General features: G+C 39.5%; 1 protein-coding gene across 1 annotated transcript; it reads right to left on the reverse strand.

The window, feature by feature from the left end:
• Positions 1–3,034: 3,034 nt before the first annotated feature.
• LOC306847014 (uncharacterized protein) lies at positions 3,035–55,574 on the reverse strand (the record flags this gene model as incomplete). The annotated part of the gene is made up of 17 exons (XM_079380747.1): positions 3,035–3,628; positions 7,391–7,554; positions 7,653–7,814; positions 8,199–8,295; positions 8,695–8,846; positions 9,618–9,750; positions 9,927–10,063; positions 10,820–10,999; positions 11,208–11,327; positions 11,792–11,935; positions 14,893–15,015; positions 17,523–19,820; positions 20,957–21,232; positions 21,337–21,490; positions 47,397–47,512; positions 50,073–51,164; positions 55,211–55,574. The coding sequence occupies 17 exons, from the start codon at positions 55,572–55,574 to the stop codon at positions 3,530–3,532; spliced, it is 5,811 nt and encodes a 1,936-aa protein (XP_079236873.1). The 3' UTR covers positions 3,035–3,529.
• Positions 55,575–72,089: the final 16,515 nt, after the last annotated feature.

Consider the following 72,089-nt stretch of genomic DNA (forward strand, 5'->3'; position numbering starts at 1 on the left):
AGGACTCTATTGGGTATTTGACTGCCCAGAGGTGTGACCTCTATAGCAGATAAAGCTCCCACTTCAGAGATGCCCAAGCAGTCTGCGGTTTTGTTAGATCCTAAGAGGATGTGTGCTAGAACATTTTCTGACCCTCTAAGTTTTTGTGCCAGGCCTTTGCGGCCTTGTCTTTCCATTCAACCAAGCTCCTTGGACCTCAGAATGATCTCTTTCTTAGCTCTTTTCCATTCAAAACTTCGAAGAACATTTCTACCTGAGAACATTTTTGGAATTCATCACTCTTCAACCCGGAAGAACGTGATCGGGAGTTCAAAACTTTGAAACCATTAAGACTTTCATCTGAGACTGCATTCCGGACACTCGACCCGACCAAAGGCAGTGCAAGTATAACATTTAACTAAACGAAACAGAGGTTTAGTATAAGTTATAGACCCCATTATGAATGGCACTGATGGTTTTACTCAGGTGGTTAAATTACTTTCTCCATAACTGCATTCTCTGGTTTTCCTGATGGCTACATCCATCAGCTATCATTTAGCCTTTCCCAGTGTATGAGGGATTGTACGTATGCATGTTTGTTTGTTTGCTTGTTTGTTAGACTAGTCTGTGTTAGTGTTTAGTTAATAAAAGTTGTGTGCACAAATTACATGAGTTTCTGGTTCTGTATTACAAATTAATGTCCCTTTACGATTTTGACCCTTGCTACAATGCTCTAATGCATTCATAGGAAAGTATTTTCTGTGGCCAAGGAAATACCTTTTCTTAGAGTTGATACAAACTTACACTGAATGTTCGCTGGACGGACAGATCAGTTGATGGCAATTTAATTCTGCGACAGTTATTACTGTTATAAATATAAATAATAAATTATAATAGTTATAAATAATTGTAAATTAATCATAATTAATCATAATTATTTATATACAATTCCCTTTTGAGCTTATAAAATTGTTACAACAGAGTACAGTATCTGATTGTATCACTAATCAGGTCCTTATTCTTCCTCCTGCTCACCATCAGAGGGCTCCATCTCCCTACTGACTGCTTCCCGGACTGCATTTCCTCTTACCCATTGCCTGGACTCATCATGTTTGATTGTTTTCACCTGAGTCTCATCATGAGTCTAACCGTGTTTTCTCAACCTTTATAGCCTGTTTCATTCAGTCATTCATTGTGAAATCCATTTCTGAGCCATTATTTCCTGGTTTTCTGTGTCTTGGTTTATTCTGCACATCTTTCTGGATTACTCTTTGTATGTGTTTCTTGTTATTGTTTGGACTGCTTTGCTGGTATATGATTTTTGCCTGTGTATGGACTATGATTGTGGATTACCCTCTGAATAAACACTGCATTTGGATTCTCAGCCTTTGTGTCTTGGAGCAGTTCCTAACAGAAGACTTGGACCTGACAGTAAAGGTCTCTGCACACTGAGTCTGGAATTTTTGTCCAAAATTTGTCCTCACATTGTGACAATAACGTTTACACACTGCCTTCAAAACTTTCGTCCGTCACAAAAAATTCAGATCAGGTTCGATTTTCTTCGTTTTCGCATCCGTAGCATTCATTTTAATAGGAAAGGATGAAGAATACGAAAAAACTGAAAAACGCATGCAAAAATTTCAGACTTAGTGTGCAATGGCCTTTAGACTTATCCACCTACGTCAGGGTAATCGCTCCCTCGATTAATATTGCATATCTTACTGATTTCCCATATTTTGCACTGTTTGATTTTTACTGTTATGTACTCAATGAACAACTCCAAGCTTAACTCCTCCGTGATGGTCCTCGAGGGTCAATTGTGGAATTTATTGATTATGCCTTACTCCTAAATGGCTCTCCCTTCACTATGGGGGAGGTTGAGGAGGACACCTCCCCTAAACAATTTTTTTGGAGGGGGGCAAGCCCATCATGGTTTCCAGCACGTCCTGCCAAAATGGTCAGTAGTCCTTTGCTTTCAGTACCTTCCTGTCCTGTGATTCCCACTCCAGTGCCTTTTCACAACGTGGCTGCTATTCCAGAGCCTCATCCCTTCATGGCTGTCCATCATATCCGCCACTCCAGAGTCTCATGACAAGATGGCCGCCAGTCCAGAGTCTTCAGAGCATTCATGAACGTTGCACGTGAAGTTGTTGCATCTTTGAATTCTTTATCTACACTGCCACGGCCAAGGAGGCCATTCGTGAACACACTACCTGTCTTGCCACAGCCAGAAAGGCCGTTTGTGAACTTTCTATGCTTCCTGTCCAAGAAGCTGACCCTAAACTTAACTGAGTTCCCTTCCTTGGCTCTTGGGGCAGTAAATAAACTGTGCTCTATGTTTTAACTCCTCTGGGGTCTCCAATTGTGCTGTGGCTTCCTGCTCCACCCTCTCTGCTGTGGTTGTCCTCAGCTCCACCCACTCTGCCCTGGTGGTCTTCGGCTCCACCCTCTCTGCCATGCTGATCCCCAGCTCTGCCCTGGTCTGCCCGAAGCCGCTTCTTCAAAGGGGGTTCTGTCACGAATCTAGGCCTTGTTGTTTCTCCCGCTCGCCATCAGAGGGTTCTATCACCATACTGTCTATTGCTTCTCAGACTCCATTTCCCATTACCCAAACTCATCATGCCTGATTGTTTTCACCTGAATCTCATTAACCCTGTTTGCTCACTCTTTATTGCCTGGTTCATTCAGTCATTCATTGTGAAATCTTGCATGTGTTAAGTATTGCATTTCTAAGCTGTTATTTTCTGGTTTCCTATGTCATGCTTTATTCTGCCCATCATTCTGGATTAATCTTTGTATGTGTTTCTTGTTATTGTTTGGACTGCTTTGCTGGTATATGATTTTTGTATGGACTATGATTGTAGATTACCCTCTGAAGAAGCATTTGGATTTGGATTCTCAGGCTTCGTGTCTTGGAGCAGTTCATGACAGATTGTGTGTCTGACCATTTTTGCAACACTTTTTGCTTTGCAATATTATTTTCTTTTATTGCCTACAAAGCTGGTAGGCGAGAACCACTTAGAAAAAAATAATGATAATACTTGCTCAAAATGATCATGTTAGCATGTTTTTTTTATATCAAATATATATTTTTATAGAACCACAGAATGTTAAAACACTAGCATATACCAACTTACAGCTTTTTTATTTTCTATAATCTCTCTGTAAGACACTGAATTATGGTACATATAAAGCAATATGAATACAAACATCAGACTCTTGATAGTTCAAGCTGATATATGTGACACCTAGTCCACAGCTTCATCGTAGAGTAGAAGGCAGTGCATAATATTTCCTCCAGCTGCTGTGGGGCGTCACAATGCACAGACCACAGAGAATCCAAACACTGTACAATACTACATATAGACTACAGATAAACAGCCTTTTGGCCTTGATATTTCAATTGGAGTACGTGTGTAAATGCAGTTATGTAGCCTGATTGTGTGGTTATACGTGCATTAATGATACTTGTTTTTCAATGGTTTGTTTAGTTTTATGTCCATAACGGGAGGGCATCTCAGATCATCCCAGCTCTCCTGAACTAATGCATTTATCCTCGTGTTGAGGACCTGAATGAGGCTGGGCGGAATTTCATCTCAGTGAAGGGAATGGAGAAATCTTTGCCTTTCCACTTGGTCCAGATCACTCCCTGAGAGAAACCAAACACAGACCTTACAACTGGTGCATACCAATGGACTTTATATATATACAGTATCTCACAGAAGTGAGTACATCCCTCACATTTTTGTAAATATTTTATTTCATCTTTTCATGTGACAACACTGAAGAAATGACACTTTGCTGCAATGTAAAGTAGTGAGTGTACAGCTTGTATACCTGTAAATTTGCTGTCCCCTTAAAATAACTCAACACACAGCCATTAATGTCTAAAACGCTGGCCACAAAAGTGAATACACACCTAAGTGAAAATGTCCAAATTGGGCCCAATTAGCCATTTTCTGTTACAAGAATGTGTGACTGGGGAGCAGGTGTGTTAAATTTGGCGTTATCGCTCTCACTCTCTCATACTGGTCACAGGAAGTTCAACATGGCACCTCATGGCAAAGAACTCTGTGAGGATCTGAAAAAAAGAATTGTTGCTCTACATAAAGATGGCATAGGCTATAAGAAGATTGCCAAGACCCTGAAACTGAGCTGCAGCACGGTGGCCAAGACCATACAGTGGTTTAACAGGACAGGTTCCACTCAGAACAGGCCTCGCCATGGTCGACCAAAGAAGTTGAGTGCACGTGCTCAGCGTCATATCCAGAGGTTGTGTTCGGGAAATAGACGTATGAGTGCTGCCAGCATTGCTGCAGAGGTTGAAGGGGTGGGGGTCAGCCTGTCAGTGCTCAGACCATACGCCGCACACTGCATCAAATTGGTCTGCATGGCTGTCGTCCCAGAAGGAAGCCTCTTCTAAAGATGATGCACAAGAAAGCCCGCAAAAAGTTTGCTGAAGACAAGTAGACTAAGGACATGGATTACTGGAACCATGTACTGTGGTCTGATGAGACCAAGATAAACTTATTTGGTTCAGATGGTGTCAAGCGTGTGTGGTGGCAACCAGGTGAGGAGTACAAAGACAAGTGTGCCTTGCCTACAGTCAAGCATAGTGGTGGGAGTGTCATGGTCTGGGGCTGCATGAGTGCTGCCAGCACTGGGGAGCTACTGTTCATTGAGGGAACCATGAATGCAAACATGTACTGTGACATACTGAAGCAGAGACTGGGCCGCAGGGCAGTATTCCAACATGATAACGACCCCAAACAAACCTCCAAGATGACCACTGCCTTGCTAAAGAAGCTGAGGGTAAAGGTGATGGACTAGCCAAGCATGTCTCCAGACCTAAACCCTATTGAGCATCTGTGGGGCATCCTCAAACGGAAGGTGGAGGAGCGCAAGGTCTCTAACATCCACCATCTCCGTGATGTTGTCATTGAGGAATGGAACAGGACTCCAGTGGCAACCTGTGAAGCTCTGGTGAACTCCATGCCCAAGAGGGTTAAGGCAGTGCTGGAAAATAATGGTGGCCACACAAAGTATTGACACTTTGGGCCCAATTTGGATATTTTCACTTAGGGAACTCACTTTTGTGGCCAGCAGTTTAGACGTGAATGGCTGTGTGTTGAGTTATTTTGAGGGGACCGCAAATTTACACTGTTATACAAGCTGTACACTCACTACTTTACATTGTAGCAAAGTGTCATTTCTTCAGTTTTGTCACATGAAAATATATAATAAAATATTTACAAAAATGTGAGGGGTGTACTCACTTCTGTGAGATACTGTATATGTATATATATATATATATATATATATGTATATGTGTTAGGGCTGCCCCCTAATAGTCGACTAATCATTAGTCGACCAGAAGAGGCTTGGTTGACCAAAATTTTATTAGTTGCAGAAAAAAAAAAAATCCACATTGGTTTAGTCACGCAGATCGTTAACAGCTGGTCTATGGTAATACATTAAATATATATCTATAGAGTGAAATGTCTTTCAAATGAACCAATTCAAATGGAAAACAAATATTCTCAGATTATGTAATCCGTGTGAAACATGCATACAGGCGCATCCAGTACTGTCGCTGAGTTCATCTCTTAAACCGAAACAAAGAAAGCACTTGTTTATCAGTGAATTATTAAAATGTTAATGCAGTCTTCTTACTGTTTTTCACTGACACAATCATAATCATAGCTTCTGTGATGCGCTGTGGCAAGCTTTATGCATGCGCTTGATCGCTTATTAGGCTTTGTAGGCAATTAAAGGCTCATTATAATGATTTAAATGGTTTATTAATAAACATGCGATTAGTCAACTAATGCTTAAAATGAATGATTACTAGTTGACCAGAAAAATCCTTAGTTGAGGGCAGTCCTAATATATATATATATATATATATATATATATATATATATATATATATATATATATATATATATATATATATATACACTCTATATATAATACACTCCGTACCTCATAATGACAAAGTGAAAACAGAATTTTAGTAAATTTAATTAAAAATAATTTTATGTAAATTTACTAAAAGAAAAAACGGAAATATCACAGTTACATAAGTATTCAGACCAGGGGCGCCATAACGGGGGGTGGAGGAAGGTTAAGACAATTCGAAGGGCCCAGAGAGGGAGAGGGGGCCCCAGATGCATTTTTAAACAATGATTTGGAAAGGCACACACCTCTCTATAAAAGGCTTCACAGCTGATAATGCATATCAGAGAGAAAACCAAGCCATGAGGTCAAAAGAACTGCTTGCAGAGCTCAGAGACAGGATTGTATCGAGGCACAGATCTGGGGGAGGCTACAAAAAACTTCAGCTGCACTGAAGGTTCCCAAGAGCACAGTGGCTTCCATAATTCTCAAATGGAAGAAGTTTGGCACAACCAGGGCTCTTCCAAGAGCTGGTTGCCCAGCCAAACTGAGCAATTGTAGGAGAAGGGCCTTATCTAGAGACTGGTGACCAAGAACCTGATGGTTACTCTAGTTGAGCTCAATGATCATATATGCAGATGGGAGCAACCTACAGAAGGACAAACATCACGGCAACACTCCACAGATCTGGGCTTTATGGTGGTGTGGCCAAACTCAATCCTCTCCTTAGTGAAGACACATGAAAACACACTTAGAATTTGCAAAACAGCACCTAAAGGACCCTCAGACTCTGAGAAACAACCTTATCTAGTCTGATGAACCTCAGTTCTAAGCATCATGTTTGATGGAAACCAGCTCTGCTCATCCCAAAAGTAAAGTGTGCTGGTAGCAGCCTCATGCTGTGGGGCTGTTTTTCAGCAGCAGGGACTGGGAGACTGGTCAGGGTTGAGGGAAAGCTGTATGGAGCGAAGTACAGAGATATCCTCAATGAAAACCTGTTCCGCAGCGCTCAGGACCTCAGACTGGACCGAAGCGTCACATTCCAACAGGACAATTACCCTAAGCTCACAGCCAAGGCAACACAGGTGTGGCTTAGGGACAACTCTGTGAATGTCCTAGAGTGGCCCAGCCAGAGCCCTGACTTGAACCCTATTGAACATCTCTGGAGAGACCTGAAAATGGCTGTCCACCGGCGGTCCCTATCCAACTTGACCGAGCTTGAGGGGATTTGCAAAGGAGAAAGGCAGAAAATCCCCCAGTCCAGGTGTGCAAAGCTTGTTGGGTCATACCCAAAAAGACTCGAGACTGTAATTGCTGCCAAAGGTGCTTCAACTAAGTACTGAGTAAAGGGTCTGAATACTTATGTAAATGTGATATTGTTTTTTCTTTTGAATAAATTTACAGACATTTCTAAAATTCTGTTTTCACTTTGTCATTAGGAGTGTAGATTAATGAGAAAAAATAACACACACACACACGTATGGCTGTATGTATAGGGTGAAGTCTGCTTTACCTGGTGGTTGGTGTTCGTGTTATAGAGGCCGTTGAGATTGGCCTCGTGGCAGTTCTTATACCACCAACCACCTCTGTAGGACATGGCACACCGCGTGATGAATGGCTGAGGGTCTCTGTCCCGCGTGGAGAACGACCGTCCGTTATGGTACGTCAGTGAGTCACCTGTACATGAATGCATGCAGAGTTTTACAGGTGTACAACCTCATCCTGTCTACATGCACATAATGGCTGTCATCGCATGGAGTTCATGATGGACTCACCAGCTGTGCCAGAATATCCAGACACTCTTATGGTGTAGTATTTTTTCACATTGTCGATGGAGAACGAGGAATAGTGTGCGTACACGGACTCGTCTCCAGCTCTGAGGTCAACTCTCAGCGTCATTGGACTCATCTTAGTGAAGTTATGAAGCTGCTCATTTCCTAAAGCGGGGAGAAGACAGCATGTCATCCTCTAGAGGGCAGCACAAACCTTCCTGACTGTTGTTTCACACTTGACTGTGTAACACAGGGGTCACCAGACTCAGTCCTGGAGGGCCGGTGTCCTGCAGAGTTTAGCTCCAACCTTAATCAAACACACCTGAACCAGCAAATCAAGGTCTTACTCAGTATATTTGAAACTTCCAGGCAGGTGTGTTGAGGCAAGTTGGAGCTAAACTCTGCAGGACACCGGCCATACAGGATCAACTTTGGTGACCCCTGGTGTAACATATGCTGTTTTAGAGAAAAGATGCATAGAAGTGGGGTCCTGCATGATGACATAGGCACTTCACTGAGGAACCTGAGTGTGATAACTGTGTTTCTCACCGAGCCAGAATTCCCCATCCAGCGCTCCAAATCCATTGCTGTATTCATGCCAGCTCCTGAAGAAGTTTGTCTTCCCATCCTTTCTTCGCTGAAAGACCTGGACAAACAAACACAGAGATGATGCCACTTCAGCAGGGAATGCTTAACTAATATCTCTTCATGGAATATTGTGAAGTATTATTTAATGTTTAAGCAACGTCACTATTACTGTTGCTCATACTGATGTTTAGAAATCTGAACAAACTGCTATCAAGCAACTCATCCCACACCATCATTTGTGCTATACGTATGTAGTTATTTGTGACGTTAGGGACTGTGTGTGTGGAAAGAGAAGTCTTTCTATGTTAAGTAGTTTTTGTAGAATATGGTTTATGGTGACTGTGCATGTACTATGAAGTCTTCTACCTTTTTTAATCATCTTCACCACTAATTCATCTCCTCTTGACCTGTTGATTGAACCACTAGTAAAGATGTGATGTGACAGATTGATTCATACCGTCCATCCTCCTCCATCGGTCTCCATGTCACAGTAAACCATCAGCGGCTTTCCCTCGCGGCCCTGTGGAAACACCTCCACGATGCCAGACTCCAGCGCTCCGTTCTGCTTCTCCTGAGAGCAGTCGGTGGGAAACGGGAACCGGAGATTCCCTGAGCGAGAGAGCAGAGTGACAGGGTGAACCTCATGAAAACATGGACACGCTTCAACTCAAAATCACAAATGTGACCCTGGAGCACAAAACCAGTCTTAAGTCACTGGGGTATATTTGTAGCAATAGCCAAAAATACATTGTATGGATCAAAATAATCGATTTTACTTTTATGCCAAAAATCATGATAACATGATAAAACATGATAACATGAAATATAATAAAAACAATGTTTTTAAATTTAAATCAGCATAAATCAAAATACAGTACTAGATAGGCCACTATCATGATGTATGAATTAGAAGTATTGTAGTGTCTATTCAGATAAATTCAGACACTTTTGCCATTTATCTCTTTATGCCAAATGACAAAAACATTTGTTTATTATGACTAATCACGTGGATCTCTTTTTTTTCTTTCTGCAAATAGTTATATGCTAAACAGACAGCACTATATAAATGCTACTACAAAAAATCTAAATATATCATTGTTCAAAATGTGTCCCGTACTGAGAATTTGGGGAGAACATGCGTGAATTTTTTTTAACTGTGAATTAATATAATGTCAAATTAAAACATAAACAAGGCTTATTTTATAACCGTTATTTTCTAAATATAGCTCTCATTGGTTTTTTGATTTTATGGTGAAATGTGAGGTTGTTTTTGACAGGTGTTTTGAGATTAATCTGACAAATACACCAGGGAAGAGTGATGAATAGTCGCTGGGTGATTGCACACAGAGGCAGCAGAGAACAGACGGTCATCATCAGTACCGGTGGTGAAATCTGTAGAGACGGCGCTCATGTACAGACCGTCCCGCTCTGCCTGCAGGTGTGCTGTGTATGTCGACGATGGGTACAGTCTGTTTAACTTCAACTCGTTGACCGTGGGGTCAAGAATCACTTCCTGTGTAGAGGAAACACATATTTATAATTATAACAGCCAGTGAGTTTACACGGTTACAGCTCAATGTGATGAGAGCGGCGGGTAACAGAGGCTGTTTCATGGGCACAACTCATATCATAACTCACACTGCTGCTGATATACTGTAGACATGCGCTCAGCTGATGCTGAAGTCTAACCTGAATGTCCTGGCCATCCGTGTAATAGCTCAGCTTGTAACTGCTGACGGCTGATACAGGTGTTTTCCAAGACAAAACCGCGGTACGAGGCGTAACCTGACTGGCTTTGAGATCACGAGGACCGTCCCCTTTTTTACCTGAAACATACAAAGGAAAAATTCTGCCCTAAACATGTGCTATTAAAACAAAAAAACAAAAGATAGCACAAGCATGCTTTTTAAAGAGGTCATGTGATGCGATTTCATGTTTTTTTTTCCCATGTTTCAAGTTGCATAACACTGCCCAAATGTTTACACAAAGAAAGAAGGCGTAACCATAGTTAATTTGTGGTTATCATGGTTTAACTATAGTGACCATGGTTTTTTGGTTTTATTTGTAGTAAAACCATGGTTAATTTTTCCCAATATGGTAAGGGCGTAACATTTCCGTCACACGCTTAAGATATTCGGCCAATCACAACGCACTGCATAGCTGGGCAATCAGAGCACTCTGCGCTTTTCAGAACGATGAACTTTGTAAAAATCGACAGGTTCAGAAAGGCGGGGCAGATAGTAGCAACAATAATGTACGGTATGTGGAAAATAATGTTTTTGAATCTTAAACCGCGTAAACACATTGCATTACACTAAATGCACAAAATAATGTTCTTTTTAACATTGTCATATGACCACTTTAAGCAACATTTCAAAAAAGAAGTGAGGTTTTCAATGAAAATAAAATCAACATTTTCATGTTCGTAGTTATTGTGAAGAAATATACTTGTGGGAAATTGAGAACTGATTTCATGCATCTGCAAAAAAAATCACTGAACTTGAATAACAGTCTTGAATAGCTCAGAAAAGTGAGGTTAGTGTTGTTAACCCCTCGGAGCACCAGAGCGGACGACTGCTGACCATACGAGAGACGGTGAGGCTCACCGCTGGATGTAGTGAAGACTGTGGTGGCTCTGGAGCTGCTCAGGTCTCCCAGCTGGCTGTGAATGCTTACTCTGTACCGTGTGGAGGACTGCAGCATCTGCAGCTGCTCTTCTGCAGCGTTGCCAGACAGTCTGATGCTGATTCCAGGATCAGGGGCTTATGAGAGGAAAAACACAGGAGTGTCATTCTTCAGGAATATTGGAAAGTGTGTCAGCCCTTTGTTTTCGGACAGTGTATAAATCACATTGTAGTATCACTGAGCAAATGTCCCATCTTAAATTGCCTGTACAACAACAACACTCAGAGTATTTGAGATGGACCATTTAAACTCTATTAGGTAGAACCAGCTGCAGACTTCACTCACCTGCGTCAGAACTATACACAATGACATAATGGTCGACGGTAGCCAAGGCGGGTCTCCACAGCAGCAACGCTTTACCGTCTGTGACGTTAATGGCTCTCAGGTCTGTCGGTGGGTCGGGCACTGGGAGACACACGATCCATCAAAATTACTGCACAGTTACTGCCTTAAATGACAGCAGACATTCTTTTTAAGTCTCTGACGCTGGCAAACAGGTACAGCAAGCCAACCTGTGCTTCCACTCCATTCAAAAACTAACTGCAATTCTGTTTGGTTCTACAGACATAACTTTAATGTCTTGTAACTTTAATGTTAAAGGGGTCCTAAAATGCTGTTTCAGTATTTTATACTATATTTATAAAGTTTTTTTTCTTTCCATTCACTCTTTTTTTTCTTTCCATTTACTCAATTTAAACAGGCGTTTCCACCAACAGAAACTGAAGTAAACGCCCACTGCTGTGATTGGCTAACTTTACACAATAGCCACACCCTCCTTTACATTGGCCCTGCACAGCCTTTAGCTATCAGACTGGTCTTTAACCACCGATTCCCTATATCACTCTCTCTAGAAATGATGGGTAACTTACAAGTGGTCACAGTGTCCTGGATGGAGTCACTTTCGTCTCGTCCGAGTACAGACATCACACGGACCTCATAGGTGGAGCCAGGAGACACTGGCGAGAGGGCCAGACGGACCGTTTCGGAGTCCACGCTGACAGAGATCGGCTCACCTGCATTACACCAACAACAAACATATATACAAGAAACAGAAGACGCATATTTGGCAATTTCAATCAACAGATGAGGGTCGAAAATGCTTGAAAATGTCCATTTCTTTTTTAGCAGAGTCAGTAAAAGGAGGTGCATCTGCCTCTGCCCCGTGAACCTGTGTGCATTCTTGTATCACGTCCCCACTGCATATACTTGATTCATGTGCAGTGTTATACTTGATTAATGTGCAGTGTTAACTTTAGCAGAGCACTGGGTAGCAGACTTGATTTGAGAGGCCAGAATTACAGCTTTGTCCAAAGTCAGATCATCATCTTCCAATAGCAGCCGCTCCTGATCGAGACAATGTAGGAGTATGGCCATTTTCTGCTCCGTTGGAACTGCATCAAGACCTATTGCTGACAGGTAAGTTTCAAATAACATTTTGCATTGCTCTAATGGGACTGTAGGCTCATCAGAATGGGGCAAAAAGGGGCTCAGTGGAGAACCCTGTTGAAAAATTGGTTTGAGCTGATCATGATTAGCTGGTCATGAGTTGGTTTAAGCTGGTCCTAAGCTAGGAGCTAGTTGCTTAGGACCTGCACATGACCAGCTAAGAACCAGCTCAAACCAGCAGCCATGCTTCAAAACATACATAACCAGCAAATGCTGTTTTTTTTCAACAGGGAAAGCAACTGCATATGAAAATCATCTGCCAGTTGTTCTGTCTGTAAAGACATACTTGAGAAGACTCATTCTCATCAACTTCTTTAACATCACTGAACTGTGTGAAAACATTTAAGTGTCTGAATGAATGAATGGATGATGCATTTATATAGTGCTTTATTGTGTATAGCTGTACACCCAAAGCGCTTTACAATCATGAGGGGGGTCTCTCCTCAACCACCACCAGTGTGCAGCATCCACTTGGATGATGCGACGGCAGCCACGGTACAACGGTACAACGGCGCCAGTGCGCTCACCACACACCAGCTACAAGTGGTCTGCATCACTTCCCATTCCAAACCCTTGAAGTCTGCATGGCTCCTACCTACACTCTCAGAAATAAAGGTACAAAAGCCGTCACTGCGACGGTACCTTTTCAAAAGATACACTTTTGTACCTATTAGGTTCAAATATGTACACTTTAAGTACTAATATGTACCTTTAAGGTACCAAAATGGACCCTTTATGTATAAACATGTACCTTTTGAAAAGGTACCTCCCCAGTGACAGTTTTTGTACCTTTATTTCTGAGACTTCCTTCTTTACTTCCTTATTGTGACGTCTTTCCAACTGAAATGAAATGGTGAATAGAGGGTAGGGTTTTAGCTTGTTGCTCCTCCTCTCTGTCTCTCACTTGCAGCAAACTAACAGAGGGTTAAGGACACAGTTGCCAAGTCCGCATATTATATACGACTCTGGGCTTCTTTTTTTGTGAAGTTGCGTGAAAAAATCCCGGGTCGCTGATTGCGTTTTTTTGGGTTTATTTAAAAAAATATGGTTGCTCATAAGGGAAATCTGACAAGCAACTTTGTTTATTTAATTATGTTCGCAGTATTCTCCAATGCACTGATTGACACTGTCTGCTCGCAGTTAATAGCCAACCAGTGCAATAATATAAGTGCCATAGGTAATTTTCTGCACCTCGTTGGAGAAAAATCCCATTCAAAAAGGCGGCTCGTGACGCTGTAATCCAAGCGATGATAGAAATAGACGTAGAGGAGTGGGATGACTTTCTTTTAGCTTAATTTTAACAATGTTTTTGTAATGTATTAATTATCACGGGCTGTAATAAAAAAAACAAGTAGTCATATCCTAATACTAAGAGTAAATACATTTGGTTCAAATAGCCTGGTATGGCAAGATGTCTTAAAATGTATTTCTTTTTTCAACATTTAAATTTAGACCACATTATTAGATTACCTTTTGACTTCATAAATACACATAAATGACAGCTTAATCACTTTTTAAAATCTTTTTTATAACATTTTTTAATAATATTATATAATATACTATTTTCTTTTTAAATATAATATGTATTGTAATGTAATATATAATTGAATTTAATATTTTTTATATCTTGTTATATAATAATGTTTTGCCTTTTTTATGTCATTTATTTGATAGTTATGTATACTTTATTTTATTTTAAATGGTAGAAAAACCTGTTTTTGACCTCAAAATAAAGCACTTTCCCTCTGTGGGCACGAGCAGTTTTGTGGTGCTTGGAATTCTTTATAATTAATTAAAAACAAATATTGCCACATTGAAGGAGTAATTGTTCAAATAACACATTGTTTCATTTTAAAATATATCAAAAATTGTAACCAAGTGTTTTTCAAGTGCAATATTTCTGTAAAGGCTAGGGACCGACAAATTGACATTTCCATAGAATGACCCCTATATATTTTAGGCTATAAATATGTTACAGCTCCCCTTTGAAGCTCGTGTTTTTCTCCTTTTCCATCTCTCCAATCCTATTCTGCTCACAGGTGATTGGAGATGAGTTTTGTTCCCACTTTTGTTGCAGTTTGCTGAGTTTTGTAAAATAGCTTCTGTTTTTGCTTTTCAGATAAATGAGTGGTTTCAGTTTAATATGTTGCAGGCTCATTTATTGATAATAAATAATTGATAATAAATATCATTGATGATAATAAATCATCAAAACAATATTGGGCTTGTTTTTGAAGCTGTGGTTGCTTACTTGTCTCGCGAGAGTTGGCAACAGTGGTCAAGGATCTTCATGCCAAGCCATTAAACTGATGTCATCAGCAAATTTTCAGATTTGTTTTTAAGATAACCATAACCATAACCAAACTAACTAACCATCACATTGTTAGTCTAATTAGGCAAGCAATAAGAAGTAACTTTATACACCTCTTTGCAGAAAGAACCATTCCCATTTCCTATTACTTTGTGCTGCTAGCTTCATGAAGGATTTATAGTTTTTGTTTTTTTTCTCTGAGGTTTGCGTTACCTTCTTGCACGTGAGTGTACGTGATCTTGAATCCAGACACCTTGCTCTTGGGTTTGGTCCAGGACACCATGAAAGAGCTGTCGGTCACATCGCTGAAGGCGAGATTGGATGGAGGCTCAGGGCCTGGGAACAGAACATGAAACACAGGTCAAGATCAGAAAGAGACAGAAAAGAGAAAGGCAGAAGAAAAAAAACACGCCAACAGATAAACAGAAAGTCAGAATCAGAAGAAATTTTATGTAAAAAGATGCAAGGACGATTACAAAACCAGAATAAAACATTGTTAAGCAGTACTTGTTTACTTGCATTCACAGTTCTTTCGTCTTGTGACAAACATTTCATACGTGTCTCAGAAATAAGGCTGGCTATTGGTTATTTGAGTGAAAACACAAGTGTATATATGTGCAGTCGAAACATATATACAGTATATAGGCCACCGCCTATACAGAGCTCCACAGAAACATCACTGTTAAAGACTGACATGAAATCCTGCACAGGAGCAAGAAAACACAAGCATGAAAATATGATGCTGATGCTGCTCTTTTGAACCTGGAGAGGAGAAGAAAAATGCAAAGAAGAGATGAGTGAGGAAGTGAAGACACTGAGGAAGAAACATGGTGAATGGCTGTTAAGTCATTTCATTAAAAACAGCACATTTTGTTTCTCGTTGGCCAACATGGATCAGGTTATTTTATGTGAGATTCAACCACTGCTGTTTCTTTGAAATCAAGGGGGCGATCATGGTCTTACCCTGGACTGAGGGTGAGTGATGAGGGGAGACATGAAGGTGGCTGACTGTAATGTTACCCTGGATGAGAGAAGATCAGAGCAGCGTGAGCAGGACTGTCTCATTAATATCTCTTACTGTTTGTACCAGAACTCTATTTTGTTCTTCATTAGCATCTCCTGAATAGTCATCAGAAGAAATATTCCAGGTTAATATTCCCAGAATGGGACACGTAAAACTCAGCATCTGTAGCATGTTGTCGATTACCACAGAAAATCATTTTGACTGATCCCTCCATTTGTAAAGAAGAACAATAACATTTACAGTAATGCAGTGGACTCATTTCCCATGGTTTAAAGCCCATACTTGTATTTATGTAACAAAGAAAAGGTGAGTTGATTCAGAGCATGATTCCAGTGCCCAACAGATGACCAGAATAAAACAGTTTTGAATAAAATACCATTAGCTCAGAATCATCATGGCATCAGGCTGTTTATATTGATTTCACATAACTAATACAAATGAATGTAATGGATTTCATTAGATTTTTCTTCATTTTCACACACAGAAGGACAAGCTGAAATTATTTTCTGTCATTATCAATAGGATGCCACAGATGCTGCTTTTAACCAAAAATAAATTAACAAAATAAATTGTTAAATTAATCAGTGGTAACTCTCATATCCAAAAAAGATAATTCTCAAAATAATAACAAAAAATTTATGTTAAATTAATTCAGCTAAATTGATTCAAAAATACACTATGCATGTATCGAGTAGTGGCCGTCATAGTAAAAATGCATTTGTATAATCCAATGTTAATATTAGTTGTGAACAGTTAGTTATTATTACTATGAATGGAGACAATGTTAAGGTGAAACTATTAAACAAACTGTTTTTTTTTTTTTTCTTTGCTAATATTCAAGACAAATTTGCATGATAGGACTGTGTGGACAGACATACTGGCAGGCATAGTTGTTTGTAAAAGAACGGAACATGACATACTGTTCTTCCACAGATGCATAATTTATGATTAGTAGGGGTGTGAGTTTGTGCATTCGAATGGATTCCACTAGCAATTTATCATAATTTGTCAAAACAATATTGTTTAATTGTAAATTCAGAGTGATTTAAAACAGCTTATATTGAAGGCAGTCTGCCAAAATGACAGCTTGTGGAATGTTCTACTCTATGATGTAAGAAGATCAATGTCTGCTTCTACATCACTGCCTGATTAGCCCCGCCCACCAATTCTACATTGCTGCCACCCATTCGCACATGTCCGAGAGTGACGAATGCACAGGTCTACGCAGAATCCAGCGTAGACAACCTAAAAGTTTGACAGAGCAACAGCTGCATTTTTTAAAGGTTGAAACGCATGACCAAAAGTTTGCGAACCACTGATTTAATGAATTGCAAAGCATTCTACAAGATTTGAAATCAATGTATTGAGAAAACATACAGTAGTTAAATCCCTACTTTTAACATAAATTCATTAAAAAAAAATTATGGCCTGTGTCCCATCTACTGTGTCTTCATTTTCTAGCATGCTAGTTTCCTAATTTACTGCTCAGTATGTAGGCCACACATTATCCACAAATGACCAAATGCAAAAGGTTAGCACTGAGAACAAAGGTGTTATACTCACACATTTATTGACATTTACACACTGCACATTGCATGGATTTTAATCAAAGCTTCAAAGAAGTTGACTTTGATTAAAAAGCCCTTGCTAGTCAAGGGTTCACTGTACACTGAATAGCATAGAAAGCAACAGTACTGACAAGCTTAGCAGTAAAACTGAAGATATTCAGAAATATTTCCTTAGAACAAATACTTCGACCATTTACTGAGCTCTATCGACAGATTACGGTTTAGAAAAACTGACTTTTGGTTTTGGGTACCTGTATGTACGATGACGTTGTGAGTTTTGGAGCGAAACGTTGGTCCTTTCCCAAAGACGGATACAGAGTACCTGGTCTGTGGCAAAAGATTCACCATTTGGTGTGAGCGGGCCGTTCCAGGGAGAACTGTAGTAAAACTTGTAATGTTTTCTCCACTTTTGTTCATCTTTGTACTCTGTACATTAGGCACAAGTTCATAGACTCTACTTTTTCTACTTTTCTTTGCTGCTGTTGTCTTAAGGCCCTTCTCATCATCAACATCTTTTTCTTTTTCCTCACTCTCCTTGTTCATCTCACCCTTGTCTTTGTTTTCTGGTCCAAGCTCAGATTGAGTGATTATGAAGTGTTTGAACTTTTCTTTCGGTGCACCCCATATTAGTAGAAACCCTGTTGATGTCACATTGTTGACCCCCACATGCTCAATGGAGCCATCTGTTTCGCTCAACACATATTCCTGAGTGCTATTATCATTTTCCATGTGATGGTCTGTGGAAGAAGAACTGTCAGAGTTTCCTTTTCCATACTGACTGATGTTTGGGCCCACTCGAGTATTACCGCCGTGTTTTATTTGGGAATGCCTGTTGGATGATCCATTGGTCCTGTTGAGAATTACATTTGGTCTAATCTTAATACTAGTGCCATTTTCTTTTGGAGGGGTTAAAGCAGCGTTTACTGGTTGGATAGGACCACCTTGTTTGACAGTACTGTTGTTTCTGATAATGGGTTTTGAAGGCCGTCTTACGGGTCCCTGGTAGGGGTGCTGAGGTGACTCTAGAATTGGCCTTGTACGGTTCTGAAAAGGACGGCGAGGATAGGAACCCCTAAACGTTGTGCGCCGATATGGCATCAGATCTGATTCTTCGACGCCTCTGATTTTTATAGCAGTTTCTTTTTTCAGGGGGAGTTTGACTGGCAGTGGAGTTGGAGTCTCAGTTTTGGACTTGTGAGCAAGTTCAGAAGTTGGATCTTGGAATTGCCTTGCGGGTGGATTTGAATTTTGCACTTCCTTCTCAATATGCAGTTCTTTTGCAAAACGAGAGGTAATGGGATTAGGCCAAGATGTCTGCTTGTGTTTTTGTGTCTCTAAAGATGAGGAAGAGGAATTTGACTTAAAAAGCGGTCTACCTACTATTGGTGGAGAAGCTAAACTTGGGGCTTTTAGTCTTGTTGGCTGTCTGGGGATGGATAATGAAAATGCCCGCATACTGTTTTTTCTAGGTGGTCTTTCTGCTGTATATTGATTTACTCTCTCAGTTTGTGCCAAAGATTGTGGTGTAGGGAGGTGATGATTGTGTAGGGATGGAGGAGCAGATGTGGTGGTGAGGGGCTGGTAAAGTGTTGTCTCAGTCTGTCTCGTTGAAAAGGGAGTGACATTCATTACATTTGCATTCTTTTCCACTGTCTCTTCATCAATTTTCTCCTCTCCATCTTGTTCTTTCACACTCCTTCTGGCTTCAGATGTCTCAGCTTCAGGCCTTGTAACCCCCATTGCATTGACTGTAGATACGTCTGTCAGAAGTTTGTGGAAGGGATCATTTCCATTTAAATGGCCAACTATAACGGTCAGGTTTTTGGTCAGTGCATTGCCATCTGACATGTTTCCATGTATCTTTCTGTACCCAACCAAAACCTTTCGAACACATTTTGTCCCATTAATATAGGCTGTTAGTTTTTTTTCTGTAGTAATTGTTGGCTCTTCAGTCGATTCAGTGACATTTGTGAAGGGCAGTGGGGTGGCAGATGGGGTGGCCATGTGTTTCTGAAAGGTGAAGCTTGGACTGGCATTTTCGGGTGTCTTGACAGATTCTCTTCTAAAGTTGGTTTCAGCATTTCCTTCCTGAGATCTGGTCTCTTTCATTGTCAGTGCCAATGGTTTACCACCAGAGACAGGAGAAGCTGAGTCTACATTAGGGTTTCTTGGTCTCAGAGGATACCATGTTCTTGACTTATTTGAAGAAGACACAACAATTCCCCTTTTTGCTCCTATGTGGGAAGAATTTAAATGTTTTCTCTCTGGACTAAAAGGTCTTCTTATGGTTTGTGTACCGGGTTTGGGAAGCATCCCATGTGGTGTTTTTTGCCCAGGTCTAACAAGTATGTCTGTTCTGAGTCTGCCCATATTCCCTGTTCTTTCTCGATTTTCAACCTTTCCTTTTACCACTTGACCCCCTTTTCTCAGTCCTTGCTTTCGCAGGAAGAGTGTTGTGTTTGTGACCCTTGGCATCTTTTCTTTGTTGTCATCTACCTGCACGGTCGGCGTCTCTGTGGTCATCCAGGTTACAGGCACTGAGGCATTCCCTAAAGGCACAAATTAAGTTCAGAATATGGATTCAACATTAACTTCTCTCCAGCAGCTCAGCTGGAAACGGAAATCCTGTTAATAAAAAGCTGGTGTTAATGCAACAGGTTAAATCAGTTATCCAAACAGTTCTCTCATTGGGGTGGCCACTATCCTTGTGACATCAGTAAGTTTTGGTCCCCTCTTAGTCCTATAGAAAACTCGAGAGGTTTAAATTTTCTGCAAGAAAGAAGAAAGGTAAAATATTCCTGAAGAAATGGAAAATGTGGCTTTGCTGGTTAAAGTGATCATACTGTGTGTGTGTTAGGAGAGGTGATACAATATTTTATTCTTCACAAAAAAAACAAAAAATATCAGAGGAGAAAATGATCCAGTCATGCACATTTACATGAGACTCTTCTCTTTTTAAACTAAACTCCGCCTCACCACTTATATAACTCAATCACAATAGCCTGAACATTTCAATAGTGAGGTAACTGGATCTTAAATATGACAGATTGACTGGGCTATACACAATCAGCATGAGCCTCACCTAAATTCACATCATCTGGTGGCTATAAATACATTACTTGACTTACTATGATGACTTTTCCTTGTACGCTCATTAACCGATGCATCCAGATGTGTCAGTTTTACTGTATGCTGTACGAACTTATGCTTAGAACAAAAAAATTACAAAAAATGTCAAACAAAAAATGTGAAAAAAAGTGAAAATACTAACATAAAGCAGGAATACATTAGACAACATATGTTCAGATCTTTCTTTAGATGAATGCAGATGAAGATGTATAGAAATATAACCTCTTGTCTCCAAATGGTCAACACGTTGTGAAGAGTGATGTAAACACATGAAGCTTGCACACAGAGAAGAACAGAGGACCATCTCTTCTCTCGTGAGCTCCCTCGTGATGCACACAAATTCATTGTGTGACTTACGTGACTGTTTGCTATGTGTATGACAGCAGATGTTTTGACACTTTACAGCTGGACTATACCTGCTCATTTTAAAGACATTTTGACATTTTAACTGTAACAAACTTAAAGTGATGTTCCACATAATTTTGTGAGCTTGAAGAGCTGTTAAAAATAATTTTTGTTCAGATGCATGCTGTAATTCATCTTCATGAGAACTCACCAGGAGTTGCCTGTACGGTTGCTGGTAGGCTCCGGATGCTATCTTTCTCCGCCACTAATGAGATGTCATACAAGCGGCCTGGCTCCAAGCCATCGATCTGTGCTGAATCTCTTTCTGGCAGCAGGTTCATTTCTGGAAGTCTGCTCGATCCATCTGTCTGATTGGGTGCTACGGAGAGGACATACCTGTCAATCTCCCCCTGTGCCTTCTCCCATTGGACAATGACTGAAGTAGTGGTTGTCTTCACAACTTGCAAGTCTTTTGCGCCAGAGATCACTGTCCAAAAATGAATCCAGGAATGAATCACTTGTTAAAAACAGACTAGAAATCTACAAAACACACGGCTGCTGATCCTTACGATCCTGCTGGCATAGACTCACGTGTGGTGAATTCTGCTGTGCTCTCCGTTCCCATCATGCCGTCTTTCTCTCCGGTGATGCTGACCGTGTACTCCTGTCCAGTGGCCAGTCCAATCTGAGTGTAGGTGCTCAGTCTCCCAGTGATTTTGGAGCTTATTTTCTGATCTGTGTCTTTCTGTGGAGAGAATACTGTAAAAATCAGTGCACCCACATGACTTTATTTAGATTTACACAAACAAAATTCTAAATGTTAATTGCATTAATATTCATGTTTGTTTGTAATGTGAACATGTTGTGATATACTTTTTTGTAGCTCAAATAGTAGAGCATGGCGCTAGCAACGCCAAGGTCATGGGTTCTATTCCCGGGGAAAGCAAGAGCTGATAAAATGTAAAAACTGTAACTTGAATGCAGTGTAAGTCGCTTTGGATAAAAGCGTCTGCTAAATGCATAAATGTAAATATACTGAGTGCTTATTATATAAAGTGGGTATCTACAATAGACACTCATTTCATTCTGTTTCAGTTTATTTACTGCTGTGATAAAAAGAGGCCATGAGAGTCACTTGATTTATATTCTGTTTCAGCCTGATGATGAGAAATTGTTAGTGCTGCATGAGGTGGCAGTTTTATATGAATTTGTATAATCTGACTTGTATGAAACCCATCTGTAGGTAAAACCATGAACCATGAAGCTCCACTCATAAACTTAACCCTCAAAGAATATCTATGAAATTGTATGAATTCATGTGGATTTGCCAAATTGTAAAATAACGTTACACTTCATTTTGATAGACCACTTTTGACATTATACTAACTATAAGTAACTTTGCAGCAATATGTTAACTAACTCTCATTTGAGTATTAGGTTAGGTTTAGGATTAGTACAATAATTTGGCATAAATTTAGTCAGTAGAATGTGTGTTGCAGGACTGTCAAAATAAACTGTTAGCAAATATTAATCATTCTGTCTACTAATACTTAAGTGACTGCTTGCTGACATGTAGTTGCAAAGTTACTTATAGTCAGTAGAATGTCTAAAGTGGACAAAATAAAGTGTATATAGTTGTGGCATAAAGGTGTAGGAACTCAGATTACAGAGTTATCACTAATAGCGACAATGCCACCCCTGGCGAAACATCTGGGGAAATACTAAGCAAAGAAAAGCACGCAAGCTTGTTCACTCCCACAAATGACCAAATACTAGGAGGCGTGGATACAGAGCAATGAAATTTTATTAAATCATAAATAAAATTGAAGCCAGGGCGAAGGACACAAAAATGACGACAAGTGGCCCAGATTCACAACAATAAAGAAAGACAATCACAATCAATAAATTAAATCAGAAGGGTCTACTAACTAAGCTGGGGTATCCCAAAGAGTGGGCAGGCGAAGCACTGGGCATTACAATAGCCCACGATGAACCAGCCCTTGGTGAATTAAATCTCAAACACCCACACACTCTAGTGGAATTACTCTGCAAGCAAAAACATACATCCCACACTTTGAACAAAAAGGGAGAGCTTCTACGCCCGCACAGACTAGCCCGCCCACTCTGGCTCACCCCGCTCCTAAAGGAGAAGAGAAAAAAATAATTACAGCCAGAGTCGATATTACTACCAAACACTGAATTAGATAGACTTTCACCAAATCAATAACAATACACAATCAAGACAAGAAGAATACAAAATAAATCTCTAAATTAACAGAAACTACCACTAATAAGTGAAGTGAAGTGACATACTGCCAAGTATAATGACCCATACTCAGAATTCGTGCTCTGCATTTAACCCATCCAACGTGCACACACACAGCAGTGAACACACACACAGCAGTGAACACACACACACACACAGCAGTGAACACACACACACCGTGAACACACACCCGGAGCAGTGGGCAGCATTTATGCTGCGGCGCCCGGGGAGCAGTTGGGGGTTTGGTGCCTTGCTCAAGGGCACCTCAGTCGTGGTATTGAGGGTGGAGAGAGCGCTGGACATTCACTCCCCCCACCTACAATCCCTGCCGGCCCGAGACTCGAACCCGCAACCTTTGGATTATGAGTCCAACTCTCTAACCATTAGGCCACGACTTCCCTAATAATAATAATAATAGCAATTGTTATTACAAAAAAATTATTTCACACACACAACAAAACAATTCAAAACAGATTAAACTCCAATTAGAAACACTGAAACATCAAACACAGACAAAAACACCAACAGAATACATTTCCACAAAAACAGTGAAAGTAAACAATAAGAAAAACCAAAGCAAAACAGCAATGTCGGGGCTAGGCCATGTCACAGAGCATGTCACCCTTGCGAGGCTAAAATACACCAAAAGACATTAAAAATGTATACCTTTTTGAATGCCCGTAGGGATATAAATCATTTTACATACCCTCAACTGGACTTCATCAAATATCCGGCAAACCAATCCCTTATACTGATCACTGAACGGAAAAAGTGCACGTCATACAAAAGCGCCACAAACTGATTCATATTAAGTACCCGCACTAATACAATTACGTTACCCACCAAGTAGAGGAGCAGTCGTCACTCAGGTCACTCAACATGTATCTGCAGTCGTTTTCTTTCCAAACTGGCAATATAACAGGATCGCTGGGGAAACCAACCCTCTTAGGCAGTCATATAAACTCCACGGACCAACACCGGCTGCACAAAACCTGGTTAAATCCATGATATACAGACCGCCCATAAACTAAACACCAAGCGCACACATACCTCAGACTCAGAGCGGCGGGATTCCGGAAGCGACAGTGACGCCATAACGTGGCATACCTCAATTCGGGTGGATGCCCTTTATATACACAGCGATATCACTCAATTAACCTCCCAAGTTGTCACTTTCCCACGAACTGGCATTCACCACATAGTCTATACACTATTGACACTTTGATGATCAGTCAATAAAAGTTCAATATCATCAATATCATCCCTTCATTTAAATCTACAGACATGAACACTACTAGACTGACTTCCGATTCATTTTATGAATCAAATATGGTTGGTTCTTACAGTCCAAAACTCGTTTGCTTGTTAGGCTGTTATGAGTGGCTGCCAGGTCCTTGCTTTACAGTTGTTATGGTGTTGTGAATGGTTGCTGGGGAATTGCTAGGTGGTAGTTTGGTTGCACAAGTCTTTAAAATCAGCTAAATGAACAGTGTTTTCTGCCTTTACTGCTGTTCTTTATCGACACTACCCAAAATGTCTCTGAACTAAATTGTACAGCCAACATTCACAACTGAAACTTCCTATGAAGTGTCAAATTCTGACAAATTTTTCCACCATAATGATTCCACATGTAATTGACACAATCCCATATCAGAAAGTCATGGCTGAAAGACAGTAATGAGTTTCCCGGTGGTAATTCCTGACTTCTATTTCAGTAATACATTCATTATCATACAGCCAATATTTTACACATAAAAGAAAACTAGAGGGCCATTTATTGCATCATTGGAAAAGCCACTCTCCAGTACTTTATTAGTCTTAAATTCACTACGCCAATTGGGTGGTGCTCTCTGGTCTTCTTGAGTTTTTGTTTCTTATAATAAATTTAATTGGGCCCAGCTGAGAGCCAATCTTTCTACAACTTATCTAAAGACAACATCACAACTGTGCTTTTTATTGACATCTTTCTGCATGTTTGAGTTATTTATCAACGAAGAGGACGATTGTATATCTTGTGTTGTTGTTGTCCTCCTGCCGTCTCCAGTGTGTGTCACAGCAGCTGTTCTGTGATGTCATCTCTCTGGCTGCCATGTGTTTTTGACCATGTTTATGCCTTTCCTAGCAACAAGCATCCCACATCTGTCTCTCTTTCTCTCTACCGCTCCCTTTCTCTGTAGCTGCTGATGGATTTCTGTCTTTCACTGCATTTCCAATGTCTCCAATTATCCCACTGAACTTTCTGCCCGTTGTCATATTCTTCCTCTTTAATCCTTTGGTTCATCTGTTACTCTCTTGTATGCTGTTTCTGCCTACTTTCCTTCTTGATCTCTCCATCTTTTTTACACCCACTCATTCATGTTTTGTGTGAAAAAAATGTGCCCTTTTCATTAGCTCAGTGGCTCCGCTGTGTATTTTTTACATCTAACTGCCATTAATATCATTTTCACATATCTGTACAGTGCTAAAACATCTGTACGTTACATTATTTCCCTTTGCTTTCTGTCTTTTATGTTATAACACATGAACATTAGACCAGCGACCAAAGTCCAGCAAAAAAAAAAGCAGTTTTATTGTTCTAGGTGTGGTCGCTGATCTTTGTTTGGTCAAGGATGTGGAAGTTTCTCGTAGTTCTGCTGTGGGAATCAAAGCTCCAAAACAAAGTAACTATACTCTTTTAGGAAAAAAAAAAAAAACTAAACAAACAAAAAAAAAAAAAAAAACAGAGAGCCATATACAGTGCCCTCCAAAAGTATTGGAACAGTAAAGACAAAATTGCTCTGTTGGCTGTGGATTCAAGACATTTACAAATATGATTAAAAGATGAATATGACACAAAACTACAGAATGTCACATTTTATTATTGGGTGATTCAACACAGATGTTTTACCAGCTAAGAAGTTCAGCACAGTTTCATCCCTCTATCTGATGTGAGCATAAGTATTGGAACAGTTGCCTCACAGGTCTTTCTAAGTGATCAGCTGTGTCCTGTTGCATTAATTCTTCAGATATTAAAAGCAGGGAATGTGTCGTATCAGTTATATCCATTACTTCTTTATTCTGAATCTTGCATTCGATGATGACACACAAACCAGGATGAAGATGAGGGAGCTGACTTTGAGAGAAAAGCAGGCAATTTGGATGCTAAAAGAAAAGAGGAAGTCAGTTAGAGCTCTAGCAAAAACAAAGGGCATGGAGAAATCAACAGTTTGGAAACCACCAGCGAGACCAGCAACCAACAACTACCTGATCGGCTGAGAAAACAACAGTAGTTGATGACAGACAAATCATAAAAGCTGTGAAAATGAACCCTAAAAGACGTGTCTGTAAAATCACCAACAACTTCCAGAAAGCTGGGGTGATGCTCTGACAATCTACTGTCCTCAGGAGACTTTGACACAGAATTACAGATGCTACACAAGATGCAAACCTCTGACCAGCACCAAACATAGAAAGGCAAGATTAGAGTTTGCAAAAAAGCACAAAGGTGAGCCAGAAGAGTTACGAAATGTAATCTTACGAAATGTAAATATTTTGTCTCACGCAGAGCGACCAAATGAGAAAGTGCGCTGCGCGGCCGGACCTGTGACCAGCGAAACGGTCTTATCTGATCAAAAGACTCGTTGTAAAATATCTAAAGTTTCTGGGGTTCAACTCATTTGCAATCTAATGAGTTTTTGAGGGATCTGACATCGTAAAGTTTGTTAGAACGTGGTTCATTGATCAAAACAGATCGTCTGTCTAAGATGTTCGGCGATCAAAGGACATCCGTGTTAACCATTTTATGACGTGCACCTGGGCGTGTGAACTCTGTCAAAGGTTTAGGCAAAAGTTCGCTGACCGGTCAAAGGATGTGTGCCTATTGAACCTTTTTATGACACATCTGGTGAAGTTAGGTATAGTTGAGAATTGAGTTTTTATAATGTATTTATAATTATTCGAATGTGACTTTAAACTAACGTTCAGGATCTGATGAGATAGTCAAAGAAGAAGGCGATAACCACAAACTTAAATAAATAGAGGTGATTGTTTTAATAAGACGGTCTATGCTGTAGGAAAACATTCTTTAATTTACTTAATTTAAAAACATATCTCTTCCCAATTTAAGAATTAAATCAGGCCTACTTCAAACAGATATTCTGATTTGATTTTGGTGGTTAAAACCACCCGTCGAGTTCAAACACGTCTAGATAAGGATAAAATACGGTGTCTATGATAACATCGAACCAATTAACTTGTAAAAGAAAAAAGAAAGATCTAAAATCCGTTTCATCCCGAACCGGTGAAACATCTCCAGCAGAGTTCAGTAAACTGATAAAGACGCGATGGGTAACTGCGGCTGATGAATTCGCGCGGGAGGTTTAGATGACATTTATAACAAAAGTCAGAATCTAAATAAATATACGACGGACGCGAACGATAAAAGTACTATATATATAAAATGTATCCAGAGTTTTTGTTTTAACAAATGTGATGTAAATCTATATCGTACCGTCAGGTAAACTATGTAAACAGGTACGAGACTGATATTTAAATGTAAAATAATAAAAGTATTCATTTTATGTAATCATGAACGATTTAGTTATAGAACATATTTTGTAATATTTGATTGTACTATCTCACAAATTAACGTTACACATTATTAAAGATTTGTGGTATTAGGGTACCCCCCTGTAGGGTTATACAATTCCAGAAAACGCCCACTCCCTGAAATGTTAAAAAGCATGGGCTATTACATCTTCATTATCTGTAAACTCTGTTTCTCGTACAACAAAAAAATACCTCAACGATCGACGGGACAATGACTAACAATTACGACGGTAAGTCTGTGTTTTGTTTACAGATGATATTTAAATATTTTAATGCATATTTAACACTATGTTATTATCTTCAGATACTTTTGAGAATATCGAATTTGACGAGGGATTAGAACAGATCCTTGAAGAGATATGTAAGTCTTTACATTTTCCTATTGAACAGTTTAACATCTAATAACCATGGATAATAATAATCCTTATCATTTATACAGTTGATGAAACACAACTAATTGTTCGCGGTGACTTAATGGTGAGTTATACAGTTTTTTCTTAACACGTTAAAAAGTTCCAGGATCTCAAACAGTATCTGCTAAATTTGACAGGCGAACGCAATGATGACAGCGACTTTGCGATAATATCGCAGAGAACGTACAGCAGGAGGTCGTGGTGAGAACGGACTTACGTCACGAAGCAGATAACGTCACACAGCCCGACCCCTCCCACGGTGTCTGTTCAACGGAAAGAGTTCACACGCTTACCGGCTGTGAGAGCGCGCACACGACAGAGACCAGTTCTCCCACACGGTGAATATACGGCTGTGGACAGGGTGTGAAACGCGTGAGATTACCCGAACAGGATGCTGACACACCAAGCACCTAGTCGTTTAAGGACTTCAGAAAATAACGGTACGTATTAAAACAGAAAATCAGATTATCCTGTTTACGTTCGACTTTTATCTAATAAATTAGTAAAAGTATTATTGTTATTCTTTTTACAGAACAAGATCATGACGAAGGAGGTCTAACAGCATGGACTGATTCCATGATTAACGCTTGGGATCAGGTGTCCTTCACCGATTCGGAGGCTCAGGAGGAGGAATTACCACATGAAATACCTCAGGAACTGTTCTGTGAACGTGATTTAAATAGAAGACTTGATCGCGACCTGAACCGTGTTAACCGGTACTTTGAGAGAGTCTTTGACCTGGCAGGCCAGCCCTTATCTTACCGGGAGGCAGAAGAGATTGCGGCTAACGCGCAAGGTGATGTAATTTCGATTTTAAGAAATATCATAGCGTGACAACAACAACACACCGAGGCCTTACGACATGCGGTTGAATTTTGGAGAAGTTGTCACGAACAGCTGTATAATGAATTCAGAGAGTTTCAACAATCGATGAGTGGTGTACCAGAGGATGTCCATGAGGTACGAATGGAACTAAGGCTTTCAGTTAACACGTTATCATTGATTTCTGAACGTTTGAATCTTTTACAAAGAATGTTAGTAGATTTGCATGATGGAATGATGGGTAGGAGATAATATTTCATTTATTATTATTTTTTTATATCTTACATTATTTGTATGTTACAGGTATTGTTTTTTCATACAATTATTAGTATTTGTTATTGACAACGGATTATTCGTGTTATTAGTACCTCATGTATGGTGAAATGTATTGGATTTTTTCATGCAATTATTAGTATTTGTTATTGACATCGGATTATTATTGTTTTATTCGTGTTATTAGTAGTTCATGTATGGCGAATTCTTCTCATCGTTTGATTGTTTGATTTATATCATCAACATTTCATATGTGTTGATTTGTATCTGCTTATTATGATCTGTTTCTGACTCAATTTACAAGTGGTTGACATATCTGCTTATGTTACATTGTGAACCATTGTGATGTTTTCAAGGGGGCACGTTTGTCTTTAAGGTTGAACTGTTTTTATTTTTGTATTTTCTGATTTAAAAATAAATTTTCAAAATGGGTAGTAAAAGATGTCACGTCGATTTGCATAACCATGGATCAGAAGATGATCAGAGAGCATCCAGACCCAGACATGATTTTCAAAATAATGCAGATCAGTTACGCGATCTGATTAATAATCAGCTACAAATGTTACAACCAGATTCGCTTAACATGATCGAAAGATTACACAAACTCGTAGATGTACAGCATGAATGGTTAGGGATGTCTATAAATGACTGTGAACAAATTGGTGCGGGTCCCTCTAACGACGACGCCTCAGGTTATGACCGGTTTGCTCCAGAAATGGGTCTCAGTCAAAATTTTTGAGACAGACTAATAAATGTAGGAGGTCGTGTTGGTGATTTTACAATTATAACTAGACCGAGATTTAACGGTTTAGAAAGTCGTAGAACTTTAAATTTGCGCGGAATTGACAGATGATTATGCTGCTTATAATAAAGTTTTGCAAGATATTTTGAATGAGATCGTAGATTTTTCTCGGTTGATGGCTGGTGAAGCCGGATTTATGAACGTCTCTCTGCAAGGTGAGAGTCTACACACAGACATTAATGCGGTTCTAACACCGGATAATAATCATGACGTTGCTACATTTGTCGATCAAATCAAACGAGCCGCTCAAAGCAATGCTGATGTGGCTACCGATTCTGCTCTACAGTTATGTGTGTCCATGGCGAGAAATAACCAAGGCGGGGGCTGTAGAAAGTTAAGTGATCTGGCACATAACATGGTCATCCATAAAAATAAGATGAATCTTTTCATCCCAAAAAATATATCAGACAATATGTGTTTCAGTATATGTCTAGCACATTTTTTAAACCCACATAGCCCCGACCAGGAATTGTACAGAATAGCCAACGACATACACACAACATTGGGTTACGGGGTGCAAGATAAAATTGCGTTTCATGATGTATATAAATTCGAAATGAAGTTAGACTTGAAAATAGTAATCTTTCACAGATCGTGTTCAGGTAAATTGGATGTGTATAAAAACACAAATGAATCACATCAGAACACCGTGCATTTATATCTGCATGAGGAGCATTACTACGTGATAAAAAATTTGAAAGCGTTCTTAGGATACAGCTATGTCTGCGAGTACTGCTATCAAGGCTTTAACGATCGTAACTTACATTATTGCAAATTTACATGTAACGCGTGTAATACGTCTCAGTGCTACACATACGCTAAGAAATGGTTGCAGTGTGAGGACTGCGTGAAATATTGCAGATCTGACTTCTGTTATCAAATGCATAAACAGCCGCAAACCGACAGTGTGAGATCTAGGTGTGACCTCCTGAAATACTGCGATAAGTGTTGCAGACAATACAGAACAAAATGGTCAGGCGATAAACTATTACCGCATGTGTGCGCGCGTCCAAATGTGCGCATTGCAACGAGATTCTGGTAGATGAAGGTCATCACGCCTGTTATATACAACCCCTAAAACCTGACGAGCATAGTGAAAAGTATATCTATTATGATTTTGAGACGATGCACGAAAATGGTAAACATGTAGCAAATTACGTGTGTGCCATTTCGCAAGACGGTGAGGAGTTTACAGCCAGAGGTGTCGATTGCGTAGACAAACTGGTTAAATATTTCAGACGACCAAAATTTGCAGACTTTACATTTATAGCACACAATGCATCGGGTTTCGATTCTTACATTCTGCTCGAGTATTTTACAAATCAGGGATTGACGCCAAAAATCATACCGCAAGGATGCAGACTCCTTTATATGTATGATCATACCTTTAAACAGAGATACATTGACAGCTACAGCTTCTTGCCTATGAAATTGTCCAAAATGACCTCTGCTCTAAACCTAAACACAGACGAAAAAGGTTTCTTTCCCCATCATTTCAATCGTTTGCAAAATGCAAATTATGTGGGTTTGTATCCGCCTAAAGAAGATTACGGATACAGTACGATGTCTGGCTCTGACCAGATAAAATTCGACGGGTGGTACCAGAGCGTAGCAGGACAGGTGTTTGACTTCAAAAAACAACTCGAAATGTATTGCAAGAACGATGTTGTTTTTTTGCGAGAGGGCTGTATGAAATACAGAAACGAATTTATTGAATGCACAAACGTGGACCCCTTTGGGTGTGTAACGTTTGCCGGTTGTGCTATGAAGGTGTTTAAAACACTTTTTTTTACCCAAAGTCACCGTAGCCTTAACTCACAAAAACATCTTAATCAGTACAAAGCTTATTCTACCCCGTCCATCCAGTGGTTGGAGTACGTTAAAGCAACCAAAAATGTGATATTATGAGAATAACGGAGATAGAATAGCTTTGGAATTCCTGGGATGCTTCTGGCACGGTCATTGTTGCCGTTTCAACCCTAACGAGTTAAATCCTGTATCAAAAATACCTTACGGCGTGCTCAGAAGACAGTCTGATAATAAAATGGAGGTCTTACGTAAGGCTTACAATCTCAAAGTCCGTACTATTTGGGAATGTCAGTGGGAGAAAGCCAAACAAAACGACCCTGATGTTATGGCTTTTATGAGTAATTACGCAGCCCCTGAACGACTGAATCCTCGGGAATCGCTTTTTGGTGGCCGAACCAATGCCCTGAAACTTTATCATAAAACCACAGAGGGCGAACGCGTTTCATATCTGGACTTTACGTCACTGTATCCTTTTGTACAGTCATGTAAAACTTACCCGATCGGTCATCCTGAAATAATTTTAAAAGATTTTGAACCGATCGAGTCGTATTTCGGACTTATTAAATGCACTGTCCTACCTCCGCATAAACTGTTACATCCGCTCATCCCTTTCAAATCATCACAGGGAAAACTATTGTTTGCTCTGTGTCGCACATGCGCAGAGCAGCAACTACAGGAGCGCTGTCAACACAGCGAAGAAGAAAGAGCCTTTTCAGGGGTTTGGACAAGTGTAGAACTCACACGTGCCGTAGTTAAAGGATATAAGGTAGTCAAAATTGTGGAAGTGTGGCATTTTCCGCAGACGTCAGACGCTTTCTTCGCCGATTACGTTAAGACGTTTCTCAAATTCAAACAAGAGGCTTCAGGTTTTCCTCCGCATGTGGTGACAGATGACGAAAAACAGTCCTATGTCAAAGCGTATTTTGAGAAGGAGGGCGTTCATCTGGACACTGACAAAATTGCCCTTAACCCCGCGCGTAGATCTATAAATACATTTTTGTTAAATGCTCTTTGGGGGAGGTTCGGGCTTAGGTGTAATTTACCAATGACAGAGCTTTTAACAGAGCCTGAAGATTTCGCTCGTTATATCTTTGGAAACAGTCACAACATTAAACATTTCTCATTCGTGTCGGACTCCGTAGCCCTAGTACAGTGGTATTATGCACACGCGGACCCCGCCCCTGTGAGCAATGTTAACGTGTTTATCGCCTCATTCACCACCGCGTACGGGCGGTTGGAATTATACGATCTTATGGACAGATTAGGATCTCGCGTTTTTTACGTAGATACAGACAGCGTTATCTTTTCGTCGAAAGAAGGCGAATGGATGCCTCAAACAGGATCCTATCTCGGTGAACTGACTAACAAGCTTGACGTAGATGATTCCATCATGGAATTCGCCGCGACCGGACCAAAATCGTACGGTTTTAAAACTGCAAAAAATAAAGTCACCCTTAAAGCTAAAGGGGTGACGTTGCATTCTTCAAATTCGAAAATCGTTACCTTAGAAAGCATGATCTGTCTGGTACATGGTTATGTGACATCACGTGACATGACCCACCTGCTCACACGGACAGAGACCATTGTACGTGATAAAAGGAAATTCACATTGTATAATAGATCAGTTTTGAAAAAGTTCAAAGTGGTTTATAACAAACAGGTTCTTTTGTCCGACTACACAACTTTACCTTACGGATATTAACAACATGTCTGGATCACACGATGTGTGTGTTGAAGAAGGTTTTGATTTTCGTTTTCAATTTCCTTTTTCCGCAGTGATCTCCGGGCCTTCGGGCTGCGGAAAGACTGTCTTTGTAAAAAATTTGTTGTGTAATGCAGATAAGCTGATTGATGTAAAATTGGATAATATTGTGTTTTTATACGGCTGTTGGCAACCTTTGTATGATGAACTCTTGTCATTGTTTGATATTAAATTTATTGAAGGTATTCCAAAATCTTTAATGGATGAAAATTTATTACCTCCTAATAAGAAATCTATTTTATTTTGTGATGATTTAATGGAATTAGCATATTCAAACGATGAACTTTCACGAGCATTCACAAAATATGTCCATCATAAATCATTTTCCATTAAATTGATAAGTCAGAATCTGTTTTTTCAAGGTAAAACCAGCAGAACTATTACGCTGAACACACACTATATTATTTTGTACAAAAGCCCGAGAGATTCCATGCAAATAATGGTTTTAGGTCGTCAGATTTTTCCAGGGAATACCAAATATTTTATGGAATGTTATCAGGATGCAACCAATCAACCCTTTGGTTTCCTTTTGATCGACTTTAAAGCTAAAACGCCAGACCGCTTTTGTCTCAGATCAGGTCTGTTTTCGGATCGTCAGGTGGTGTACATACAGAAAAGAACACGATAAACTTTGGTGAAAAAAGAAAGAAAATGAGCGACAGACTTTGTAAAAATCTACCTCTTTTAAAACTGCTATATAAAGCTTCACCTAAGCGACGGCGCATCATTTTACATTCGGCATCAGATCAACTGATTTTATCCTTATGTGAGATAGCTCTTAACGTACTCCGCGGTACCATACCTCTAAACACTGCGCAGTTCCGAAGATTAAAAAAGAGAAAAGAGGAGATCAAATACGCAGCGAATAAAAAGATAAGTGTCATAAGAAAAAAGCGACTGATTAATCAAAGAGGAGGTTTTCTCGTACCCCTGTTAAGCGTGGCCATACCATTTATCACAAGTTTAATAACGTCCAGACAACATTAGGAATGGAATATGCTGAAAAGCATTACGTGATTCCTCAGAACCAGTTGGATAAATTAAGATCTGGGAATGTTCGCGAGACAATCCAACATGTTGTGGAGAACAATTTGGACGAGGCTATAAGAAAAATATTACAAAGGACTGATTTAGATCCACACGGGAAAGCTAAACTTTATGCCAATGTTCTGCAGAGGTATTTAACTATAGTAAAACAGGGCGATTTGGAGAGTGGGACTTTAACTCTTACGGTCCCGAAACAGGATACCGTGCATACCGATGCACCTGCTGACGCACCTGTCACACCTACTACTAATGCACCTGTCCCGCCGTCTAATAACGGTGATGGAGAGGATGAAATCGTCGACAAAATCTTAAACAACGTACCACGAAGGAGTTTAAAAAACATCAAATTCATTTTGAATAAAATGTCTAATGCTAAACAGTTGTCTTCATGGACAGAATCTGGAGAGTTTGTGTTTAAAGGACGTGTAATCTCCGGATCGCGCATATTGGACTTGGTTAAAAGTATAACAGCTCCTCATACGATCCGTGATGAATACAGACCTCACGGTTGGAGTGAATTTCTGGACGCCTTTGCCCTTTTAAATATACCGTTTTCAACTATAAGCAATACGCAAGTTAAACGTGCTGTCGAGACCCTGAAAAGAAAATCACCCAGACACACGCACCAGATGTCGCCAAAGACAGTTGAGACAACTGAGAGGTAAAAAGAAGCGTACGGTTACGTCACAACCTAATACCCCCATTGGACCCGCTTTTAATTCGCCAGCTCTTGATGCTAGCACCTGGTTGTCTTTTTAACATCATTCTTTGTAAACATGTTTGAAATGTTTGTATTAAACCTGTGCTGAATTATCAACATGACTGATTACGTATGTCTTTTATTTATACACACACACACGCACACACACACACACACACACACACATTGATACATTTGTGATTACATCTTTTTATTTATTAATCACATCTCCTTTCATTTATACATAGTACGTGTGTTAATACATTGTCTTTTATTTATTAAACATGAAATTATAGAAACGTTCTAGATGCTTTACAGAGATTTACAGATCTGCACACACTGACTACAGTTAAATGTTTCGCATAGTCTAGGTTTCAGTCTCTTTACAAAACGAACAACCATGTCATCATTTTCAATCGAATCATCATAATACATTTTAACAATATTTTCATAATCGAAGCCTTTTGACATGTGATACAGAAAAAACACACAGTGTTGTCCACAAGCGTCTGATGCAATGTTTTGAACCTGTTTGTTAGAATATTGTACGCAAATAGAATTGTTTTTTAAAAAGTCTTGGACGGTCTTTGGAAAACGCTGATCTTTAGGGTTTCCACCGAAGCTGTCAAAAAAACAGCTAACGCGATCGTTGTTTATGTAGATGGCTGCACAGTGTTGACCCAGTTCTGTGGACGGATCTTTGTTAAAAATAAGCATGGCAGGTAAATTCTTTAAAGGTGATTTGGGGAGGTGATCGGACGGAAGCACTCCTAAAAAATACGTGTTGTGTGCGATTTTATCCATGACTGCCGTTAGTTGAACCATATTCATTTCAACGTCTCAGTAATAATCGACCAGCACTTGTCTCTGATTGGATATTTTGACGATTGAATCAAAAATCGCATATACGATGATGGTTATGGATTGTCTGAGAGGTTGTTTGAATCTGGCTTCCAGTCTAATGTTTCCTTAGAAACATTAGACTTGAGAGAGACGTGATTCGAACAATCTTCATCGGGTGCTAAATTAAACCCATAGAGGGTGTATCCGTTGAGAAAATCCTGACAATCTATTGCCAGAGGACGATTTTTAAGATGTCTTCCGGTAGATAATACCAGTTGATAAAAGTCCCTCACGGCAGATCCTCTCTCATACTCCGGTTGCAGGGGTTTGGATGGGATTTGGACACCGTCACGATATAAAGCCAAAAATTCCAGATTAAAATGTTTAAAAGCAAAGGGGTTTTTGTCATACGCTCCTGAAAAAGCAGAATTTTCTGTCATTGCTAAAATGATGGATTTCGGCAGCGTTCCGAGAAAAAGATTTTCTTGATTAGACACACAAGATCCTACAGGGATAGAGAAATTCTTCAGACACACGCGTTCTATAGGGTATTTAGCAGTGGTCGATAAAAGAGCTTGCGCGTGTCCTAGCCGTACACCCGGCGAAACCGAAACTTTTTTCACAAAAAGAGATGCTGATACAATATTGAGTTTATAAGCGGTAGCGTCATCACGCATCAGACAGAACTCATCTTTACCTCGCGTCATCCGTATTTTTATATCTACGCCGTTCAACATTAATTTTTCTTGAAAGAATATGTCGCTATGGATGGGTTACAACTACAACGTTGCTAAATGCGGCTCGCTTCATTAAACCCGCATTCTCTCCAGCAGGGTCTGTAGCGTCCATGTGACCCGCCGTATCTCTGTAAAACAATCCTGCTGAAAAGACGCTTTCAATGGTATCTTTTCCGAAATTTATCAACGCTTTGATCAAACACCTATAAGGATAAGTGCTAGAACTCTGCGTTATCAGACGATCGCCTAGAGAAACGTCCACCTGCGAGAATATACACGTAATTTATTAATCCGACGGGTGCACCGTCTGCAATATCGCTGCCGTCTGGCCTGGTTATTTTGATCCGCGTATATAACAGAGTGTTATTTAGATCGATGTAATCGCCTGTCCCCGCAATAAAAATTCTAGCGGCGATGAATCCGTTATCGCAGATAGCGGTGGTATTTCGACGTATGTATTTTTTTCGATAGACATCTGAGTCATAGGTACGGTAAATAAATCCAACTCGGATTTAATACACTCCTCCGACATGTTGTGGAATAGAGACATGGTTTATAAAATAGTTTTGAGCGGTCTTTTGCGCCGGACAGTTTTCTTTACACGTTTCGCACGGGGACGTCATGAGCGTTTTGCGACCATACGTTTCTTACTAGCGGGTTTACCCTTCTTCACGCGGCCACTCCCCCTACGCATTCGCACTCTGGGCGGTTTAAAAGATACGCGTGACATAACCATTAATCCGTTACCGTTTTGGACGTTGTTGTTATTATCGTTATACAACCTCGATAGAGCTGTGGTTACTACGTCGCTAGCTATATTTCTCGCAGCGGCTTTTAGATGCGGTTTGCTATACTAAAACCTCTTTTCAACAGAGGTAGTGCGGTTCTGAAAAGTGCTTTGAAAATTCCACCTATTCCGCCGCCGTACATGACAGAGCCACCGGCATAGCCGGATAATCCGTTACCCACTTGGTTACGGTAGTAAGCGATGTATCGTTCAGGATCCATAGTCGTATAGTTTCGTTAAACAAACAAAAAAAAACTATTTCACAGGTCTAAAGTGGAGTTTAGCCACAACTTTACCGAAAGTGAAATGGACGTGTTGGTTCTGATCGTCTTTGACTTCGATGCAAATGTCTGTAATATTAGACTTATTCACAGGTGCATAATGCGGCTTATCGAATCTAACACTAACGATGTCGTTAGCCGCACCCTCTATATGTACAGTTCTCAGTAGCGGTACATACGAATCACCGACTGATTGATATTCGATCATGTCTGTGTATATATACATGCTATAAAATCCTCCTCTTATGTCGGCCTGATGCGGTGCATACGTCACGACAGGTGCGTCATCAGTACGATCTTTGCGAGGTTGATTTACAGAACCTAGAGATGTGCCAGGTTTTAAACCTAAAATAATAGCCAACTTTCCATAAAATATCAACGATGTGCTCGTCGGGGCTTTTAGAAATACCCTGTTTTTGACGTGATCGTAACTGAGGGTCACTCTAGGAGGTAGATTTGCGTTTATTTCTCTAACCAGAAACAGCACATCCTCGTAATATCCTGGTTTTAAGGTATTACACACTTTAGATATGTTTTGAAGGTTTTTTCTTTAATATAGATAATCATGCCTTCAGTCTCTTCGTGACGATCCTCATCATACCCCAGTATGCCGGGTGTCGTGTTGATAACAAATGCCGCATCCTCCTCATTAAATGTATACCAGGATATAGGATAATACAATTTGATCAAGCCCGTCTCCCATTGTCCTTTAAGGTTCATACTTCTGGCAAGTCTTGTTTTGTAATTAGAAATACGGTTGTCAGGATACACGTCCATTGACGCGTTGCAAGGAAGTGTAAAGTAAAATCCACCTTCGCTCATGATATAGATTTTCACGAATGATGCTTATGACAGACACGTTGTTACTTTAAGGGGTTCTGTATGTCCAAGATGTCCTGTTCTGGCAACCACAACGAAAATTTAGTCGCCCATCCCCACCATTTCACGAGACAGTACGTCTGTTTCCCCCTCTTTTTTCGATCTAAAATCTTTTCTATTTTAAACGATTTATCTTGATTCACGATAATGTTTTGCAATTCTTTTTCATAAAAACATCCTTCGATAATATCCCCGTCATAGTCTTGTAACCTTTACACCGGCGGGGTCCGGGGTATACGGGCGGCTATAGTGAAAAACTCTTCCGTGTAATTTTGTGCATATCCCTTAGAAAAGACATTTCTGACTTTAGACACTCTAACCACATCGCCGATTTTATACCTAAAGACAGGTGCGTCTTTACGTGTGCTTCCATACAGATTATTAAACACCTCCGCTTCGTTTTCTTTATGAACATGCAGATGCCTCATTTTAATGCTTTTGTGATAACTCGCATTATATCCGTCTATAAGATCTTGTAAGATGTCATAATAACGCTTTGAATTGACGGCTGTTAAAAATCGAGCCATTCTTCCTCGGAGCGTACGATTAAAACGTTCTACCACAGACGCCTTAACGTCACTCGCCGTAGCAAAATTATGTATGTTATACTTTTTCATCAATTGTTGGAAATGTTTGTTAAAAAATTCGGTGCCTTTATCAGTTTGTAATTTTTGCTGCACACGGTTTTCTTTGAGTATAGATTCTAACCCTTTGGTAACCTCCTTCGCCGTCTTATTTTTCAGCGGCCGAGCCCATGCGTACTTACTAAAGATATCTATACACGTTAGTAAAAATTTTATATTATGGTTTTCTTTCAAATAAGCAGACATATCAACCAGGTCCGCTTGAAAAAAAAACACTTTTTTTTACCCTGTCAAAATCAGCTCTGTTATCAGCAAGCCATTTTTTAGTCCATGTTGCTTTAAATGCTAATGAGCTCTGCTGACCCTGCTCCTCTCTTCCATGGGGTGATGAACAGTACTGTTTACATTAACCACGAAACTGGTTAACTAGCACATTATTAGGAAAGTCGATTTGCAAAGATTCATAAAAAACCCTTATACTCACTTGTAGATAAATCATGATCACGAATGATTTGTGCGAACATAGATGCATTTAGGCAGATCGGGGATCGGCACATTCCCTTCAAAACGAAAGTAACGTTAATCCTCTGCGTCTTCAGCGGCACAGATGTCGGGAGTTAATGACGATTGCTATATTCATTATTACATCCAACAACAAAACACCTCAATTGCTTAATCGGAGACATCTTGTCTTCCACTGCACAGTCGACACAATGACGGACAGCTCTCAGTTCACTTAGGGTGGGTCTAAGGTAAGACGGCCTTTTCAGTCAACAATCGTGGGAGTGGCCTGCGCAGAACTACATCATTCTGACAGGAATCTCAGAACAGCCTGATTTGAGAAAGGAGATTTTAAAATAGGGATTTAATAAAAAACACTGGGTGAATTTGTATCATTATAGGATGGATGTGTACACACACTTTCAACACTTATGTTCAACATTCAACATATATTTTCAAACAACTTGTAAAGAGAATTTTGCATCCGATGACCCCTTTAAGGGATCTGTGCTAAGTGCCTTTAGATGACACCCTAGGAAGGTCAATAGAGAGTGCGGTGCTCCATTCTTTCATCGGCTGCTCCTTCTGGTGGGGTCCTGAAGTGCTCTTGCTTTGTCTGGTGAGGAGAACTGAGTGTTGAGGAGGCTGTTGAGAGAGACTTGCTGTAGCCCATCCAGTTCTGAAGACCGGATGCTTGTTTATACGCTCCCCTCAGTTTGTTTGCTTTTAAGAGCTTTAATGAGCCTGGGAATGGCAAAGGTAGTGTATCCTGCCCTCTTCCAGTCCTCACTAGTTAGCTCGGCTCCTAAAGAGATTTTGATCTTAAGACCAGGCTGTTTAGGAGCATCTGAACTGTGGAATGATTTGCAATCACCTGCCCTCTTCCGGGGAGTTGTCGGTGGTTACGGCTGTAGCTGTGGACTGCCTAATTAGCTCTGCTCCCGCAGATCTTTTGGTCTCTCGACCCTGCTGTTTATGGGCATCTGAGCTGCAGAACATTCCATGCCTCTAGTCACTGAAGTTCTTGTTCTCTTGTATGCTGATGGAAAGTGATACAGCCACCATCCAAGACTGAGATGGTCCCTGACAAGAAGAACTGAAGGACCTAAGTCTCTCTTGACTCACTAATTCTGTGTTGAGTTTCACGGCACGGATGGGCAGACATTTGGTCACTAAGCATTGTTCACACTGCAGGCAAATGTGGTCCAAATCCATTTTTTTTCTCACATGTGACTCAGATCTGTTTTTCTCGCGACAGTGTGAACAGCACAAACCACAAGCAATCTGATCTTTTCATTTCCGATTTGTGCTACTTCCATTTGTGGTACTAAATCCAATGCAGGTCAGATGTTTTGCAATGCGACCGCAGTCTGAACAGTCATATCGTAATTCATGCAACTTTTACGTCACTCTAGATTAACATTCGTCAATATTCTGTACTCATGGGAGACACTTCAAAGATTTTAAATACCCAAAGTTATCAAGACAGTTGCGAAAGGGTATACAGGGAATATATGACAACATTACATTCAAGAAAAACATGAGGGCTTGTATCAGAATAGTTTCAAAACTCTTGTCTCTTTTGTCACATACTTATCTTATTTTCACATTGCCTATGCATAATTTCACTGGCTTCTGCAGCAGATCACACAATAAATAAACACTTAATTGGTTACTTTATGTCCTCTGTGTTTACTTCTGTATGACAGAGGAGAATGATGGAGTCTTGGTTCCTTCGACACACTATTTTCCTATTTAATACTGTAATGCTGCTTTGACACAATCTGTATTGTAAAAAGTGCTATCCACCAGAGTCCTAATCCATAATGGTCCCTAGGTCAGAGTCTCCAGCCATCAGGGCCAACATGCTAAAGAATTCCTTTGAGCGAGGGAGGCAGATTTTCAGTGTGGGGAACTCACTGCTTATGTTGCAGTCTCTGCGCTCTGAAGCCCCACAGACTCTAGTCCTGTCATGCAATGTCCAACGGTCCCAGAGGTACTTCCACCATCAGCTGCACTTTCTGTGATGTGGTCTGCATACACTTCTCCTGACCCTCCTGAGGCGGCGGGCCTAGGCCTAAATCCCCCCTCCTTTATCTGCTTCCGCTCCACCTCACTCCTGACCTTTCCATAGTTACCCTTTTTTATCTATAGTAATTAATTACTCACACCTGTTCCCCATCAGCCCCTTGTTTTCCTGAGTATATATATCACTGTGTTTCCTCTGTTCATTGTCTGGTGTTGTCCTCACATGGATGTATTGTGTGAGTCTGTTCAGTGCTATATAGAGACATGTATGTCTCTTTCATGGTTGGTTTTCTTGTTTTTGCCTGTGTGTACCTTGGTCCTTAATTTAATTTTGTTGGTTTTGTTTCATAAATTATCTACCTGCACCTTACTGGGCTTACTTCTACTAGGCATGCACCATTATTAAAATTCTACCAAATACTAATAGGTAAATATGTTTTTCAATGTTATGGTCAATAGCCAATAAATGGGCATTATTTAACTCTATACTATTTGGCGAAATAAAAAACAAACAAACAAAAAAACACTTAATTTAGAGTATTAAAAATACATATTACTTTATCAGTGTTATTAAATTATTAGTGTATTTAATGATTAACTTACATTGAGCATTAGATAATCTAAGGATAGTCTAAATGTACAAATACAGGAAGTGAGTCTGGGCAATTAAATGCATAGACTAATTCCTTATTATCTGATATATATTCAATAGTGACACAGATTAATGTCTATTATTGGCCGACAAGAAATATGGTACCAATATAATATACATGCTGTAACAAACTCCTAAATTAAACATGACAAACACCAGCTGGTCCAAAATGCAACAGCTAGAGTTTTCATTATGACAAGGAAGTATGACCATTTTAGCCCGGCTCTGTCAACACTGCACTGGCTCCGTATTGTACATGGTGTACATTTTAAAATCTCGCTGATTACTTATAAAGCCTGGAATGGGACTGTGATCAGAAATCAAGCGTAGCGTTAGCCCTGGCAGGTCACGTTAGTCAAGCTTGCATCAGCTGACACTCAGCTGATCCCCATCTACCTATAGGAATACGACACCTATCTAAGCATCCATATATAAGGTCCCTCAGTATTTATCAGCAATTTTCACATCAATAGCTAATGAAATGGTGAATTCGGCAGGCAAAACACCATCATCACAAGGAATCGGGAATTTAGTGAGTGGAATTAGTTTCTGCTGTGGACTCACTTCCAATTCATTCAAGTTCGTTAATTTGAACACTGTATTGATCATAAGCTGCCTGATTCGTAAGTGACTGAGTTAGCATTACTTCTTGCATCCCTACATTATTGAAATGGACTCCACGAGTTATGTGACCGCCTCAAGAACAAGTTCAGATGGGAACTTCATCCCCAAGGATATCAACAGATCAAGCATCCTCGCCACAGATGCTATTTTTCACTCTCTCGAATGTCTTCACAAGCTAAGTTCCTTTTAATGCTCTTAGGTTATTGGCAACATGTGTGTTGCTGTGGCTATTCACGTTGCTTAGGCTCATTTAGTTGCTTAGTTGGCAATGGTTTAGTGGGCAAGATGACGGTGCCGGCGGATGCAGCGGCTCGGAGCTCTCTAACTAGGCGCCACTGTATAGTGTTATTTGAGTTTCTACATGTCTTTTTATGTGATATAATTTTTACTTTTCAACTGGGATCCCCTCACATAACATATGACCGACAAAAGACACTGGACATTAGGACAAAACTGGTCAAAACTGTGCGTTATGTCCTCTTTAACCTAGTCAAGTCACCTTTTATTTTTTTTAAGTACTTACAGCACAGATTTAAGCAGCAGAAAATAACGACTATGGTTCAAACGGAATCATTTCTGCTGCGGCGCAGCTCTCAAAGAAAATAGTTAACGGTCGTTGTTCAGTTGAAGTCGTCTGCTCTGAAAACCTTGGCTGCTTTGCTGCTTTTCAGCCAATGACTCCGCAGGAAGCGTTTGTTCATGAAGGTCATGAAACTGATTTCGGACATGATTCTGAGGCAGCTTAACAGTTCAATGATATAGAAAAAAATAGAACAAGCTTTGTTGATAACTAAGCGGATATTTTATTACTTAATAATGATTTATCACTAGAAATATCTTCAGACACCATTTGTATTTTGCTCAACCACACAGGGTTGTGGGTATCAAGGGAGCGAAGGATTAATCTATTCTGTCTTTAATTATTGACCAAATGAAGGTATCTTAAGGCTAACATTGGATTCGACATATCTTGACGCCTTTCTTCCTCAAAATTATTCCAAAGGTAGCATTTTCCAGTTCAGATGCAGCCTTCATTTCAGCGTTGATTCTACTCCGGTATCAGACACACTTGTTCTGTCTAGTCGTATTGGAAACATGCTTGTTCTTAATTATAGTTGTATTGTCGGGAGCACGATTGTCCCGGAGCTATCTGGTTTTTATTGGAACATGCTTGTTCTAAAAGCCGTAGTCGTATTGGGAACATGTTTGTTCTTAGGCTACCTGGTTGTTGTTGGGAACATGCTTGTTCTTAAGTTACAACTGTATTATTGGGAACATGCTTGTTCCAGAGTAATCCAGTCGTTATTTAGAACATGCTTGTTCTTAAAGCTGCAGTTGAATTGGAAACATGTTTTTCTTAAGCCCATCTGGTGTTACTGAGAACATGTTACTTAAGCTTTTAAGGTATTGGCAACATATTCATTAGGTCATCTTTTGAAGGCAACATGCTTGTTTCTACAGGATATGTGACTTTTGCCTGTCAACTGGGAGGAGCTGGGGAGCTAGATACATGGTCCTATTGGGAGGTGGTCGACCACGTCATCTATTTGAAGGAGGTGGAACTGCGGGAGGGTGTCCCCCTCCCAGTCTGGGCTGTCCTTCCAGAACCTCCTCGGATAGTGCTGGCCGCTTTCAGATTCTCGGATTCATTCTTTGGGCGTCCCGGGCTGAGACGCAGCGTGGAGGATCCTCTGCTGATGTCGGTGAGGGAGGCGGTGGCCGCTCACCGTCCACCCGTGGTGGCGGTAGCCGCTTACGATCTTCCCGAGGTGGCAGTGCCCGCTCGCTGTTTTCCCCACCTTGGCCTCCTGCTCTGCCGCTGCCTCCCTGGTGCCCTGGCACAGAGCTGTCTCAGGGCCCTCTGCCGCTGCACGGGCCTGGCCCGCCATCCCTCCCCCTGTTCCACCTCCCTCCGGACTTTTGGGAGTTTTGCTGGAACGTCTGGAAGCCGTTCCTTAAGGGAGGGGTCATGTCATGAGTCCGGGCCCGGCAGTTCTTCCCGTCTCCACCAGAGGTCACCATCTCCCTTCCTCCCGGACTCATCTCCCGTAAACACATACACTTGTCACATTACATACACCTGTCACATCACACACACCTGTCCCACTCATCCCCAGCTGTTCCCCATTGTCATGGACTATTTATACACCACTCTCCCACCACTCTACCTGGTTCCATTAAGTGTTTTTGATATTGTGGATGTACATTTTGTTTCTAGTGTTTGCTCTGGTCTGGGATACATGCACTGTGCTGCCGTTTTGTATCCCAGTCCTTTTCTGTTTTGTTTTTTTGTGCCGTGTTGGCCTTTTTGTTTCTATTAAATACCCTCACCTGCATTTGGACCCAGACTCCGTGTGGGTCCTCTTACCCTCGCAGCGTGCCGTGACAGAAACATGACTGTAGTCCAGCAGCTTGTTACAACAAACCCCTCAGATAAGAAAACCTGTATGGTAATTCCATTACAATTACCTCAGCTCTCCTACAGGAGCTTCCCTCTTTCTGGTCCAGAAATGAAAGGTCCAATAACGGTCAGAACTACTGACTCCACAGTCATGGTGACATGTACTGTATGTCTTCTGTGGCTTTATATAGTCACTCGTGGCGATGGTTGTTGTGTATGATTTGAGTAACGTTGAGATGGTTGCTGAGGTAGAGATGGGCACTAAACATTCAGAGGGCTGTAAATCAAGGCTTCTATCCAAAGCATATAGCTCATTTTTCCACTGCCAGATTGGGCTGATTTTATGTCTGTGTAAAAATTTATTTGTTTTTCCTTTGGAAAACACATTCAGCCAGATTTAAATTTGGGCTGCTGTGGGTTTTGTTAAATGCTTTTCTGTATTTTCTGTCAGCTAAATGAATAAATGTAAATGTAAAATGTAAATGTATTTGATATCAGAAGAGGGGAAAAAGTGGGTGATTCTCATTTATGGTTTATTTATTTTGGATTTACTGTATAAATTATGTATAATTCCTTAAAATGATTAATGGTTAAGTGATTCAGGACAAGCCAAAAACACAGTTTGGAAAATGGGTGCATGGTGTACTTGCGATTATTATATAAATTTTGAACAAAAACGTTATGGACTGCAGCTTTAAGTTTATTGTCTTTGACATTGTACATTTTCTTTGTTAAAGTGTTACTCCACCCCAAAATGAAAATTTTGTCATTAATCACTTACCCCCATGTCGTTCCAAATTAACACGATCAATGTCCAGAAACGTAGCAAGGAGATCGATAAAATAATCCATGTGACATCGAGAATACTTTTTGTATACGGAAAGAAAACAAAAATAACAACTTTATTCAACAATTCATCTCCTCCACATCACCGTAGCATCACTCTCCATTTTGGAGAGTACCCACTGAACGCAAACTGCGTACGCTGTTCTGTGTCAGCTGCGAAATGGGTTTCGTCGTGGCCTAATGGTTAGAGAGTCGGACTCGTAATCCAAAGGTTGCGGGTTCGAGTCTCGGGCCGGCAGGGATTGTAGGTGGGGGGAGTGAATGTCCAGCGCTCTCTCCACCCTCAATACCACGACTGAGGTGCCCTTGAGCAAGGCACCGAACCCCCAACTGCTCCCCGGGCGCCGCAGCATAAATGGCTGCCCACTGCTCTGGGTGTGTGTTCACGGTGTGTTAAATGGGTTGGGATGGGTTAAATGCAGAGCACGAATTCCGAGTATGGGTCACCATACTTGGCAGTATGTCACTTCACTTCACTTCAAATGCGGGTGTTTTCTACGTTGCTTACACTTTGATTTGAGCGAAAACAGCGTATCCATGTGGTGCGGCTGACACAGGACAGCATAAACTGTTTGCGTCCAGCAGATACTCTTCGGATACGTTTCTGGACGTTGATCGTGTTAATTACATTGCTGTCTGTGGGAGGATTAGAGAGCTGTCAGAAAGCATAAAAAATATCTTAATTTGTTATTCCGACGACGAACAAAGCTTTTACGGGTTTGGAACGACATGGGGGTAAGCGATTAATGACACAATTTTCATTTCGGGGTGGAGTTACCCTTCAAATGCAATTCTTATTGAAAGGGAGAAATCCTGTTTCATTCCATCTCTGAAGTGTGTAAAGGGTGGAAGTGACCTCAAAGTGTTTTCCGGGTTGAACATCTACAGCTATTATTCACCCATTTGTCCTTTTGAGGAGATAACAATGAGATCGGTGCTTATTGTGTTTATCATGCAGTGTGTCGTAATGTGTTTGTATATGTAATGTGTGGTAGTGCTGTACTTGCCCTGCTGGTGAAGGTGATGTGGTAGGTGTCGTACTGCACGGCAGGTGGAGTCCAGAACAGAGTGACAGATGACTCAGTGATGTCCCTGGTGTTGAGACGTGAGACGGCCGCCAGTGCTGGACAGAAGACAAAACATTCAAACCCACCTGTTTCTACTTGAAACAATAACTGCAGTGCTGTATGTCTGATTACTGCTGACCCGCTGCTGTATTCACTCACCAAGAGCACTCATAAAGACACAGTGAACACTCAGGGCATTACAAAATGTAACGCTGGATTGTTACCATATGTGTAGATTATTTAAACACCTTCAAATGGAATATAAAGACGCTCTTTAAAATGTCTGTGTCTGTAAAGCTGTTATACCATATGCTCCTTCCCAGTGGAAAAAGCAGATATACAATCTGATACGGATTTGTCACTTTCCATGAATGGCTTCCAAAATAAGGATTGAAACTCCTAAAGGGTCATGAAAGACTAAAACATATTTTTGAGATGTTATCATAAATGTATGTTTTGAAGGAAGTTGAAAATAATTATAAATATACAGTAGCTGCAAGCAGCAATTATCTGTGCCAAGCACCCAAGTGCAAAAATCAGCCAATTGTAATGTGATTTAATTTCTTATCACCTTTGACCAGATAAGATAAGTTCAAAAAAGTAGGTTTTCAAAACATTTCAAAATGGCAGGCAACAAGTTCAGCCAAAAAAGCTGTCTTAAAACTTTTTGCGTACCTTCAAGGCATTGTGCCACATACCGAATTACAATGATATGCCAATATGTAGCATTTTACACCAAAATTCAAAACAACAGACACCCATAATGGCCGATATCAAAGTTTCACTCAATATGCCGGACCAAATTCAGATTCATTAGCCACCATATATAACTAGAAAAACAAAGTGCAGTAAAATGTAAAACTATTTGCACTACAAACCGGCATGCTTTTGATTACAATTAATAAAAATAATATGATAGAAAGTATATCTTGCAATAATCACACAACAACACAACAAGTCTGGTTCAAGTTCTTAAAACAGCCTCACATGCTCATGAATTAATTAGTGTGTTATTTAAGAACAGCTTGACTAATCATCAGGAATTCCATACATCTTTGTTGGTATGGTCTGAAAATGGCTTAATTCGCTTTTTTGTTTGTTTGTTTTTTGGACTCTTCATTAGCCAAAGAATCAGAGGAATTAGCATAAACAAATTTGGACAGCTGGGCAGAAGGTTTCAGTTTGAGAGTCCAAATCTGCTGTGCGTAATGTTCAAACTGTCCTCTGTCTGTGTGCTTTCCTATGTGTGTTTCTATGGGGCATGCTACAATTACAAAGGTAATTACAATTACATGGGACAAGAGTTTGGTGCTTGAGCCCTAATTATTAATTGCAAGGAGAAAATAATAGGGTCTTTTTGCAGTCCTATGCCCTCAGTTCTGGGAACTAGCCAGTAGGTTCGTTCCAAGAAAACCAATTTCTCCCTCGGCCTGTTTTCCTGGTTGCGTTCGCGCCGACAGCACAAACTATGAAACAGCTGACAGAGATGTCTTTATTTGTATTATTTACAAAAGCCAATAACCGGTGAATGGAGGACACTGTGATCAGAGCTGCTTTTGTTTTGTGTCGGGGGGTGAGCGATTTCTGGAAGCCAATGTTGATGTATGAAATCACCAAAACAAACACGCCCCTACCCCAAATGGGTCTCACCCCTATTTTGATAGCTCCGCCCCACACATACCCAGTCTACGCAACCCAGGCAACGATTAGTTCTGTGAAACAAAGCAAAACCAATGTTACACCGTGTCTACACCGGATGAGAGCGTCGCAAAAAAATACTATAGAAGTCATTATAATCAGTGATGCTGTCTACACTGAATGCTGTGCGGTTCGACACGACAAATCCCCAACAGAAAATTGCTGTCGCATTCTATTTATGACATGGTGACATAAATTTCAAATGATTTTCAACTGTTGCTTTGTCACGTCCAGTGTAGACACTTTTGCTGTTGCGGTACGGCCCGTCCGGTGTAGACACGGTGTTACTAACCTGTCGAGGAGAACCAAAGCAACCTCGGCATTCGATTGCAGGCCTTCCGCTCCTTGAGTTCCCTTCAGCGCTGGAAAGCTGATCTGATATTTACACAGGTCCTACGGGGCCTTATCGTTACGCAGACATTTTCCTCTTTTGTTTTTTATCTGCCATCTTTATCTTTCTGTCGCTTGGCTCGGCTCAGTTGATCACTGAACGCTCTCTCCTCCACATCATGAGTAGACACGCCCCTTACTGCTGATTGGCTACAAATTTTTTTTGGTACTTGGCCCCGACTCAGTTTTCTAAAGCGTTTTTGAAAAATTACTTAAACCCACCTTTAAAAGAGCATGAAAATGTGACCAAATCTCCTATGACAACTTGCTGTGTTATCAAGGAAAAGAACAACACTGCAGACCTTTGCTAGAGTGGAGTTAGCAGTGTCTCATAATTATTCATGAGATTGTGTGGACTCCTATGAGAAGAGAGTGTCATAATTACTATGACACCATGAGACATGGTGCTTCAAATGCTAAAGTGCTTCAGTGAGTTGATACCATGCTTAGACTTAAATGTGCAGACTTTTTACGCACATATTATTGCAGTACTCACTAATACAGTAATATATCACGTGCATCACTCACCAGTATCGCAGTTTTCTCCTGTGAACCCAGACTGACACTCGCTGCAGTCGAGCCCCGTGGAACCATGCTGGCACACGCAGCGGCCCCTCACACAGCGGCCCTTGTTACTGCAGTTGTTGGGGCAGGTTTTGGTGGAGCAGTCCTGACCGGAGAATCCCACCTCACAGACACACTTCCCGTTCACACATCTGCCTTTGTTATTGCAGTCATTGGGACAAGTCTCAGACGAGCAGTCTGGTCCAGTAAAACCGCTATCACACAAACAGAGGCCGTCAACGCATCTGCCGTGGTTACTGCAGTCTCCAGGACAAGATCTGGATGAGCAGTCGGGGCCCGTAAAGCCGCTCTCACAGACACACTTGCCGTTTACACACTGTCCAAGATTGTTGCAGTTCTCTGGACATGTTTTGACAGAGCAGTCCAGTCCAGAGAAGCCAGGATCGCACACGCACTGTCCGTTCACACATCGGCCCCTGTCATTACAGTTCCCCGGGCAGGACGTCTCAGAGCAGTCCTGACCAGCGAATCCTGAGTCGCACATGCATTTTCCATTCACACAGCGGCCCCTTTTATTGCAATTAGCCGGACAGCCCCGTGTCCTGCAGTTAGGCCCGGTAAACCCTGCATCACACACACACTGGCCGTTCACACAGCGGCCCCGTTTGTTACAGTTATCCGGACAGCCCTGTGTCCCGCAGTTAGGCCCGGTAAACCCCGCATCACACACACACTGGCCGTTCACGCAGCGGCCCCGCTTGTTACAGTTATTCGGACAGCTCCGTGTCCCGCAGTTAGGCCCAGTAAAGCCTGCATCACACACACACCTGCTGTTCATGCAACGGCCCCTGTCGTTGCAGTTATCAGGACATGTGCTGGAGGAGCAGTCTGGACCGGTAAAGCCTGGGTCACACACACACTGGCTGTTAATACATCGGCCCCGGCTGCTGCAGTCATCAGGGCAGTTGGGCACGCTGCAGTCAGGCCCGCTGAATCCTGGGAAACACACACATTTGCCATCTACACAGCGACCCTGGTCACTGCAGTCATCTGGACACTCGTCGGACGTGGGACGAACGGTGATACAGACTGCACCTATGGAGAAATAAGAACACGTCACAGTCACACTGTGTGTCAGAGTGAATAAAAAAGGTCCTTGTGCCCTGCAGCTCCTCTCCTAGATGGCTCGTCCTGGGCCTAAACTATGCCTTGCCCACGGAGGGCCCAGAGGCAGCCTTACAATATCTTACTCTTTTTAGCTTTATTATTATTATTGTTATTATAATTATTTTCTCTCTATTATTAATATTATTATTATTTTGTTATTAATACTATGATTACTACTATTATTATTATTATTATTATTATTTTCTCTCTATTATTAATATTATTATTATTTTGTTATTAATACTATGATTACTACTATTATTATTATTACTATTTTGTCCTCTTTCTAATCCTCCAACTTTCCCCACATTTATTTATTTATTTTTTAATTAATTACTATCCTCTAATTTTTGTTATTAATGTTACTATTATTATTATTATTATTACTGTTATCATTACTGTTGTACTTTTTTTTTTTTTTTTTCTTTTTTGATTAATTTATTAAATTTTTTGATTATTTTGTTTAGTATACTTCCAAACCCAACACCCAGTCACACACACACACACACACACACACACACACTCATACTCACACAAACCATGTTGGCTGTCATGTATGTTTTGTTGACCCTGGTTACTCTGTATCTGATTTGTCACCTGTAAATAGCATGTTTGTTTGCATAATAAAAAAAAAAAAAAAAAAAAAAAGAGTGAATAAAAAAAACTAAACTAAACTTTCACTTTAGTCTAAAAACAGCTTATACTGAAGCCAGTCTGTCAAAGCAGCCCCACCCACCAATTCTACATCACTGCCTGTTTAGCCCCGCCCACCGATTTACGTCGCTGACTGTTTAGCCTCTTCCACCGATTTACATCTCTCCCTGTTTAGCCCCACCCACCGATTATACATCCCCGTCTGTTTAGCCCCACCCACCGATTCTACATCACTGCCTATTTAGCCCCGCCCACCAATTATACACGGCTGTCTTTTTAGCCTCGCCCACCTATTTACATCGCTCTCTGTTTAGCCCCACCCACCGATTATACATCACTGCCTGTTTAGCCCTGCCCACTGATTCGCGCAAGTTGTACGTAAATGACAAGAGTGGTAAACGCAGGTCTACGCAGAAACCAAATGATAAACTTTATTTGATGAACTTGATTTTTAATGAAGATCTAGACCAGGGGTGCTACTTAGTTCCTGGAGGGCTGTTAGATGCAACCCTAATTAAACACACCTGATCCAGCTAATCAAGTCCTTCAGGCTTATTTGAAAACTAACATGGTCTGTGTGTTGGAGCAGGGTTGGAACAAAACTCTGCAGGGCTGAGTTTGACACCCCTGATCTAGACCATGTTGGTAAGAACTTAGTCCATTGTTTACTTCATTTTACCGCTGATTTGTTTACAAACAAGGCACAATGCAACGCAGGATTTTCAGAAACATTGAAAGTAAAGACAATGCTGTGCGACTATATTGGATCTGGCAGTAATGTCACACAAGTGTGAGTAACTGTTTTATTGCATGGTCACTATTGCTTTGTCTGTTAAACAGATCAATTGATATGAGTATTTATGTGTTTTTGACCTAAATCACAGCAGTGTCCATCTATGAAGGATGTAAGCTACCAATCATATACAACTATTAGCCAATCACAGCAGTGGGCGTTTACTTCAGAGTCTGCAATCCTCCTCAGCTATTCAAACAGAGCGTTCTGATGAGGGGGTTAAAAACAGGACAGAAAATAGCTTATTACTTCTAAATTATGATGTTTTTAATGTAAAAATATTGATAACATTATAAGTGGACCTCAGAGAAAAGTACAGAAAAAAACAGGCTGTTCATGACGCCTTTAAAGTCTCTCATTGTCATTTTTCAGATGAAATGGTTGTTCAGAGTGCTGAAATATCACCTGTTTCAAGGTTTCTGAGCTTTCAATATGTTTTTCAGTCAATGCTGTTAAACTGGAATATAGTTCACAAGTCATATGCACTAATTATATGGTAATTCAGCCCCAGTTTTTTTTTTTCAGAAAACAAACAAACAAAAAAACTACATTCATGTGTTGTACATATTTTTTTCTGTTTATATTTTGCTGTTTGCTTTGTTTAAATTCTTAACTAATCGTAGAAGCAATGGTCATACTGTACATGCAAATTTTGTGTTTACTACAGTATATTGTGTATGTTGTGTTTACTAGCCTATCGACCACAACATTCTTTTAAATGAAGAGGTATCATACCAATCACAAGTGCAGAATGGAGTACCTCAAGGCTCAGTACTTGGCCCCTTACTTTTCACGCTCTGTATGTTACCCTTGGGAGATATCATCAGGAAACATGGTGTTAGCTTTCACTGTTATGCTGATGATACCCAGCTCTATATTTCTTTGCGACCTGATGAAACTTACCAATTTGCAAAACTAACGGAATGTATAGTTGATATCAAAAACTGGATGACTAGCAATTTCTTACTGCGAAATTCTGAAAAAAACAGAGGTGTTAATTATTGGACCAAAAACTTTTGCATGTAATAACCTAGATCACTGTCTAATACTTGATGGCTGCTGTGTAAATTCTTCGTCATCAGTTAGGAACCTAGGCGTACGTTTTGATAGCAATCTTTCCTTCGAAAAACATGTTTCTAGCATTTGTAAAACTGCATTTTTCCATCTTAAAAATATATCTAAATTACAACCTATGCTCTCAATGTCAAATGCAGAAACATTAATTCATGCGTTCATGACCTCGATGCTAGATTATTGTAATGCTTTATTGGGTGGTTGTTCTACGTGTTTAATAAACAAACTCCAGCTGGTTCAAAATGCAGCAGCTAGAGTTCTTACTAGAACCAGGAAGTATGACCACATTAGCCTGGTTCTGTTAACATTGCACTGGCTCCCTATTAAACATCGTATACATTTTAAGATCTTGCTAATTACCTATAAAGCCCTGAATGGTTTGGCACCTCAGTATTTGAGTGAGCTCTTATCGCATTATAGTCCTTCACGTCCGCTGCGATCTCAAAACTCTGGCCGTTTGATAATACCTAGAATATCAAAATCAACTGCAGGCGGGAGATCGTTTTCCTATTTAGCACCCAAACTCTGGAACAATCTACCTAACACTGTTCGGGACAAGACCACAGGAACCAGATGAGTCCTTTGCACAATCTGATTCTGCTTTAGTTTAGATTTAAACTGCTGATTTTGTCTGGCCAGAGGAGAATGACACTATTTCGACACACTATTTCCCCGTCTAAATACTGTAAAACTGATATAAAGCCACCCAGCTCTATATCAAGCCGATGTAAAGCTGCTTTGACACAATTTGCATTGTTAAAAGCGCTATACAAATAATATTGACTTTACTTGACTAGAGCAACTGCAGCCATTCACACTGTTCACACATTCCACTTTGTGTATACATGACTAATAATTATCATTGACATAACATTTTTTACTAGAAGAAAAAACAAATATATTGGTTAAAAACAAGACTGCAGTGTGAAATGTGAAATGAGATTCAGCAAATGTTGCTTTCCCTTAGAGGATTTTACACAAACAGCTGCCTTGTTCACATAAACTATGATGACATATTTTCTCATGGGTTCCTGAATGGACATTTTTTCTATTCTATTCTATTCTATTCTATTATATTCTATTCTATTCTATTCTTATTATATATAATGTAATAATGTATTGGATTGCTTATGGAATTTTGATTATCCAGAACAAATGCTAAAGGATTTAAATGGGATAAATAGGGATGCCCTATGAATCCCCTGAGCATTTTATTATTACTAGATACATTTGGAATCCTATTCTGAAGCAAACAGATAATAATAATAATTTAATTTCAGTTTACCTAGTAGGATCTGATTTGATTAGAACTGAATATTGTTTGGAAATCCTTATGGATTGGTCAGGATAGAGATTCCAGTCATCCTGTACACACATGCTTCAGGATATTTTAGACTACCGCTCTAGATTTGACAAGCTTGAGAAAGCTTGTCTGGAACTGGATGAGCTTTACCTTTGCTCTGTTGGGAGCTGCAGCATCCTTCTGGACCTCCACATTTCTCCCTCAGATCAGACACCTCCTTCTCCAGTCTTTCAATGCGATCACGCAGGGCTGTGAAGTCCAGCTCGCACTGACCACAAGCTGAACCTGACCCTGGCACCAGACGGATCCGATGGGTCAAGACCAGAGGAGAATCGGGATCCAAGTCTAGCTCTCTGTCTTTGGACCCATCTTGTGCACATGTGTCTGAAATAACAAGTTTAATAGGCTGGGGTTTGATGTCTCTAGAGACGCGCTGAGCTCCTGTCTGCAGATGTTGGCTGGACAGGGCAGGACTTGGCAGAAGCAGAAGCAAGAAAGGCAACACTAATGCCATGTTTACAGGGAGGAATACCCCTAAACCAATGGATGATGATTGGTTCTGTAAATGAGAATGTATTTTATTCTACTCCGTTTTCGCAGATACACTGTTGGCTCTCAGATCTGGAGTGATGATAAGCGTTGCAGTGTCCTCTTCTCTTTAAGCGTCTATCCCTCCTGTTCCAAACAAATATGAATTTCAGTCAAGTTTTGTCATGCAGAATTCAATATTAGACATTCACCACACAGAGGATAGATCAACATAAAAACAGCATTTGCAAGCCGTTTTACATCCAAGTTTCAGGGTGCAACAGAAGGTTTGAAGAGTATGAAAAGGTAAGAGGGACTGCTGAAAGTAGTTTCAAAGCTAATTTAATTTTGATAAAATATTTTAAACTTTTTTGATGAATGACACAGAATGAGAGTAAACAGGGTCAGCTCTGATGTCGTGTTGACTTTAAATAACGTTGTCAGTCATGTCCACAAGCTGCAACACAGAGGCTCTGTCTGCCAGATCAAACCAAAGAAAGTAAATGTCATGACCTGAGTAAACATCCTTTCATGCTAAGATGTAATACAATTCATTTAAATGTCTGAAAATACTGCAGAAGAGTCATCTGAGAACACACTCTAAAAAATCCTGGGTTATTTTTTCTACCCAAATGCTGGGTTAAGCCATTTGGGCATTTTTTGGGGGTTATTTTCTCAGTCCTGGGTAGTTTTGGGGTAGTTCTTTGTAACCCAACCGCTGGGTTATTTTCTGGGTCATTTTTACTGAGAGTTGAATCAATACACCCCCTCCCCCACCCAGACGCATCAACCCAGCTTCTTGGGTCAAATCAACTCAGCAGGCTCAGCGCAGCGCGGGCTGACTGAATTCGAGGTGGAGGTGGATGCCACACACACACTGTAATATTTGGAGATAAGGTTCGTATCAATATATTTATACATATAACATGTATTTTTTAACCTATTTATACACATAGCATAATACTGAGGGCTATAAAAAGACAAATGTGCGATAACAGTCAAGTTTACATGGCATTAAATGCGCCGCCAGCTTCGTTCGTTTTGCTTTGCTGGTTTATAATGCCCGCTGGTCTGATAGTAAATAAATTTTAAACTTTTTTTTTTTTTTTTTTTTTATGTTTTAAATGTCCCCTTTCGTCAAATTCTTACGTTTCTTCTTAACTAAGGTCATATGAAGTAATTTACTTCAAAGTCCATTAAGTCAATTAAGTTGAAGGTGTTTAAATGCAACGAGATGTAATGTAAACTTGCATTCCTTGCCTTTTCAGATTATTAAAATGAGATTTCTGTCCATTACAGCTAAATCTTTGGTAATACATTTCTGAAAACCACCTTTTGTACACATACAGTCAAACCTGCCCATCCTCCATCGTACTGCAGTGCTGCTGAGTCAAAACAACCCAATTTTTGGGTCATCTGTCGCGGGCTTTTTGGATCGTCAGCAGGAGGACTTCTAGACGGCACTTTTTCAAACACTGTCTTCAGCGTTTTTTCTGGTGAAATTAAGGTTTGTATTTGTCTTCGTATTATTTAATCGTTTCCGACTGGTAAAATGTGCCGTTCTGTATCTAAAATATCACTTATATGATGGATCATAATCACCTAAAGCCGAGGTAGCTTAGCCCATCTGCATTTTTTTGTGGCCCGCGTCATGCTGAAAGCTTAATGTATTTTTATTACAATTTGCGCTCAAAATATTAGGCAGTTTGATTTTTTTTTAATTAAATGTATAAAATCACAGTAGTAAAAGCTGCTCGATCTCTGCAAGCGCTGTATGTGCAATTAAAAAGCGGCACGCCCCAAAGTGTTGTCCAACAAAAGAGGACAATTAATTACATGATTTTAGTAAACCGCATCAGTGGAGTGTTTGAAATAACTTCCTTTTGTGAGCCTATGTGCGGTTTTGGTCACAGAATGAGGCAGATAATATATTTTACACAATAATGTCAATTAATTATGATTATACTTTATTATTATGAAAATACCAGACATGGCTTGAAGAACACAGATAAACCAAATTGTCGCGTCGTATATTTACTGTCGTATACTGTCTGTTGGATATTTAAATAAATAGCCAAAATCGAGCACAGATTCAATCACCCACGCAATCGTGTTCATAAATTACAGGATTCAACGTCTATTAAAGCCCTAATCACACTCTGTGACATTCAAATCTGCGTTCGCGCTGCCGCTGATCCAGAGAGAGCAGTTAACGTATATGAGACATCTTTACAAAGTCTTTTATATTGTTATTTCTGCATTACAAACATTTAAATAATCACAGAAGTACTGGAATACAAGTTTATAGTTCGGATATAAACACTGCTGTCTATAGAAGCGATCAAAATAGAATAAATCACCATTTTAAAAGTGATGGTGCTTCAAATAAAGATTTTATCAATTACAACGTAGTACCAGCAGGTGGAGACAAGTGACTTAAAATTAGATTCATTCAAAAAACGTTGATTCATTCAGGAATGAAACAAGTGAAATCTTTATGAACAAGTCATTGACCCATTTGTTAATTTTTTTTTCATCAATTCATTAAATATTGTATTTTATAAATAGACTGCAGCCGTTTTTTACTAGAAACTAGTAAATTACATGTTATTTTGTTTAATTGTCTGTTGTTGTTTTCAGAATGATGGTGGGACAATAGTGATATCTATTTTATTTTTAAATATTGATACAATATAAATATGAAAAATAATTCTTGGTTCTAAAGAAATTTGTGAACTATATTTGCTCAAGAATTGTTTTGAATTTTAGCATTTTTAATTTGTTCAGTACTCTGAGTATGAGTGCATTTTTTGCATCAATATAGCAATGCAAACTTTTAATCCAAATTTTTTTTTTTTTCCAGATTTTTATACTCTATAATTATCCTCATTCATATATATATATATATATATATATATATATATATATATATATATATATATACACACACACACACACATTAACCTATTTATTATTATTTTAAATCCAAGTCATTGTCAATCTTAGACTAAAATATATATTGCTTTTGTTCCCTCAGATCTGTGCTCGACCATCCGTGGTGGCAAACCCACAACCTTTCACTTGAGGTGACACTTTATCTCATCTAATTTGAGTTATTGCCACATAGATAATAAAAATGGCATAAATCATTTGAAGATTTAAGATTTGAAGATTTAAAAAAAAATGCATAATCATATGAATTGAAAGTTTAATGACATTTGTAAGCATTTCAATTTCTAGATATGTGAATATATATCAAGTAAAGATTAGTTAAACATTAAATAATGTTTAATGATTTATTAATTAAAATTATAATAAAGTGTTACCCAAAATTGCTGGACTTTCTTTTGTGGGACACTGAAAGGAGAAATGATAATTGAATAATGCATCAAAAATAAAACTGTTTGCTGTAAGTGAAGGTCTGTTTTTTTGTGTTTAAGGTGGTCTGATTATGCATGGATGGATTGCTTTGTACAGGAGAAGTTAACGGAATGGCAGCTTCCAGAACTTGTAAATAGTTTTGAAGGTAAGTTTCCCTGTTATATCCTATATTTGTCCTGTCCTTTCGCCATCCAGCAAAGTCATAGAGGCCATGCACTGTTCTTAATTATACCATACTAACATTATTGCATATGCATTTGTGGTAGTTTATAGGTCTTAACCCATTTTTGTGCTTGGTAATAATTGCTGCTGGGAGGAGCAACATTTTCTCCAATCATCTTCAATTATTTGAAATACCTTTATCTGAACATATCGCTTGTCAAACCACATTGTTTTAAATTTCTGCTGCTCTTGCTAGGTTATATTGGTCATTATGTGTCTATGTTCTTTAATTTGCACATAGTTATTAGATCAACAGCAGAACTTTACACTTCAGTCTATGCTTTTATAGGATTTTGGTCTCATGCTAATTTTCTCTGTTTAGTAAATCTGGCCCTATATTCTATATTAGTTATTATTAAATGACAGCTCGCTACTGTTTTTAGTAGTGTTGATATATGGAAAATTGTTTTCCTACAGATGCAAAGGGAAATCTTGCACTAAAGCTGCTACCTGTTTTGCTTCCACCTCCACCCTACAAAACTGTCCGGCCCAGCGTTGATGAAAGCAAAAAAGCTTTCATCGACATTCAGCCTGTAAGTACGACTACACTACCATTTAAAAGTTTGGGATTATATTATTTTAAAAAACTTGCTATGTGTACTGCGTTAAGCTAACTGAGACTTGTTATAGCACTTGCGCATTGCTCTTTTGTTAATTTTGATTGCTTCCATTGTCCTCATTTGTAAGTCGCTTTGGATAAAAACATCTGCTAAATGACTAAATGTAAATGTAATGTAATGTAAATGGATAATCCTGCCCATGAACAGTTTATAATAAGAAATCTGGTAACACTTTACAATAAGGTCTCACTTGTTAATATTAATGTGTTAACTAACATAAACGAACAATGAGCAATACATTTGTTACAGTATTTATTGAATTTTTGTTACTTTAATAAAACGTTATTGTAAAGTGTTACCGAAACTCTTTTGACTTGCTTTGTATGCCTGTCAGTGGCTCTGTCAAAGTGGGCCATAATAACTTTCAGGTATTTTGCCTCATCCAAAGCTCTGGCCCTTGATTGAATAAACATTTTGGATTAACTACCCAACCCACCACCCATACCCACACCCCGATACCCCCATTCTTTTTCACCTTAATTAATTTGCATTATCTGTCCTTTAGGTTGGAACAAATATGGTGGAGTACCTCCAGCAGGCTGAAGCATCAAGACCTTACCCTTATGTCCTGTCACTTGAAAATGGACTCATTGACTCTCAGGCATTTGTCATCCTTGCAGGAAAAGCTTTGGAGCAAAGCACTCTCATTGGGGCAGTAGATGCATGCTTCAAATCATTTTATGTTTTCGATGTAACCTATCCAAAACAGTGTTTCTATTGTTGGGAGTTTATTCAAAATATTTTTCAGTTGGAGGGAAGTGAATCCCCAACAGTGAAATTTTTACACTCGGCACTACATTCTTGCAAGTAGATGATAAGAAGTTCTTTGAACAAGTAGTGGTTCAAGTATATGAGGTAGCAATTTATTTTTCATTTTATTTGCAGTTAAGTTTTTTTAATATATATATATATATATATATATATTTTTTTTTTTTGCTTGAGGAAGAGTAGTACTTTGTGCACATACTGATGATTATCAATATTTTTGTGAAAACTGTATTTCAACTGTATATTCTGTATTTCATTGTTTTATTTTTGTGTTCATACTGTAGGCTAAAAACAACAGGTTCGTAGACTAAAAACAATACTGCTTTGTAACAAACAGTTGTTGAGGTATTTCAGAGTTTTTAACTTCATGTGCATATGGATTCATGTGCAAACTGTTTTACTAAACCTTGAGGTTTTTTGTAGTTCATGAATTTTAAAAAATGTTAAAACATTTACAGTTTTTCAACTACAGAGGCAAACCATAAAAATGAAATAAATTGTTTTTGAATGCTGTTTATAAATGGAATTTTATTGTTTTACTTTTGTATGATCTCTTGAATTTTTGGTTGAGTAAAGTGTATTTACAAAGTGTAATGTGCTGAAAAATATTAATGAAAAAATAAAGCTTATACAATGTTGACCTGTTTGTTTATCATGTGGTATATTTAATTTTAAAATATGATTTTAAAAGGAATACAAATAAATTACCTTTCAAAATATAACCCATTTATGAAATCAAATTAACCCATCATTTTAGTAAAAAATAACCAAGTTTTGGGTAGAAAAACAACCCATTTGCTGGGTTAAAATTAATAACCCAACTTCTTGGGTTAGTTTAACCCCATATGGGTTCTGTCCTATATTTACCCAGCAGTTGGGTTAGAAACAACCCAATTTGGGTTGTTTTTAACCCAGTGTTTTTTAGAGTGCAGGCAGTAGTTCTGCTCTGAGCTACTTTAGTGTGAAATAATGTCCAAAAAAACATGACATCAGAAAGTATAGTGTTTTGGACATGCACCATTGTACTAACACTAGCAGTGTTTTTTGTTTGTTTATTTTCTTCTTAATGCCATTCCAGCATCTATATTCATACTCATGGCTATATTCATGGTGAGAACCAGTCAATCCATACACAAGTCTGTTATACACACAATTCTCTCCAGATAGCCCAGCCCCAAATTCAAGCCATTGGTTGATTTCAGTGCTACTTTCCCATAAAAATCAGCAGAACAATAGTTCTAGTGCTTAAAAGCCAGAATCTGACGCATGAAATAGCTGACCATAGTAACTTAGTTGCACATTCATCATTTAAGCCATGATGGTTCAATATTATAACATTAACTGATGCCATTAATATATATATATTTTATTGTTAAAAGCTATTTTGCTCAAGAGCATGATTTGCATAAATCCACATGTCATACAGTACTAAAAAGAAACTGCTTCTAACCACAGGAGTATTACGAAACGCATCAGACAGACTGATTGATGAGGGGTTAAGTGAAAAGACTACAGCTAAAATAACATCAGCTTTAAATGAGATTTGATTGAACTGAGAAGAGATGAGAGAGAAATGTGCAGCGGCAGTTCACTTGTTCCCATAGGACACTGTTTCCAAACCATCGCTGTATAATTTTTCATAAGCATATATACTGTTAACTAAAACTATTAAATAAAAAAATAAAAACATTTTGTAGATGGTTTTATTCAAAGTTAAATTGCATACAAGGTATATTTTATGAGTTCATAAAGTGCCTATAATTGCAATAAAATAAATTAAAAATATTAGATAAAAAAACTTAAAACAATGTAACAACAGTTAGGAAAGAATTAAAATAAGAGGTTTAAGTTGAAGTAAACTAAGTAACTAAAACTGAAATAAAATTACATAATAAAGATAAATCGAAATGTATTTAAAAAATCCAACATCACAAAATGACTAAAACTACACTTTGCATCATTCAGCGTTCCTCGCCTATACAGGTTTTCCTGCCACAGTTGCCTTTATATTTTTTACTGAATGTTTTATGGTTCAAATTTCTGTAAAGCTGCTTTGGAACAATATGTATCATGAAATACACATAAAACTAACTTGAGTATTTCAGCTGCTGTACCCCTCAGCCCGCTACTGATGATTTTTCCTGCTCCTCATCATTTCTCTTCATTAACAAATGTCATCATCACTTTACCGTCACACAAATGAGCCCTGTCTAAACTCGCAGAACCTCTTCTGTGTCAATCTTTTTCTGAAGTGCATAATAACAGGCAGGCCAGACAGACAGACAGACAGACGAGCGTAATATTCTGCACATTCTGATGACAAAACGTTACAGATCACGTGACCAACATTCCGTGACAAGATGAAAACTTGTAAAGATGCAAGCTTTTTTTGAGATTTTTAGCAGAACCTCTTCAGTCCAAACTTCAGAAGAGCAGCACACATGATTACTGTGACAATGAACAGATCTTTAGAGAACTTTCTTTCTTTTTTCTTTTTTTAATCAGAGCATAAATTGAGTATGGTTGTTTGTTGGTGAAAGAGTTATGCTCTAAGTAGCCTGAATATGTGCAACTGTTTTTTGTTTTGTTGTTGTTTGTTTTTTGTTTGCAATGGGCAGACATGCAACTCTCTTTTAAAACATTTCGAAAAAGTCAAAGATGCTGAAGCTTCTGAAGTTTGTGATTTAAGGCCTCAAGCGCTCATGAAGTGATGACAGAGAGGTGTCAGTCTTACCTGTGGAGCCACTGATGCTCGATGCTGCTTCTCTCTCCTCCTGTCAGTGGGTCGCTGCTCTGAACGCTCCTGATTGACGGGGAAGAAAGAGCGAGGGGGCAGAAGAGAGAGAGAGAGGGAGGAGAGCAGTAAAATTTCCTCATTCTTGAGGAATTTTTCCTCTCTCTCCTCACTTCCCCCTCAGATTCTCTCTGATGTAATTCTATGTGCTTTACAGGTCCCTGCTAGGCGGATCGTTTCAATGGAAAACATCTGATTTTTTAGATATTTTGAATGACCAGCTTGAAGGCTTTATGTCTTTGAACTCATCTCTGGATATTTCTCCGTTACATGGCCTTTTTTAAAAGTGATTTGCACATTTAATTTACCAGGCATCTTCACTGAGGCACAGATGAACACACGTTCCTGATTACATCTCAGTTTGCTTTAGGACAGAAACATCTTTCAATATTTAGACTTTCCTCTTAAAATCACAGCTGTGTGAACAAAATAACAAATGGCAAACAAATAAATAATGATCTGCCTGAAAACATAAATTTCTTGCTGCACCACATCAGAATGGCAATCCTGCATAACAATTCATTTAAATCATGACTTCATTGAATCATTACAGATCATTCACTTAAAGCACACGAGGGGTTTTCAATCACCCATTACACTATTATCAAACATTAAGGTTACGCTTTATTTTGATAGTCCACTTTCAAATTCAAATTCAAATTTTATTTGTCACATACATATACATACGTAGTACGACATGTAGTGAAATGTATTGTACGACTGTCCAACAAATTGTCCAACAAAATTAAGAAAAACCTCAAGTTTACAAAAATACAAATAGAAAAAGTACAGTAAACATATATACAGAAATAAACTAGCAATAAAATAAAATTTAAAATAGATATGAGAATAAAAATAGATATGAAGAATAAAAATAGAATATGATTCTAAATAGATTCTATAAAAAGTAAAGTGTATGTCAGTGATAAAGTGTCCGTGTGCTGTGCAGTGCAGTAAAGTGTATAAGTGAGTAAAAGGAATACTAAAGACAAATGGTATGTAAGTCCCACTCATTTATCCTTACGTGACCTTCTACAAATTAGTGCAGATTGTATTTGAAAATGTGCAAAGTGGAAGTGTGGGGTGATGTGCTTAGAGTGGAGAGAGGTTAAGACTCCGAATGGCCTGCGGGAAGAAGCTCCTCCTCATTCTCTCTGTGTTCGCCTTCATGGAGAGGAAGTGCCTCCCTGAACGCAGCAGAGAAAAGAGTCCATTGTTGGGATGGCTGAGGTCATTCACTATCTTCCTGGCCCTGGTCAGGCACCGCTTGCTGTAGATCTCCTGCAGGTCAGGGAGCTCGGTGTGAATGGTACGTTCCGCTGAACGCACCACCCTCTGGAGGGCTCGTCTGTCCTGCATAGTGCAGTTCCCGAACCAGGAAGTGATGCTGCCCGTCAGGACGCTCTCAATGGTGCAGGTGTAAAAAGTCTTAAGCACCCGAGAGGGAAGTCTAAAGTCCTTTAAGCGTCTCAGATGGTACAGACGCTGCCTGGCCTTCTTCACCAGGGTGCTGGTATGACAGGACCAAGTCAAGTCCTGCGTGATGTGAACACCCAGGTATCTGAAGCTGTCCACTCTCTCCACTGGAGTCCCGCTGATCGTGATCGGCTGGTATGACCGCTCCTGCTTCGTACTGAAGTCCACTATCAGCTCCTTAGTTTTGCTGATGTTCAGGTGTAGACTATTCACCTGGCACCAACTCTCCAGGTTCTTAATCTCCTGTATGTAGGCCGTCTCGTCGTTGTCTGAGATCAGGCCCAACACAACAGTGTCATCAGCAAACTTGATGATGGTGGTGGAGTTGGAAGTGGCCACGCAGTCATAAGTGTACAGTGAGTACAGCAGGGGGCTCAGAACACAACCTTGAGGGGCTCCAGTGCTTAGGGTGATGGAGGATGAGGTGTGTTTACCCATCCGTACGGCTTGCTGTCTGTCCTTCAGGAAGCTGGAGATCCATTGGCACAAGTATGTGCTGAGACCAAGGACCTCCAACTTGGAGGTGAGTGTGGAGGGAATTATGGTGTTAAACGCTGAACTGTAGTCCACAAACAGCATTTTTACATAATTCCCTTTTCTGCAGTCCATTAGACATTCTACTAACTATAACTAACTTTGCCGTCAACTAATTCTCATTCATTTGTAACTACATGTCTACTAACTCTCAGTAGGGTAGGTTTAGGGTTAGTAGAATAAGTTGACATGTATTTGTAAAGTTTCTGATACTCAGTATGTTGTGGACCCATCAAAATAAAGTGTTAGAAGATATTAAGCAGACAGTCTACTAATACTCTAACGACTGCTAGTTGACATGTAGTTACAAACTTACTGTTAGTAGAATGTCTAAAGTGGACTATCAAAATAAAGTGTAACCAACATTTGCACAAATGAAGTGTCTTGCAGTGAATTCTCATTTATCAGTCCATGTGTTCTCTGGGAAACACATCTTGACTATTGCTTCAAGAGTGATCAAAGCAGAATATGTATATTTTACTGTTTTACTTCTTTCTCATCCTCATTTTGACCTAATTATATCATCAGCATGTGTCACACAGTCACTTTCTCATTGTCCTCTGTTTATACCGCTTTCTATCAAAGCCTCTTTCTATTCTTTACTCAGTTTCTTTCCTCGAGAGACAGGCATAATTAGCAGCGTACCCAGACCCAATCCCACAGAAACTCCACGCGTTTTCTCAGCGGCAGCATTTCTAATGATGTCTGACGTCAGTCCGTGCGCCGATACTTTGTTCCACCTACAGACAGACAGAAAAGGTCAGTTTTCAATGGTGGCCTTGAGATGCTCGGCGTTCAGAGGTGCAGCTGACGACAGACAGCCGTCTGTAGATCTTGCAGTACTTTCCCCAATCCCTGTGTGATCTGATCAGGCCATCGGCAGGTGACGTCCCTGAGTCTGTTTGAGTGCTCTTACCAAAGGAAATAACTCCCTGTTTATCTTCTGCACAGTGCTTGTACACAGGCCATAACTGTCTACTTTCATATGTTATACCTGCACAGGACAGAAATTATCACAAACAAACATGACTCATTTGTCAAAGACCTGGAAGTAAATCTGATTCTGCATGTTGGATTTTCTATCTACACCTTTTATGATTACAGTAAACTGCAGGATTGTGTGCTCAAGATCACTTTTTTTTCTGTGAATTTGCAGATTTTGGAGCGGTTAACTCTCTGTAGACTTCGTGAAGCTTGAGAATCGTCCTAGAATAGTTCGTGTGGAAACAGAGCTAAGTGTTGCTGATGTTTTACAGTTTGAGCTCTGCAGGGTCTGCAGAGAAGACCATTTTTTTTCCAATTAATACATCAGTATCACGCAGATGGTGTCCGCTAAACATTTCGTCAGCTTGCCTCATTAGCACAGCTTTAACTAGCAGTCGATGCCCTGGTTCTCATATTCCGTGCAGGTGTTGTTGAGCGACCAACAAACCCTGTTTGGTCTCAGCACTGGAGAAGGTCAAATGAGGATGTGGGGGTATTTCACAGAGAGAGCCAGTGCTCTGATGACTGTACCTTATGTGTGAGTTTTCAGAGCTGAAGCAAATCCGTCGTTTCACAGATGTTGACCAGCAGAGAGGATGCCACAAACTGACGCTGAAGTAAAAGTGAAAAAATGTGATAAAGACACAAATGTTTAACGACGGCATTTGCAGCTTTCATCATTTGATGTGTTTATGATTTTCTGCTAGAAAAAAATGCTGGCTGGAGTTTATCTATCAGGATTGAGCTGCATGTGAGTTTGCAGTGGATTATAGGGTATTTACTACTAAGAACTGAAGATCAGATTTATATTTGTTTTGCAGAGACTGTAAACTATAGAGACTGAGACTGAGTGTAAATCACCCTCACAGTAGGATAGCAGACTCAAACATGACTAAATCACTAAGTTGTTTTGACATGCTGGTAATTATTAAAATGAACAAAAATCCCTCATTGCCTTGGTGATGCCAACCAAAATATTATTAGTTTTCATTTTACACATGCATTATTTCTGACATTTGTATGTTTGAACAGGATGAGACAGATGTTGAATAGATGTTATGAACACCATTCCACTGGTCACACCTGAACGGTCACTGAACGCTGTGCCCTGCATTGGTTTCTATGAATATAAACAGTCAAGCATTAATCACAGTTCAGGTGTAATGTGCTCTAATATCTACAGCTCCAGCAAATCGTATCAGTGGGCGTACAGTAGTATTAGTACAGTACAGTAGACTTTACAAGAGAAGGGGATAATGAAAAAGAGGGGCAACAACCACAGTGTTTCTCCTTGCAAGTCCAACAACATTTATTGGACACAGAAGGTAAGTTAAGAAGTTGCAAGAAAACAAAAGAAACAAAACAACCAAACATTATTATAACCACTACAGACCACAGGGTTCCCCAATACGGAATGACAATTACTCTGCAAAAAATGTATACTCAATCACAACACAAAACAAATATCACTACAAGTGCAAAAAACCCAATTCAAACCACTACAAATTGCTCCCCCTCACCTTAACAGAGTTAACCATATATAAGAGAATGGAAACCTCACTGTCGTTTGTTGGTCCAAAACGAAACAAATAAAAAACAAAACAAACTAACACACAAAAACAAAAGCAAAATCTCAAAATGAATTCAAGCCATTTTTTTTACCTTTATTTATATAGCGCTTTTAACAATAAAGATTTTAACAATAAAAGCACTTAACCGTATCAATCTGGAGGATAGAGTGTTAGTAATATATAGAAATAAGATTAAACACTCAATTTTCAGTTAAGGTATTTCATTATTGAGTTCAGAGATGTCTTTTTCTAGCTCAGTTTAGTTTAAATAGTATCTGCGAAATCAAATTGACGATAATCACTAGAAATTAAGTTAAGAAGCCAATTCATCACAATGTAACATTTAAAATAATCTCTTAAGACCCATCATCAAGCCATATTATCAATATTTTCAATAAAAGTAAATGCAATCATGCAAAACAGTAAAACAAAAGAAATCTGTAAAACAAAGAAAATACAATTCATGATTGCCTTGGAATTAACACAATAAAGCATAACAAATTACAATAGAAAAGCTTAAAAAAGTAATTTCACATAGTCCAATAATTTAATTAAGATCAGTATCTGTGTTATTGAATAAATCTACTCAATTCTCCCCAGGCACCCATCAGTATATCTCCAGTAAGCACACTAAGAAAAACAAAAACAAACAAACACACATTAAAACTAAACACACAAACTATAACCAGGATAGTTGTAGTTGTACAAGTAGTTGTTCACATAGTATGAGAGATAAATTGCAGAAGTCTCAAAATAAATTATTAATAAAATGTTTTAAATAAATTGGTTAAAATACTGATATTGTTACTGTTTATCCTCACTTTCATTTAAATAGTGAATGTTTTAAAGGTTAAGGCCTGACTTTTTTATGACAGAAAAAATTTAATCATTTGGTTTCAAGTAATTTGATACATTAGTTTTATATAGTAAGAGAACAGCATACCTAACGACTCTATGGGTAGGAATGATAATATTTGCCCATGCACATTTAAACGTTTGGTGTGCATGGAATAAATTACCAGCATTATTAAAGGATAAAAGAAAATAAATAAAAAAATAAATACATACATACATACATAAAATTGAAATGGGATTGTAAAGTGTAAAGTCCATACATGAGTGCTGAGTAAGATTAATCAGCAGCATGTAATTAATGCATAAAGTAATTTCAGGTTTTCTGTAGTACACATTTAGGGTTTGGTTTAGTGTTAGCTGTCAGAATTTACTGTATGCAAGCTTGTATCTGTTGAAGTTGTGGGCTTGATTCTGCTCGATTGCTTCTGTCTGTCCCTGTCTGTCGTGCTGTTGAGAGGTTTGAGATTGCAGCTCCGTGTAGCTTCGCTTTTCTGTTGAATCTTACTTTCACTCTCTGTTTTTTAAGTGGTAAAATATAACTTAATTCCCACCATATTTCTGATATTATCTATCAAACTAACCTGACTAATTTGATTGTTTGCTTTTAATCTAAAACAGCGAGTGCAGCGCGTTAGCATTTGTTAGCCGATTAGCTTGTCATAAGTGTTTCTACTTGTGTCTATTACTGTTTTCTTTTTTCTCGCTCCGTTTCATTTCTCTCTCTCTCTCTCTCCGTTTTTCACATCCAAACTTTAGTTGAGGACAGTAAGAATGTGAGGGCTGTAGATACTCCTTTGGATGCGACTAGCTCAGGGAGTCCTGTACATTGTTCGGTTCCGGTAGAACCCATGCAGCAGGGCAATTTGGTGACTGTGAGGTGACATAGTAGCGACAAAACACCGTTCTTCTGTTCCGATCAAAACATCAAACAGGTTCTCCCCACTCAGTGATGCACCCACTAAGAAACCTGATGAAAGTGCTCTAGTTATTGGCGATTCTATTGTACTGAACGTGTAAATAGAGACACCAGCCACCATAGTCCAATGTTCACTGGGAGCCAGAGCGCCTGACATCTTGGCAAATTTAAAAGTGATGGCTAATGCTAAATGTAAATTCAGTAAAATTGTTATCCACGTCGGCGATAATGATGTTCGACTTCGCCAGTCAGAGATCACTAAATATAATGTTAAAGAGGTGTGTGAACTTGCAAATACGATGTCAGACACTGTAATATGCTCTGGTCCACTCCCTCCTTACCATGGCGATGATATTCATAGCAGACTGTCATCACTCAATGGCTGGATGTCTAAGTGGTGCCCGCAGAATAACATAGGTTTTATAGACAATTGGACGAGTTTTTGGGGTAGACCTGACCTGTTGAAAAGAGATGGTGTTCATCCCTCCTGGGGTGGTGCCGCTCTTCTCTCTAGAAATATGTCTTAGAGTTCGTACTTGACTAACTGGGGCCCAGGTCAGGAAGCAGACAGACTGGCTAAACCGACCGTCTGCTAGCTGCCTCATGTCACAGAAGTCAGTTAATTCTCAGCACATAGAGACTCTTTCACCTAGATATCACACTATAGAGACTGTGTCTGTTCCCCGAACTAGAAAATACAAAAAACGTCCAAACTAATTTATGAGTAACAACTTAACTGATGTTCAACAAATGAAAAATGTATATAAAACAGAGAAACAAATGATAAAGCTTGGCTTATTGAATATCAGGTTCCTTTCTACGAAAGCGCTTTTTGATCACTAATCATAAACTAGATGTGCTCTGTTTGACAGAAACCTGGCTAAAACCAGATGAATACATTATTTTAAACGAGTCTACCCCCCAAGATTACAGTTATAAAATTGAGCCGTGTCTCAAAGGCAAAGGGGGAGGTGTTGCTACAATTTATAGCAATATTTTCAGTATTTCACAGAAGACAGGCTTTAAGTATAACTCCTTTGAAGTAATGGTGCTTCATATAACATTGTCTAGAGAAAATAGTATTAATGATAAATCCCCTGTGATGTTTGTACTGGCTACTGTATACAGGCCACCATACAGACTTTATTAAAGAATTTGGTGATTTTATATCAGAGTTAGTGCTGGCTGCATCTTAATTGTAGGTGATTTTAATATCCACGCTGACAATGAAAAAGATGCATTAGGATCAGCCTTCATAGAGATTCTGTACTCTATCGGGGTTAGACAACACGTGTCAGGACCTACTCATTGTTGAAATCATACTCTAAATTTAATACTGTCACATGGAATTGATGTTAATGGTGTTGAAATTCTGCAGCAAAGCAATCATATATCAGCTCCTTTACGCTTAAGGAAGATTAAGGAAAAGTGTCCAACACCGTGGTATGAGCACATACCCGCCCTAAAGAGAGCAGCCCAGAAAATGGAGCACAGCTGGAGGAAAACTAAACTAGAGATATCTCGTATTGCTTGGCGGGAAAGTACCCTATCCTACAGAAAAGCATTAAAAACTGCTAGATCTGATTACTTTTCGTCTCTTTTAGAAGAAAACAAACATAACCCCATGTATGTATTCAATACAGTGGCAAAATTAACAAAAAATAAAACATCAACAGGTGTTGACATTTCCCAACAGCACAGCAGTAATGACTATATGAACTATTTTTAGAGATCAAATTGTAACCATGCGGCTATCGGCTACAGTTTTGCATCAGATAGTGCACTATAGATCCCCTGAGGAACGGTTCCACTCATTCTCTGCTATAGGAGAGGAAGAATTGTATAAACTTGTTAAATCATCTAAACCAACAACATGTATGCTAGACCCTATTCCATCTAAACTACTAAAAGAGGTACTTCCAGAAGTCATAGATCCTCTTTTGGCTATTATTAATTTGTCATTGTCATTAGGATATGTCCCCAAAACCTTGAACTTGGCTGTTATTAAGCCTTTCATTAAAAAAACACAACTTGACCCCAACGATCTTGTTAATTACAGACCGATCTTGAATCTCATTTTCTGTCAAAGATACTATAAAAGGTAGTATCCTCACAATTATATTCCTTCTAAGAAGAAAAATGATATCTGTGAGGATTTCCAATCAGGATTTAGACCATTTCATAGTACTGAGACTGCTCTCATTAGAGTTACAAATGACCTGCTCTTATCAGCTGATCGTGGTTTTATCTCTCTATTAGTGCTGCAGGATCTTAGTGCTTCGTTCGACACTATCAATTACAACATTCTTTTGAATAGACAACTTTGTTGGCATTAGTGGAAGTCAAGTCACCTTTATTTATATAGTGTTTTTAACAATGT

The sequence above is a fragment of the Barbus barbus genome (assembly GCF_936440315.1).
Source record: "Barbus barbus genome assembly, chromosome: 27".
NCBI lineage: Eukaryota > Metazoa > Chordata > Actinopteri > Cypriniformes > Cyprinidae > Barbus > Barbus barbus.